The following is a 72089-nucleotide window of genomic DNA, read 5'->3' on the forward strand; positions in this document are numbered from 1 at the left end:
CGAGAATCCAAATCCGCCCTGAGCGACACCACGCCACTCTCATCTTGTCGGAATGGCATAGGCAACCTACGGAAGAACTGCTGGACAACTCCATTCAAGCAAGCCCCAAACTCTGCCCCGGCTTGCCCCAGCCTATTGCCAATATCAAAGATCGCAGTAACTCCATTAATTCCCGAATTATCCGTAGCTAGACCGAAGTCCCTTTTTCCGAAACCCTGGGTCGGGAATTCAACATCAAACAGCTTTGGCGTCTGAGGACTCGGCCATGAGAAAGACGACGGATTCATGTGAGAGTGAAGCAAGCCATTGAAACCCTGCGCGAGCCGATCCGCCAAATCGTGGCCATGCCGTTGCACCTCTTCCCATGCTTCAAACGATCTCTCAACCGACATCTGGCAGCAACTATAGGACTTGCTCTTCTCAATAAGCAATCAATCAGGACGATAGTTTAAAAAAGAAAAGAACTTTTACAGATTTGAAAAACAAGAAGCTAGGCTTTGCCTTCCGAGGCAAAATTAGTCAAATAAACGGCCATGGAAAGGAAAGAGTGATACAAAGGTTGGAATTTTTTGAGCCAGAAGTTCCGCAGGATACAACCACGACATGAGAGAGGTTAAAGTAGGGTATCAATAAGAACCTCGAAATAATTACAGACATGAAGAAGAAGAAGAAGAAGAAGAGTGAAATTAGGGTTTCTCATGCCCTTTAATCCGCTAGAATAAAGGCTGAAGTTGGTGGACTCGGGGACCGCGTCACAAAAAGACCAAAACAACGCATAGCAATGCGTTTGTTTGCTTGCTTGCTTGAGAACGATGATGGGCTCTTCTCTTAGGCGCGCGGGGGTGCGTACAGCGCATATCCTTTGGACCGTGAATTTTCGAGTGCTTCCGCTTTGGCCTTTCGGTCACACAACAGCTGGGACCCCGAAAATTGTGAACATGTCTGAAAGTTAAACCATGGGCGTGAAGAGTAAGAAATAAAGATAGGGAGAATGACTGGTCAGACAAGGTCAGAATTTTGTAAATATCTGTTTTCTTTCCGTTTCGAGTGGAGGGATCTTCAGTTCTTCACTATCATATAAGTGATATAGCAGCTTAGCTCGATGGAGGCAAAATGTAAATCAATCTTTCAAATGAAGTGACCAGCTTAGCTTAACTATCTTCTATATGCGAAAAAGCCATAATTGATGCAATACAAAGAAACTTGGACCATTTTGATTGGAAACTGGATCAGTCTTTGGAACAGTTTAAGAATTTATTTAAGCTTTTTGTCTCTATAAAACTTGTATATAAGCCCAGAACTCAAACTTACTCTGCCCATCTCCATCTAGTAGCCCAAAGGGCAAAATATGTTAATGTTTTTGTGTGAGTTGTGACTCATCCGGACCACACCGTTCATTATTTCGATTTTTTAATCGGTGGTTTTGATACGCCAGCAGTTTAATTTGTACACGTGGCAAATTGCAACGTATAGGACCGGCCAGCAGAACGCCAGAAAGAGCCAAGGGCGCGAGTGGATAAGAAGCAATGGGAGTGCTGGTTCTGGTGGCAGCCAGGGATGGATGATGGGTTGTATTGGAATTTTGGATGCAAATTTGCATGATTTTTTTTGGTTACCAGGTAACGGCATGTTGAGGAAAGCGATTGAAGAGAAGAATGATGACCGAATAAAATGTAACGTCGCTTGGTTTCCACCCTTAATTCGAGCCCCGGTATATAGATCTGATCTCAGGTAAAGGCAGCCTCGTTGAGAGTCCTCTGTGGAAGAGTTGGTGCCACGTGTAACTTGTATCATCCAATTTTATTATATTAAGAAATTATCTAAAATCTATTCTTAAATTCATCCTAACTTTTCAAAATGTTTTGGGAATCTTATGTCCATATCCTATAATTATGTGTTTGATTCTGTATATGTTTTTTCATTCAAAATTTGTACTTTATTTAATTGTAAAATTAAAAAAAGGTAATAATTGCAATTAGGTGCAATTGGGCACTACATTGGCGTAACAGTAAAAAAATACTTAACCGTTTGTGAAAGTTTAAAAAATAATTTCCCCAAGTGATAGACATGCATAGAAACCAAAATCAATTTTTTTCATTCTCGATGTATACAAAAGAACATGAGAGAGGAACTGCTAAAGTGGTGCCTATGTGAGAGTCTTTATTGAATAAACACGCCCACAGAACCAAACACCCTTTAAGTAGCATTAGTGTTTATTGATAGAAATTGTCATATCAGCATAAATATAATTTTTATGACCAAATTGTCCAGAAATTGCTATGTCAGATCACCGTACCACCCCTCTCTCTAGCACGGTAATTAACCTCATCGTCGGAGAACTTTGGGCTCAAAGACTGGATTTCACCGGATGATGGGCTCGGGACCTTTGGCAGTGATTCCAATGTGGTGGTGAAGCTTTGAGTGTTCCTATCTGAAGTCAAAGGCTGTGTTTGGTTGTAGTGCAATTTTATTTGTACTAGTACAAATGCATGGGAGAGCAAGTGAAAAAAAATGTAAATTCTTGTTTAATTTTATTTTGGGCTTAAATTTATTTTTCTTCACGTTTTATTTTATTTCATTTACACTACAATCAAACAAAATAAGCTAAAATTTAAAACAAAAATAGGTCATAATTTACATTCAAATCATTTGCACAAAGAACCAATTTGGACCTCTGTGCTTTCTCATGATCGATTATGTTCCTGTTATTTGGCTTTGAGTTGTTTCTCTGTGCTTAACAAAAACTGAAGCAATAAGCATTTGGCTATACGTAATATATGCAGAAGGACACACATAATAAAGTAGTCGAGTATCGAAGTCATCTGGTTCATGTTTCTCAGGGGTTGCAGGGCCCTGCAACAAGATAAGAAATCCATGGCTTTTGTTTATAATAGAAGATAAGAAAACTTTTGAAGAAAAACTAATACCAGAAAGGCAAAAAGGTCCACCTCTTTCAACAATTTCAATCAAAAGTTAACGAAGGACCAATGGACTGATGATCTTTCATCATTTCAGACTAGTGTGTCATCCATCACAAAACGACTCATTCTTGCTTAATTCACAGACAAATTACATTTAATCCATGGCAGAGTACCAATTGGAGTATAGATCTGTGTAAAGTATTTGAGGCGCCAAATATAAAAACTACGAAGGAAGAAAAAATAATAATAATAAGAGCACCCAATGCAAAAAAGTGGGAGAAAGCCTGCTTACAAGGTGGTGAGAAAGTGCTTGCTGTAGGTATGCCGAGTTTCGTAAAGAAATATATTCGTTGGATGGTTTGGATTTTTTTTTTTTTTTTGAAAAATTTTATCATCTTATTAGCTTGTCTATAAATTCTAATTCTTTTCTAAAATATATAATTATCATTTTTTTGTAGTTTCTGATTATCTAATGTTTTTTGAAAATTTTATCATTTTCTTATTTTCTGAAAATTTTAATTTTTTTTGCTATAATATATATATTTTTAATTTTTTTATCATTTTATGTATTCCCTTTTTCAATTTCTGTTTTTATCCAATCTTTATATTCTTCCGAGTTTTTTTTTTGTCGTTTTCAAATTTCTTGTATTTTATTTTGCATTTTTGGTGTTTTCCTATAATTTCTGGTGTTTTTTATAATTTATTTTTCTTTCGTTTTTCTATTTTCTACAATCTATACACTTTCCTGTATTTTTTGTTATTTATTTGTAATTTTGTGTTTTCTATAATTTTCAGTGTTTTCTACAATTTTTGTTCTTTTTTTTTTTTTAATTCTTGTGATTTCTATAACTTATCTTTTTTATTTTCTAAATTTTTTAATTTTGTTTGCAATTTCTATCATTTTCATTTTTTGCAATTTATGTTTTTATATGTATTTATAATTGAAAATATTTTTAGAAATTTTCCTTTTTTCATGTTTTTTAGTTAAAATACATCTATATTTTACATTTTTTGTAAAGGGTAAATTGGTAATCTACTAACATCCATTAGTCTATTTAACGTTAACTCACGGATAGAGATGAGCAAATGGGTAGGTTCTACCCAGAACCGAATAGAACCAACCTCAACCAGCCTTAGAACCAACCCTACCCAATATGTTACAAGGTAGGGTCTAGTTCCAAATTCTTGGTACCAACCCCCACCCAAGTTGGTTCTAAGGTCTAGGGGTTTATCCTACCTGAATCAACCCGATGAACCGGCCTTAGTTGACCTTGGTGGAACTTACCTTGGAACCAAACTTGCTTTATAAACCCCAAGATATTTTTAATGATGTGAAAATTTGAGCCCAAGAGAACTCATAGTTACAAAAGCCATGGTCTCACTTGATCATTGAGTTACTTAAGTGATTTGATCATTTGTTTTTATTTTAATATTTGTATGTATATAATAAATAATGTAAAAGATAATATTTACAAAATTTAAATCATAATGACAAATTTTCAACCAAAGGTTAATATATTATGATATTTTACATATTAAATTATTCAATTTAATCAGTGCAGATAATATAAGTTTAAACTATATATTATCATTATTGAAAATCAAGTTTTTGAAGGACATGTTTCATTTTTTTGGGGGACAAATTTCTTAAACTATCCTACTATTTAGCTAATTGACAAACTCTACCTTTATTTTTTCATGTAGTGCCCCTACTATTTCTAACAATTGACTAATTACTCCCCTACCGTTAGGGTTCCTCATAATCTACTCACACGCCGTACCACTAAAACGTGAGGGGGTCGGTGCCCGTCATCTGAACCTCAGGAGCATGTGCTTGATTTTATTCACCCCTAGCGTCGATGCTTGCAAAGCTACTCTTCTTCTTGATATCTCCGGTTTGGGGAGAGAAATGACAGTTTTCACCCTAACAAGTTATCGATCCACTCAATGACTAGGTGAGAGATTATGATGGAAAACCCTAGAATTGAAAACCAAGAAGCTGAGGATTTGGGGATTTATAAATCTTATAGGGTTGAGAGAGAATTTCGACAACTCCGCCTTGACTCTTCTTCTTCTTCTCCGAAGTTGTTGTTATTCTAGTTCCGCTAGAGATCGTTTACCGACTGGTTTGGTTTGTCGAGGAAGGACCGTTGAAAAAATTGTGACCTGCATTGAAGTTGGCCATTGTTGTTTGACGCCACCGGCCCTTTGTTTTCCAACAGTTCAACATTCTGATTTTTTATCACTGTCACCGATCCTCTGTATTCCAACTTCTCTCGGATCATGATATCATTTATTAGGAGGTCAACCAATCAAGTTGCTCACGAAGTGCCAAAGTAGCTCATAATTTCACAAATCTTCCTTTCATCTCCAGTAAGCTAGACGAGTGGAGGTGGACTTCAGAGAGCTTCTGGTGGAATGAATGCTAGAAGTGGAGGTGGACTTTGGAAGATCATCTATCTGTTTACCTTGGAGAAGAGGTGGAGAGGTTTGTCTTGCTAGAAGCGGAGGGCTTCTTAAACCACCCAATTTTGTCTTGCTTTTGAAGAAATTGGCCCAGGAGTATGGATACGAACAAAAGGGCGTTGTTTCTAAGCTCAACCCATTCTCTTGAATCATGGCTGGAGCAGATGGAGGAGACGGGAACCTCTCCTTCTACAATTGTGATTGGTCAGAAGAGGACTTCAAAGATTGGGTGATGACCAGGAGCCTAGGGCTGAACTTGATCTAGATCAATGGTTTGCGGGGAAGACTGGCGTTCACTCCCAAACAAGCTCATGGAAGTAGCTCTTTACCCACCAAGCCTTGACCGCGTCTAAGGACCTGGTCAAACCAACCTTGGCTTTGGACATTGAAAAAGATTTGGGTGCTATTATAGACAAGCAAAATGGTTCAGACCGTACAAGAGAACAATTAATCAAGTCCCTGACATCGGCGGCATTCCCGATTAGCCACACCAGTGTTTTCCGCACAATGCAGGTTTGCCAAGTTTGACGCCGCGTTTGATGGTACCGATGGCTATTTCATTCAGCCGACGACAATTCATACAATGGTTTGGCTTTGGTTTTTATTTTAAATTTGAAGTAAAATAAAGGGCAATTTTGACATTTTCATTTTTTTCCCATTAGCATTTAATGATGATGACAATCGTAGAGAGACATTAATGATACTTTAATACAATACACGTGATCAAGGAAGATTTGTCCCGACCTCACAGTTATGCGACATGTGGCAAAAGTAACAGTTCGGCAAAAAAGCAAGCCTAAGGCGTGAACATCAAGGGGACACCAGCGGACCGAACTTCTTATTGGGGGCCCGAATTCACCCTTGGCCCAAAACCAGAAAATAATCCGAACTGGCCTACCTTTAGTTTGGGGTATACCTCGCCGAACTGGCCAACCTTGTAACAGCTCGGAGTATACCTCGTCGAACTAGCCAACCTTGTAACAGCTCGGGGTATACCTCGCCGAACTGGCCAACCTCGCAACAGCTCGGGATATACCTCACCGAATTGGCCAACCTCGCAACAGCTCAGGATATACCTCGCTGAACTGACCAACCTTGTAACAGTTCGGGATACACCTCGCCGAACTGACCTGCACTATAGATACCTCCGAACTCGAGACTTCGCCTCGCTCACCACTCTGCATCACCTTCTGGGCACCATAACCAAACAAGTCGTACCATGCCTGACACTAAGGAAGTCCGTGCCCGAGGGCGCCGCACCTGACTGACTTGGGATCTGACGCTTGGCGACCACACTCTAAACGACCACCTGCCACCGCCACTGACACCGCCATCTCCAGTTGGAGAGACGATTAGGCAGTGACGGTTCTGTCCCAACAGAAAGGACGACGACCGAATTGACAAGCGCAAGGGTAATCATACCCGACCTGACAAGGGCCTCGGAGCGAGAGCGCGAAGTGATTATAAGAGCCCCCTGCCCCCAACAAACAAGGTATGCAAAACTTTGCGCTATCTGGTTTTATCTTGCTTTTGAAGGATTCTAACTTAAGCTTCGGAGCCGTTACACCGGGTCCCCCCCCGGAGCTTCCTCATCTCCTCCGTTTCAGGTTCCCTGCTATTCAGTTCAGAAGCAAGGTCGTTGACAGCTAAGACCGGTCGGATCGTGCTTCATCAATTGGCACCGTCTGTGGGAAACGCTTTGAAAGGCCTCCCTCCAAACTTCCATACCCCCTTTTTCTTCAAAAAATCCAACACTCATGGCCTCCTCCAGCAACGCTGGACGTGGCACAGAGACAAACACCACCGGGGAACAACTTCAAGTCCCCGTGGTGTGCGTTGGACAGTTCACCATCCTCCTTTCGGTGTATGGGATCCCCAGCTTGAGTGCGCCACAAGCAGTGGCGCCCGTAAACCTTCCTGCCACAGGCATCCTCTGTCGAGGAACCATCATAGCAGCAGACCTGCCGAACCGTTGCAGCGATAGCCTCCAGAAGAGAGGCCAGTTCAGGGAACCATCCATGTAATTGTGGGAGGTTCGGTGGTAGTAGGGTGTACCTCGGCAGCGGCCCGGACTTCAGTTCGCGAAACGGCCCTCGAGGAATGGAACCCCCCAAAGAGACCAAAGACCGAAGAACCAATCTTCTTTACGGAGGACGACGCGCGAGGGGTCCGCTACCCCCATGATGATGCGCTTGTCATTAAACTAAGGATCAGCGACTTCGAGGTCAGACGCATACTCGTAGATTCGGGCAGCTCAACGAACATCCTCTTTAAATCAGCGTTTGACCAGCTACAGTTACAGAGGAGCGAGCTGAAGCCCACGAACACTCCCCTGGTGGGTTTCAGCGGAGAGGAAGTCAGACCCCTCGGAAAAATAACAATACCTGTGGAAGTCGGCACATGGCCTTGTGCAGTCAGACTCAACCATGATTTCCTGGTGGTCGCGACCCCCTCCCCATACAATGCCATAATAGGGCGGCCGATCACGCATATCCTACGGGCGGTGGTCTCCACCTACTATTTGGCCATGAAGTTCCCTATGGACTTCGGTGTGGGGGTAGCGTGGGGCGACCAGCTCGAGTCCCGCAAGTGTTATGTTGCCGCTCTGAAGGGAAAAACCAAGGCGGCCGACGACCTCGAACTAGAGTGGCCTACAAAGCAAGGTGAGGAACGAGCTTCGCCCACAGAGGAAACGGTCGCAATCCCGACTTCGGCTACAGACCCAGCTCGTACACTTCAGATCGGAGCTTTCGTCGAGGAACCCCTACGAACCGAATTGGTGAGTTTTTTACTTCAAAATTTAGATATTTTTGCCTTGTCCGCGGCTGACATGCCCGACATTAGCCCCAGCCTGATAACTCACAAACTTAATACTGACCCTGTAGTCAGACTCGTTAGATAGAAGAAACACAACTTAGCCCCAGAACGCTGGAGGGCGGTCGACGAGGAGGTCGAGAAGCTCCTCGCAGCAAACTTCATAAGGGAAGTCCATTACCCGAGCTGGTTGGCCAACCCGGTGCTGGTAAAAAAGGCGAACAGCAAGTGGCGCATGTGCGTCGACTACACCGACCTGAACCGAGCTTTCCCAAAAGATTGCTTCCCCCTCCCCAGAATTGACCGCCTAGTGGACGGGACCTCGGGACATGAGTTGCTAAGCTTCCTGGACGCCTACTCGGGCTACAACCAAATCCAGATGGACCCATCCGATGAGGAAAAAACCAGCTTCATAACCGAGTTCGGCCTATATTGCTACAAGGTCATGCTCTTCGGATTAAAAAATGCCAGGGCGACCTTCCAAAGACTTGTAAACAGGCTGTTTCGACCCCTAATTGGCACGAAGATAGAGTGCTATGTAGACGACATGGTCGTCAAGACTCAGTTTTCACAAGAATTAATACAAGACTTAGATTCTGTCTTCCAAATCCAGCGTCAGTTTAGCATGAAATTGAACCCCAACAAATGTGTCTTCGGCGTCACCTCGGGCAAATTCCTAGGCTACATTGTCAATCGGCGTGGTATTGAGGCCAACCCGGACAAGGTAAAAGCCATTCTAGATATGAGACCACCTCAGAAAGTAAAAAAAGTTCAGAGGCTAAACGGCCGCATAGCCGCCCTAAGCCGCTTCATGTCCAAATCAGCAGACCGCTGCCTACCTTTCACCAAAGCAATCAAAGGCAAAGGGTTCGAGTGGACCCATGACTGCCAGCTCGCGTTTGACGAGCTAAAAGGTTACCTCGCTAGTGTGCCGACCTTAGCCCGGCCCGAGGAGGGCAAGGTCTTAGAACTACCTCTCGGCAAGCGACGAGGTGGTCAGTTCGGTACTAATAAAAGAAACAGACCGGGTCCAGCGACCCATCTATTATGTTAGTAAAATTTTGTAGAGAGCAGAGACAAGGTACCCGCAGATAGAAAAGCTAGCATACGCACTGGTGATAGCAGCTCGGAAACTCCGCCCATACTTCCAGGCTCACACCGTCATCGTCCTGACTGACAAACCTCTGAGACAAGTTTTACTCAAACCCGAGGTTTCCGGTCGACTAACGAAATGGGCCATCGAACTCAGTGAGTACGACCTCCAGTACAAGCCAAGAACTGCTATTAAGGCCCAAGCTTTGGCAGATTTTATCGCCGAGTGCACTTTCAACCACGAAGCCCTACAGGTCGAGCACGAGGTCCCCAGTTCGGGCGAACCCGGAGCTCCCGAGCCAATAGAGTCTGAACCCCGTGAAGTAGCAGCTAGCGTGGCATCTCTCCTAGTCATGCGAAACGCGAACTGGGATGAGGAGCCCTGGATCCTTCACGTGGATGGTTCCTCGAACCGGCAAGGCAGCGGAGCTGGAATAGTCTTATGTGGCCCGTGCGGCACAAAATTAGAATACGCACTACTTTTTGAGTTCGCGACATCCAACGACGAGGCAAAGTACGAAGCACTGATAGCTGGGTTGGACCTAGCGCGAAAGGTAAAGGCAAAACACTTGGTCATCTGCAGTGATTCCCAGCTCGTGGTCAACCAAGTTACGGGCGAGTATGAAGCACGCGAGCTCTCCATGATCGCATATTTGGCGAAAGTAAAAGAGGCCCTGCTCAACTTCCAGTCACACTTCATCAGGCAAATCCCGAGGTCAAAGAACACTAAGGCCGACGCTCTGTCCCGGTTAGCCAGCACAAGTCACAACAACATGAGAACTGTGTACATAGAGGACTTACCTCGACCTAGTATTCTCGGGGGGACAGAGGAGGTCGCTCCCGTCCTAGAAGCAGAGCCGAGCTGGATCGACCCACTCGCGAGCTTCTTGATAGACGGAACCCTCCCTGCAGAACGCAATGCGGCCAAGCGGGTGCAGCGGCAGGCAGCCAAGTACGTCCTAATAGACGAACGGTTATACCGACGGTCCTACACGCTCCCCTACTTGCGTTGCCTGCGACCTGCCGAAGTCGAGTTCGTACTCCGCGACACTCATGAAGGCCTATGCGGCGGACACTTGGGGGGCAGAGCACTCACCCAAAAAGCACTTCGACAAGGATACTACTGGCCAACGATGAAGGCAGAAGTTGTCAAGCTCGTCAGAAAATGCGACAAGTGTCAGAAGCACGCCAATATCCACCATCAACCTGCCTCCGACCTCAAATACCTCGCCAGCCCGTGGCCCTTTGCACAATGGGGCATCGACCTCCTAGGGCCATTCCCACCAGCAACAGGTGGAAGAAAATTCCTAGTCGTTGCAGTAGATTACTTTACGAAGTGGATAGAAACCGAACCTCTGGCAACTGTTACGGCCCGAAACATACAGAACTTCTTTTGGAGGAACATAGTATGTCGGTTCGGATTACCTCGGGTACTAATCTCCGACAACGGCAAGCAGTTCGAGGATATTAAGTTCCAAGAGTGGTGCCAGAACATGGGGATTCGGCAAAACTTCACATCAGTCGCGCACCCGCAGGCAAATGGTCAGACAGAAGTAATGAACAGAGCCATCCTGCGCGGACTGAAAGCACGTCTGGATCGAGCTAAGGGATTGTAGGTCGAAGAGCTACCAAGTGTCTTGTGGGCTCATTGAACTACAGAAAAAAATTGCCACGAGAGAAACCCCCTTCAACCTCACCTACGGCACTGAAGCAGTGATCCCGGCGGAAATCGAAGTACCAACATTACGACTAGAAACATACGAAGATCGGACAAACGGAGATGAGTTACGTACCAACCTTGACCTATTGGACGAGGTAAGGGACCTCGCGCACATCCGTACAGTGGCATATCAGCAGCAGGTAGCTCGCTACTACAATGCCAGAGTAAAGCAACGAAACTTCTGAGTCAACGACCTGGTCCTTCGTAAGATTATGGTGCCCGAACCCGGCGTGGGCAAACTTGGACCAAACTGGGAAGGGCCCTATAAAGTAAAGAGAGCGCTCGGGGGGGCATACGAACTCGAAACCTTGGAAGGCAAACAAGTACCTCGAGCGTGGAACATCGTGAACTTAAGGCGATACTACCTATAAACCGCCAAGCAAAGTGGACGAAATCAGGTCCTATGGGCCACGATGCAGAGCCAAGAGGAACCTCGATGTAAACAAGCAAAGAAAAGTCAAGCATATTATCAGCTCGGCAAAAATTCAGTTCGCTGCAAAAGCCTTCGCGGCAAAACAGGTTGCGGAAGTATAATAACCCGGACAAAAAAGTGGCATATTCAGTTCGACAAAGAATCAGTTCGAGGAAAAGGAACACGGGCAAAAAGATTATCTATTCCGTTGCAAGAAACAAGAGTACATTGGCCATCAAAAATTATGCCCAGAGCTACTTCTTCGCCATCAGAAGGCACTTCAACAACACCCGAAGGCCCTGCCTCTCCTTCAGACTCCGGCTCGCCATCGGCAGCATTGGCCATCTCCTGAGTTTTACGCGAAGTGGATATAGCACTAACATCGAGGTCGGGGTACGTGTTCCGGATCATCCATTTGCTCAGTTTGAAACCCCTTCTGTAAGAATCCACCATCAAATCGTCAAAACGCGGAGAGGCAATGTAGTCTTCAACGGCCTTCTTCTTGGCGTCTTCAATGCCTTGGGAAAAAATCTGTGTTCTCTCCCTGATGTCCTCCTGAAGATATTCGACTTGATACTGTAAATCTAACTTCAAGTCCGCCATGTGCTTGACAACTACCCCCATGGCCTCGGAGTCACGCTGAGACCTTGCCTGCCTGGCCATTGCGACGCGAGCAGCCTCTTCGGCAGCATAAGTGGCCGCGTCAGCAGCTCGGGTATTCGCCTCTACAGCACGGAAAGCTTCAGCAGCATGAGCGGCAGCCTCAGTAGCTCGCGCCTGTCACGAGCTCCTCTCCACTTGGGCTGCTAAGGCATGAATTGAAGGATTCACCTACCAAAAGAAGCAAGTGAGCAATAACAGCAAAAGCGACAGAGAATGAAAATGGCAGACGAAATCTGACTTACCACCATAGCATGTGTTACGGCGCGACAGGCGACCTGATTCAAAGGAAGATCGGTCCACGCCGCAATCTCCTCAGGGAAAGTAGCCTCCCTACTCTTCTGAAGAGCGTGGTTCGGCGTCAACACGCTCCTGAACTCCCCTTTAGCTCCCGAACCCGAGGGCCCAGCCCGCGTATGAGCGGACCCAGAGTGAGCAGGAGCACTTGAGTATGCAGGAGCGCCCGTATGAGTGGTCTCAGCGTAAGGCGCCCCGGCAGCTTCATGCATCGATAGAGTCACCTTGGGCTCCCTGGGCAAATCCTCCAGCGTGTGGCCTGGAACTTGAAGCTCCTCATCCAAGGCCAGCTCGGTACGAGTTCGCTTGGCGACCCGCTTCCTCCTCTTCATACCTTGGAACAAACGCCCCCCACGAGTTCTCTCCGTGTCCATCACACCTGCAGAGACAAGTTCGACATCAGAAAAAATGAAGGAACAAAGCAAGCAAGAAACCGCATAGCTAAAAACCTACCCAAACTCGGGCCGGCCGCAATAAGCTTGGCCTCCGTTAAGTAGTGATGGCACTTTAAACCTTGCCGTGCCCATTGCCGGAGGCCCTTCACCGTCTCTTTATCGAGAGTAACACCTGAATCAAGAGCGGCCTCACCCCACCCGGTCTGAAAGGGCCATCCTTGTGCATTTCGCACACCGAAGTAGTCCCGCTTCCACGCCGAGACCTTATTATGAAGATCGTGTAGAAGCTTAAAGCCCTGGCGAGGAGAAAGGTAATACGCCCGTCTTCCCCCAGGAAGAGAACCCGCCTGTCTCTTGAGCATCAAGATGGAGGAGAATATCTCTAACTCTAAGGGGAAATTCTGCTCGCAAAAAAGGGAAACTGTCCCCACCAGGTTCCGAATGGAGTTCGGATGAAGTTGGCCAATAGTGACACCGAAGTGGTTTATGACTTCGACGAGAAGGGGGTGGAAAGGAAGTCACAACCCCGCAGCGAGCTGCTCTCGAAAAATCACGATCTCATCAGGACCATGTTCCCAAGGAAAGCTACCCGAAGGAATAAAATATGTATACCCCCTGGGAAGGTTGTAAGACACAAGTATAGATTGAAGCCCCTCAGGCGTCATGGTCGAGGGACCAAACCTGTCTAACATCCGACCTCGGCGAGAGGTAGACGCCAAACTGCCCGAAGCGGCTCAGCCTACTGGTTCATAGTCCTCGAGTTCCACCTCAGGATCACTGAGGCAGTCGGGGGACACGGCTCGGTTGGTAGAACCTACGTCAGCCCTACTTCAAGAGTCGTCTGAGCTATCAAAGCTAGACATTGAGGAAAATATGTGGATTCAAGAAGGTACTCACCGGAAGAAAGTTTTGAAGGCTCCGGAGACAGGAACAAGCCCAAAAAAAAACCTTGGAGGCTATGTAACCAGCCTAGACGCAAGCTGAAAAAAGTTGGACGCGAGCTGAAAAGTTGGACGCGAGCTCAGTAGGCAAACCACAGAAGTGACAAATCGACTGGGGTACCCCACTATTTATAGCTACAGTAACCAAGAACCGACCGTGCAGATCAAAGACGATCCAACGGCCCACATTTGCGCTGACCGCACGTCCCATGAGGTCGAGACGTGATTGGCGCACGTCTTTCCGAAAAGAGCAAAACGTCAACGCACGTCTTCTTGAAACTGACGTCATGCCGATTGCGCCGCACGTCTCCCTGACAGCCGCCCGCGCACGTACAACAGTGGCATGCTTTTTTCAAGTTTGAATGACCTGCTGTCACGTCCCAGCGGCGCGAATTTTTGAAATTCAAAACGCGCGGTCACAACTATCAACATTTATGAGTAGTAGGCACGTTTCCCGCCTTCTCGGAAACTAAAGAACCCTGGCAAAAGCAACTCGCACAGTCAAGATTCGAAGGACGGGACAAATCCACCTACCTCCTCGCGAAACTCCCCGCACCAGGGCAAGACCCTTGGCGCGAGGAGTGGGGGGCAATTGATGAAGGAAGATTTGGCCCGACCTCACATTTATGCGACACGCGGCAAAAACAACAGTTCGACAAAAAAGCAAGCCTAAGGCGTGAACACCAAGGGGACACCAGCAGACCGAACTCCCTACTGGGGGCCCGAACTCACCTTTGGCCCAAAACCAGAAAATAATCCAAACTGGCCTACCTTCAGTTCGGGGTATACCTCGCCGAACTGGCCAACCTTGTAACAGCTCAGGGTATACCTCGCCGAACTAGCCAACCTTGTAACAGCTTGGGGTATACCTCGCCAAACTGGCCAACCTCGCAACAACTCGGGATATACCTCGCCGAATTGGCCAACCTCGCAACAGCTCGGGATATACCTCACCGAACTGGCCAACCTTGAAATAGTTCAGGATACACTTCGCCGAACTGACCTGCCCTATAGATACCTCCGAACTCGAGACTTCGCCTCGCTCACCACTCCGCATCACCTTCTGGGCACCAAAACCAAACAAGTCGTACCATGCCTGACACTGAGGAAGTCCGTGCCCGAGGGCGCCGCACCTGACTGACTTGGGATCTGACGCTTGGCGGTCGCACTCTAAACGGCCACCTGCCATCGCCACTGACACCGCCATCTCCAGTTAGAGAGACGGTTAGGCAGTAACAGTTCAGTCCCAACAGAAAGGACGACGGCCGAATTGACAAGCGCAAGGGTAATCATACCCGACCTGACAAGGGCCTCGGAGCGAGAGCGCGAAGTGATTATAAGAGCCCCCTACCCCCAACAAACAAGGTATGCAAAACTTTGTGCTATCTGGTTTTATCTTGCTTTTGAAGGATTCTAACTTAAGTTTCGGAGCCGTTACACCGGGTTCCCCCCCGGAGCTTCCTCATCTCCTCCGTTTCAGGTTCCCTACTATTCAGTTCAGAAGCAAGGTCATTGACAACTAAGACCGGCCGGATCGCGCTTCATGAATACAAAGAGTAAGGGTAGAGTTTGTCAATTAACTAAATAGTAGGGATAGTTTAAGAAATTTGTCATTTTTTATTGAAGAGGGAAGCAAGAACAGGTTCCACAGGTAATCAACTTCATAAGGTAGGTTCCGATTCCAAAATCCTGAAACTAACCCTTATAGGATAGTTTAGGTTTTACTGTGGAACTGAACCGATTGACCCATGCTCACCCCTACTCACAAACATAGGGTTCCTTAGATGTTTTGAAAAGTTATGATGAGTTTAAGAGAATTTCATGGTGGGTTTTAGACAATTTTTCTATTATATTTATATAAAGTTTTATGCAATGTTGAGATAACTACACTGGGCATAAACCCATGGAAAAGGTAAAGGTTCATGGGTTAAAGGTTCAATCAGTGTTAAACTAGAGGTCAAACCATGCTGATATAATAAATAATATATAATAATAAATAAAATTCAAAAAATGTTAATATAAAAAAAAACTAATCCAAAATAACAATAATACTTTAAACTTTCAAAGTTTAACACAATACATATCCCACAACTAAAACAAATATATCAACAATCCAACAAACCTATATTCAAAACAAAATTCAGAAATTAAAATTTTATTTCTTTCACTTTTCAGACTTTCAACGGCTTAGGCTAACCTACGAGGCTACAACAATTTATGTGATTGTGCCCGAGTTTAGAAGAATGAATAATACTAGTATCAAGCAAGCTTGTAAATATTAAACAAAACTAATGAGGTCATGTTTGAAAGTGCTTATTCGAATAAGCACTTCTTTACATTTGGCACCTAGTTTTTTCAAGTGCTTATTTTAAAAAATAATTATTTCATATTCGGTTTTTGGTGGTCTTTTTCTCCAATGAGCACTTTGTGACTTTTTTGTCGTTCATTTTTTATTTGTAAAAGTGCTTTCATAAAAATACTTTAACAAAAGCACTTTTATGAAAGTATTTTTATAAAAGTGCTTTAATAAAAGTATTTTTATAAAAGTGGTTTCATAAAAATGTATTTATAAAAGTACTTTACTTTAATAAAAGTACTTTTCATAAAATTATTTTTATAAAAATGCTTTTATAAATTGCTTTCATAAAAAGGTATACTTGATATTCTAAAAATTTATTGGAGATAATTGTAAAAGAAAAAAAGGGCAAATTTCTTATTTTTACTGTTTACATTTTGTCTTGAAGTATTCCTACTTTTTCTAACAATTAACATCATCGTTAAATACCAACGAAAAAACGAAATGTCGAATGTGCCCTCTATTATTTATCAAATTTTCAAAATAAAACACAACTCATAAAAATTTTCAAGAATAGGAAGCAAACCGTTGCTCCTTCTTCGTCTCTATTTCTGTCTCTATCACCGCCTCCGTCTGTTTTCCGTCTTTGTCTCTGTTTTTATGTCCGTCTCCACCTCCGCCTGCATCCTTCTTGCCGTCTCCCTCACCTGAGTCAAACGGCATCCAAAATGGAAATCAGAATCTCAGAATCTTAGAATGGAACCAGCACCGGAAATCTGATGCAGCACAACGATCATGTAAGCTCTTGTAATATTTAGCAATCTATTTCTTCTTTTGTGGCATTGGCATTGTTGTGCTAGGAAAAAGCTTGGACAGGACCCTTCCAACCCAAAGAAATACATACGCACTTTTAATAATGCAAATTTGCAGACTTGATTGTAGTATGTCCAATCCTTGTTGCCTTCATCATCTTCATACGAGATCCCTGGGCGTTCACCATTTTTAGTCCCTGTCCTCTGCATGATGGCAGAAATATGCTCATCAAATTTCTCTGTAGCAGAATTAAATCTATGAATACAACCCTTTGTATGATTGTATCCAGGATCTCCACTTTCGGACGCCATTAGTACAGAAAGTTCACTGTGAATGTCATACTAATCATTGTTCTTGTCACATCATTGACAGTTCAAGAGCCCCCTCAACCATGGAAATTGCTGCATGAGTTATTTCAGGACGTCGAGACAAGTAGCAAAACATCCTTCCCAACCGAACCGAATGAAAAAACCAAACCTCAAAATGTGGTTAATCGAATGGATCGGTTCAAGATTTTAGAAAAATCGAAGGATTGGTTCTATTTTCGGTTAACTTAAAAAAATCAACGGTATATATATATATATCACATATTTTCTATGCATTATATATAAATATATATTTATATTATATTTATAATGATCTATTTATAAATATATTATATATTTTTCAAATATTTATAATACATTATATATCATTTATTATTTATAATATATTATCATACATATATTCGTATAATATATATTATAAATAAAAAAAACTGAAAAACCAAATAACTGAACTGGTCAAAAACCGAAACTAATGGACCGATTAACTGATGGTACCGGTTCAGTTTTGGTTTAAAGAATTGGAAAAACTGGTGCCACCGATTTGGTTTACAAAAAAATGCCATGGTTCGGTTAACCGAACCGTGGACACCCCTAGCGTCCAGTCCTGAACAATCCCAAAATGAAAAAGGGAATTTTCAACCGTGAAAGGGTATTTTAAGAATTTTAGACAAAAATATCACTCACTTGGTGAAACAACGGTAAGGGAGGTTTTTGACAATTATCAGACAATTTAAAGATAATTTAAGACAATATGTAAATAGTAAGAACACAGCCAATTTCATAAACAGTAGGAATAGTTTATGAAATTTGCCCAAGAAAAATTTTGAATAAGTATTTATTGTATGAGCATTTAAAAAAGGATTTATTACAAAAAAATAATAATAAAGTTAGTTGAATTGACAAAATTACCCTCCCCAATTCCTATTTTTCTCTCTTTTTTTGTTTCTTCTTCTTCCCCATCGGTACCATCAAACATGGTGACCACCAAACCTGTCCGGTGGTTGCCCCTTCCTCTCTCTCTCTCTCCCCCCTTTTCTTCTTCTTCTTCCTCCTCCTCCCTCTTACACTATAGCAAAACCGCAATCAGAATCTTGAACTAGAGTCTTAACTCCCCATTGTTGAAAAAGTAACTTCTTCTCTATTACCCATTATTTAAGAAAATCACAAGAAATTTCCTTATAAAATCCTACAAATTTCGCTTTGAAACATTCCTAGAAATCTTTCCATATGAGCAAGTTTGTTTTGAATTTGAGAAATGAGAGGATCATTAAGGGGCTGTTTGGCATCATTGCCATTTCCTGGAGCAATAACGCCACATTAGCGCTACATTGGAAAAAATGGTGCTCTAAGAAACGGGCATTTATTTGGAACTGTTTTTTCATAAAAAACGGTGCTCCAAGTCACGCCTCGAAAACCGAGAAGCAATGGATTGGAGCAACGCCAAATCTGGCGTTTCCTGGAGCTGCAACTCATTGCTGCCAATAAGGTAGTGATGTGACGCTAGATAATGGGTATCAGTGCTGAAAACGTTTCCTAGAGCAATGGTACCAAATAGAAAAAGTTGATGTTGCTCCAGAAAACGTCTTACCTGGCAGCAATGATTCCAAACAAAAAGAAAGGCACTGTTTTTTGAGAAAACGGTACTCCAAATCACACATCAGCAGCATTGTTTTCTAAGAAAACGGTGTTGCAACTGCAACATCGATGCCAAACATATACTAAAACAGATCATACTTCACATAGGATTTTGCCAAGTCATAAACTAGGAATAATTGGAAATTCCTTCAATACTGATTCTAATGTGTTCCCGTCCATCAAATATATATTTTAATCATGAACCGATGAAGCAATATTTATTCACAACCATGAACCGGTTATAATAATACTTGTCAAACTCCACTTGAGCAGTTGGGCCTTAATGTCTTGGGCAGTTGCTTCCCAGCTTACATCCATGGCTCTAGTGCTGCCACATCATTAAACACTAAGGTTGTTTTTTGGTTTGAAGGAAAAATAGGGAAAGGAAGGGAAAGGTAGGAAACGTTTACAAACCTTGTATAGGCTTTCCTACCTTTCCCTTCCTTTCCCTACCTTTTACTTCAAGCCAAACATAGTTTAAATGTGAAATTGGTCTGAATAAGAATAACTAGAGGTGTAAAGTGGGTCGTTTGGCACGACCCGTGGCCGTGGGTGGCCCGTGCAAAGTGTAGGCTGTGTTGTGTTGGCTTAGGGGGCGTCACAGGTCGTGTCGTAGGCCAAGCTGGCCCGTGGGTTGAGCCTTGGGCCAAGTCGGGTTGTGCATCGGGCCAAAGCTATTTATTTAAAAAAAATGATATAAAAACTTAAAATTTTAATTTTATATGAATTTTGTGTATACAATTGCTTATATATACAATAATTAAATTAGTATAATAAAATTAAAAAATATATTTATTTTATTAATATATTATATACTACATATTATTATATAATTATAATTTATATAATATTATATAAATATATATGGGTCGTGCCACGGGTTGTGTTGGGTCAGGCTACGTGCTGGGCTCACTCGGTCGTGTTGTGTCGGGCCAGCTCGTTGACCTAAAACCCCAGTCCCAGCATGGTCCGAATGATCGTGCTGGGCCTAGCACGGCCCGCATGATGTACTGAGCCTAGCATGGCCTCCTGACCATTATGCCGGGTCATGCCAGGCCGATCCAAATTCGTGCCGGGCCACGGGCCACACAGCTTGATTTACACCTCTATGAATAACCAAGCATGAAGAATGGTATGTCATCCACTCCCATATATCCTCACAACACCCAGATTCGTCTAAAGAAGACCCACAATGCACATATGAATACACTATGTAACACGATACCTAGTTTGGTGGTCACCGTATCAAATGGTAAAAAATTAGGAGTCAAGACGCTAGTTCAAAATTCTGATGGCCATAAGGAAGAAGAAGAAGAGACGAAGGGGCAACGACCGGATTGGTTCAGTGGTCGCCATGTTTGATGGTGCTAATGGGGAAGAAGAAATATAATGGTAGAAAGGAATAGAAAAATCAAAATTGTGGAGGGTAATTTTGTCCATAAAAGTTGACTTTTTTCCCAGCTCACTAACATATCTGATTTTATCATTCAACCAACATTATTAATTTTTTTTTGTAAAAAGCCCTTTAAAAAGGTAAATTTCTTAAACTACCTTTATAGTTTAGCTAATTGACTAAGTATACCCTTATTGTTTGAAAATTGATTGGGAATACTCCTATTGTTTCTCACAATTGACTAGCTCTATTCTTACTGTTTACTTCCATCAAAACTCGTGCAAAATGCCTAAATTGCCATGCAGCTTAAAAAATACAGAGCTTTAAGAAAACCCTGTAACTCTCGCCAATGGGTGGAGTTATAGGGTAGTGCTACCACCGTCACCCAGAGGAAGAAGAGAGAGAGAGAGATTGGAGTTCAGAAGCGAATATTGCCACCGTCACCCATAGGAAATAGAGAGAGAAAGAGAGATCGGGCTTCAGAGGGGTTGTCATCACCCAAAGGAAGAAGAGAGAGAAAGAAAGGTTGGACCTCAAAGGGGTTGCCTCCCACCATCGCCTAGGAAGAAGAGAGAGAGAGAGAGAAAGATCGGACTTCAAAGGGGTTATCACCGCCATTGCCCAGAGGAAGAATAGAGAGAGAAAGATCGGACTTTAGAGGGGGTTACCATTGTTGTCGCCTAGAGGAAGAAGAGAGATAGAGAGAGAAAGAGAGATCGGACTTTAGAGGGGTTGTCACTGCTGTCACTCAAAGGAAGAAGAGAGAGAAAGAAAGACCGGACTTCAGAGGGGTTTCCACCGCCGTCGCCTAGAGGAATAAGAGAGAGAGAAAGAAAGATCGGACTTCCGCTGCCATCGCCCCTGTTCAGTTCGCTCATAGCACTTTGGTTGTCGTTGCCGCCGCCTCACTCGTTCTTTGCTTCTTCAGTAGAGCACCCCCACTGTTGAAGAAGAAAGAGGATGAAGTGCTCATTGTGTGCTTGAACCCTCTCGACAAGGCAGGCCACACATTGCAAGTGAAGTTCAAAGAATAATTTTAGAAATGGTTCATAAACGTAAGGATGCATTAGCTCGAAGGAATATACCATATCCTGGAATTTTCTTTCACCCTCCTTGTATTCATCCTTCAATTTCAAATGAGCTTCCCAAATTTTGCCAGGTGTAGCACACTAGTGATTCGTCTTTCTCATCCCATGTTCAAAGTGATTGCAAGCATGCGCATCTTAGTACACAGGACAAAGCTAATGTTTAATGTCTGAGACTGTGGCTTTGTCCTGTGCATACGGTGCGGATACAATGCAGTTCTCTTCAATGATCTAGTGTTGATAGAAACTGTGGGAGGAAAATAGAGGGAAGAGAGAGAGAGAGAGGTCGGAGGAGGAAGGGTGTGCCAAGTCAAGAGAAAGGAGACAAGGGTAGCATTGGGTTTAAAAAAAATTTAAACATCACATGATGCCATGTGAGTATGGGTTTTAACGGAATATTAAACCATAACAAAAGTTTAAGATTAAACCATAACAGTAATGTTAGTTAATTTTCAAACAGTAAGGGTGCACTTAGTCAATTAGCTAAACCATAACGGTAGTTTAAGAAATTTACCCATGATTAAAGCTAGAAATTTAAGTTTTGAAAAATAAATCCTTACTTTTAAAATAAGCACTTATTTAAAGCTTATTTCCCAAACACCAATAAATCCTTATGTTGTGGTTCCCGCCCAAATAAGTGGTTAATGACTTTCTAAGTTGCTAGTTTCTAATGAACTATTTCAGTAATTAAATATGAGGAGGATGAGAAATAGGAGAAGGAACCGCTTCTTCTTTTTGTTGGAGGCAATGGCAGTCAATGGCGACTTCTATTGAAGGTAATGGCGGTGAAGAGACCACTAGTTGATGGAGGAGGAGGGAGAGAATACCTGGAGGTGGCATGGCAGTCGACAGCGACTTTTGTTGGAGGCAATGGCGAATGGTGGAGGGTTTCGTTGAACAAGGAGGAAGTGGAACATGTACTAGGGTTTTTTATTTTTTATTTTCTTTTCTTTTTTTTTGGGGGGGGGGTCTTTTCTCTTTTGTTTTAGCCTTTTGGGACGAGGTAGTCTGAGTTTTGGTCGATTATGAATAGGATAGGGATGTCATTTGGTTTTTTTGCCTTTTTGTGATTAGGAGGGATACAAAGGGGTTGAAATAAAACCAGCTAGTTATTCAAAACTGAGACCGGGTCACCGGTTCCCCGGTTCCCAGGTTGAACTGGTCGGGTGGCGGTTTTTTGCGTTTTTTGAAGAGAGCGGTTTTGGGGGGTATGCCCAAACCAGCTTGGTGTCTAGGTCACAGCTTGACCGATTTGACCAGCTGGTCCATCCGGTTTTATAAATTTTGGTTTTATGTTTGATTTAGGACACTAATTAGGTTTTATTTGCGGTCGAGTAAGCCACTCTACTTTGAATTATATAAATTGTTTTCCCGCTTTTTCTCACTTTTTCTTGCTATATTTTGGCTCGAAAACAGTGAATAAAGATAATAAAGGAGAAGAAAAGGATGTGGGGTTGTCAAGATTTGGTTTTCCCTTAAATTGACGGAATGATAAACTGGGCTTCCTCTCGGTATGTACTTGACCGAAACTCCAAAAGCCTTATGGAACACATCAAACTATGAATTTCATCATTTAAGACCATAACACGAGTTCTTGATATCCTGTTTTGGCCATTTTACGTGTTTTTCTTTTAACACTCCTGCCCTAAAACCTCCATTCTGAAGCTAAATTGACGGAATGATAATCTGGGCTTCCTCTCGTTCGACTCTACTTATGCTTACCGTGTCCAGCTCTGGAATATTAAGGAACTAGATTGAACAGAACATTGGAAAGGTAATATGATTCAATTACAGTTCAACCACATGTCAAACTGAGAAGTAAATCCAAATGAGCAAACCGAACGCGCAGGATGAGGTTGGAGGTATTGACACGAGTACTGAAAGAAGAGACCATAAAGAAAACTATCACAGAGGTAGAAACAAAGAAAATATGGCATATAAACTCCCAGAACGCAAGCCATTCTACTAGGCCATGAACTCCCCCTCCCCACCCTTCTGTTTTACTTTTACCCTCTGATTCCTAGCTATATACTGAGCACTTAAAAAGTTGGGATGGGGATAAAAGGCAACTAGACATGAAGATACAGATACTCCTCCCTTCATAGGGCACTGGACATTTGTCAATGATCCTTATTGTCACAGAAAAGATAAGACATGCAATGAAAAGGGATGTAAGAAAATACGTGCAATGAAAATAAGCAAACTTGTTGGAGGTTGGGGTTTCTTCAACACCCAACCAATCCCATGACAAACTTGAATGCATACTAATCTAATAATTCAGGTAATTTCTAATTATCAAACAAATCCAGGGTCAGTAACTCAAGATGTTTAATTCTCATGATGCGGTAACCAATTTGCATCTCGAACCCAAGTAATAAGATTAAACTGAAAGAAGGAAAAGATGCCCCTATCTAGCATGAATTTTGGAAAAGACAGCAATGAAGTTGCACTAGAAAAAGCCACACCAAATGAACAAAGTCTCACATGGATTCCTATGCCATTATCTTGGCAGATCTTATGTACAAACTGTCCACAACCTTGCCAATGTTGGAAATGGTTTCTAATGTTGCTGGGAAGATTGTATCTGGCTTGGGATCATCAAAGATGATGAGGCACCCAGCACCCTGATCCAAAGTCCCGACAAACTTCTTGTCCAGAATCATCTGAGATAACTTCTTCTCCACATGATCAACAGGCAGTTCAATCAGCTCAGCAACATGAAGAATCTCAACCCTTGAATAAGGCTCAATTAACCTGCATAGGTTTTGTTCCAGGAGTGTATCATACAGGGATGATAGATGTCTGTGAACAATTAGATCATCCTCTAACTGAGCCCTATAATCTCGCAATGCAGTCTCAAAGAACTTTAAGGAGCGCTTTGAATGAGCATCAGCCACAGCTTTCATAGCATCCAACTCTGGCCCCACATACTGCATGCCTGCTTTTGAAGATATTATCCCGGCCACATCAACAGCCTGGTTAACCATGATCTTGCACAACAACATGTACTTAAGACTAAAGACTGCCCTAGGGTCTTCAAGAGCATTGAAAGCTTCAAATGCTTCAAAGAAATAGCTGTAGGCAGTCTTGTAATCCTTCTCTTCTGCATGGAGGATCCCACTCTGCAAATCTATGGTGCCCTGTTGTGCTGGAGGGACATAGATAGCATTTGCCTCTGTTCTTGCAGCTGTAAGTGCGGCCTTTGCCTTGGGAAGGTTTCTCAGAGAGAAATGGAGTTTACTCTCTAACAAATCTATGTCCACAAGAAGAAGTTTGTCATCTAATCTCCTGACCTCCTTAACAAGACCTGTTAGAAGGGTTAAAGCTTCTACATATTCCTTGTTCTCCATCAAAAGCGCAGCAAGCCTTGCTTCTACTCGTTGTCTAAGAAAGGTACGCTTCTCAACACGTGTCCACTGAACCATTTCTTTGCAAAGGGATATCTGGAGATCAGATGTTCCAGGTATCTTGGCCACAACATCAATTATTCCTCGGACTGTCTTTGCAGTTTTAGCCTTGGGAATCAAGGAGAAAAAGGGCCTCAATTGAGTCAAAAGGCTCCGAAGCTCCTCAGCCTTACTTTCCTGTCTGAGAAGATCTGACAGATTTGAAATGGCTTGTTCTTTTATGCGTAAAGCTTCTGAAGAAGAGGACGGGTTGTCAAGTATACGGTAAAGCATGGATATGGCCTCTGTTGGGTCCTTGGCTTCTAAAGCATGCACTATTGAGTCTGTTGTAGCAGGGAGATATGATGATGACATGGCCACTGTTGCCAAAATTTGGGTCCTGTGAGCCAATAGTGATCAAACAATTTGATGAAGAAAGCCACAATAATTGAACCTGTTACAAGAAAAATGAAATAAAATGTTTTCTGCCTCAAAAGATGGAAAACTCATAAGATACCTTGTGAAGTTTAAATTTTCAAATGAAGTTGTACTTTTCACCAACTTGTTTAAATGGAAAATAGTAAACCATGTACAGTCAATCAATTAATTTAATAAGTGTTGCAATATGCAATTCCCATACTAATTTGCTGATGCTTTAAAACTTGTGATGCCGCCAACCTTGTTAAATGGTTGGTAACTTCATATCAGAATTTATTGGAAGTAGGTCCATGGTAATGTATTTATCCACAAATTTTCAAAAGAAAAAAAAAAACAAGAAGAAACATCGAGATTCAAAAAATGGGGCCTCTACCAGTGTGGATAGAACATCATTGGAAGAAAAAACATATGGATCAATTAAAACAATATAAGCAGCCTTGTATCAGATCAGTTTGAGATCACCACTAATAATCATTTATATTGCAATACTTTAATGCATCACTAGCCAATTTAAACCTTGAGCTATAACTGAAATTAAGTGACAGAGAGAAGTAAGATCATTACCTTTTTTTTGACTAATTTATTAGATGTTGCTAATTAGTAAAGCATTACTTCTTTCTATACATGGAAAATATCTTAACAACCTTTTAGTTTTTGGACAAAAATTTAACATGTAAAGAAATAATCTTGTATAGACACCAGCACGGTTGAAAGTATCAATACACATATGTGTATCAACAGAGGTGTATCGGTACTTTAACCGATACGCCTTTCATTAATTTTTTAGTTCTTTTTTAAATTTTAATTTTAAGTATAAAGAGTATAGAGAGGAGGGGGAGAAGGGCAAGGAAGAAAGAGATAAGAAGAAGGATGACACTGATCCGATGAAAGAAAAGGGAAAAAGTAGTGGGCAGGAGGATTTTTTGCAGGAGGGAAGATACACGTGGAAGAGGACCAGCTGATGAAATTCGCCAATAGAATGGGTCTTAATCCAGAGAAAACAGATGAGGAGATTATTTAAAAAAAAAGGAAGGAAAAAAGGGGGTGGAAAAAGAATGAAAAAAATGAAGGAAGTGGAGAAATTAATTAATGATGTTGAAGGGGACAAAGAGTTTAATGTTGGGGGGAAGGAGGAAATGATGCTTTTAGGAAGAAAGGGTGTTTGGGTTTTTTCAGTTAGTTCAATGAAGATCATCAACTGGAATGTTAGGGGGCTAGGAAGTCCCACAAAAAGGAGGTTGATTAAGGAGATGTTGAAGAAAGAAAAGCCAGATATAGTTCTGATCCAAGAATCCAAGACTCAGGAGGTTGATAGGAAGTGGATTAGGAGTTTGTGGGGACAAAGAAATTGTCAATAGTGCTATGCACCAACTTGGGGTGCTTCAGGGGGAATCATAACAGACTGGAAGGAAGATATGTTTTCTTGTTGTGGTGAGCTAGTGGGAAGATTTTAAGTCTCGGTGAAATTGAATAATAATCAAGATGGTTTTGTGGGGAGAGATAGAGTTTTGGTCTCACACTTGCAGTTTGCATATGATACTTTGATTTTTTGTGAAGGGGAGAGCAATGAAGATGTGGAAAACCTAAAATTAGTTGTGAACTTGTTTGAAAGGATCTCCAACTTGAGATTCAATAGGTCTAAGAGTCTAGTGGCTAGCATCAATTTAGAAGATAGTGAGTTCAGAGATTTGGCTGCATTGTTGGGTTGTGAGATTGGAGATTAGTCTTTGTGTTATTTGGGATTGCCCCTTGGTGGAAAGAACCCTCGATTGGTCGGCTTTTGGAACCCAGTAGTAGAAAGGTTTGAAAAAAGATTGGCAAGTTGGAAGAGGAATTATATTTCTTTGGGAGGGAGAAGAATCACATTGATCAATTCACCTTGGTGAATCTTCCAGTCTACTACATGTCAGTCTTTAGAATGTCCCAAGCTATGATAAGAAGAATTGAGAAAATTATGAGGGACTTTTTGTGGGAGCCTAGGGAAGGAAAAAAATATCATTTGATTCGGTGAGAGAAGGTGAAGGAGTTTGGGAATTGGAAATGTAAAACTGAAATATGTGGCTCTATTGAGTAAATGGCTTTCGAGATTCCCCAAAGAAAATGGGAAATTTATTTTTCTTTACCGAATTCGACCGTTAATTAGAGGTAGCTCACGTCATCGAGCAAAAATCAAAGAGTTCATTCCCTATATATTACAAATTTATTTTTGTAATTTGTCTCCATATTTTGTATGAATCAAATACACGAAATTTGTGTTAACACTATGCTTATCATTAATGAATTATCAAATGGATTATGTCATTTTGATCCAAAAGCATCAAAAGAGGACACAGGTGGATAACCATCAGAAAATAAGGGGTAAAGTCCGACTCCTCTTCTCTACCTGCTTCATTCTAAGTAGAATGCAAACATAGTCACTTAAAGCCAAGCTATTTCTTGGAAAAGAGACTGTATGGAGATAATTTTAGCTTCTAGACTTCGTAAAAGCAAAAAAATAAAATAAAAAAAGGAGGGCAATTGATATCAAAGCGTTGGGAAGAAAGCGATCTCTGTACCAAACAGAAAATTTTCTTTCCGTACTTCCCCGTCCTAACCATTTATCTCTCACATCTATCCTTCCACGTGTCAAAACTGCTACCTAGAACAATGTCAGAAATAGTGCGAAACCAACTGCATTTACGACCACTAAAGAATTTTCCGTCAAAGCTAATAGTTTTTTCTTTTTTCTTTTTTTTTTTTTTTATAGATATTCGTCAAAGCTATTAGTTGTAGATACTAGATAGCAAAGCCCAAATTCAACTAAAAGCCTAATCTATAAGGGGAGGAAGATGGTAGGTTCAGCACGAACGAACAGAGTTTGGCACCTCCTAAGAAATGTGGAAAGGTGGAAAGGTCTCATTGAAACCCATTTCAAATATGAGAGTAATAAAGAATGACAAACAAAAGATACATATAACTGAAGAATATGAATGATGGGACAAAACTGAATGATCCAACTCTCCGAAATCAAAAACTGAACACTCCAATCCCACAATTCAAAACACCCGTCGCAGCAGGAACACGAACGTCTTTATACCGAAAGATATACGGTGCTTTCTTATCTATTCAGAAAGAGAAAATGAAAAGACGAAGAATATGAAAGGGATTTCGTTCTAGACGGATGGATTAAAACGATTAAAGGGAACGAAGCCCCCTGTTTTCGAATTGAAAAGATAGGATGAAGAAGATAAGATTATATCAACTAAAGAAAAAGAAATAAAAGCAAATATAATAAATATCTTCAGATGAGTCCAAATTCATACCTCAGAGCTTGTCAACTCCAGTGCGTACGCCCCCAATTAGCCGTTTCTTTGCTTCAACTCCAGTGTAGACAAGAGAACTACACAGAACGATCACATTATCTCAGATCTGAAAAAAAGAAAACCCCGTAAAAATTGCATAGATAGGATCGTCTATGCCAGATCTATCATCCACCTACCTCCGACGACCTTCGCGCCTTTTCCAGGAACAACCGATCAGAGATGAGGCGCCGCAGCTGCAAGGGTTTTAGAGACGGGATAGGCGAGGTGAGAAAAAATGGAGTAAACTAATAAGTATTAACCAAACTATCTCCCTTCGATTTCCTTTTTCTCTTCTCTGATTGTAATTGGGATTTGGGAGGTGATTTCAGCGTCCCTCATCGCCTTACTCGTTACTTCGGATTATTTCAGAACAACTTTTTTTTTTTTTTACTTTTTTGTTTTTTTACCTTTCTCATTTTTTTAACGGTCAAACCACGAAACATGACATTTTCTTTCTTGCTAGACTAGAATATGGGATATGTATAGATGGGAAAATCAATTGTGTGGGAAAGATATGGTAGGAAAAGAGTTTTGATCAATCAAAATTTACCCATGAATTTTGATAAATAATACCTGATTGATTATCACATTTATGATTCTTATTTATTGATAAATTGTTTTTCAGATATTATATCTTTTTCATAGGCATCAAACAAACAAATAAAATAAAGTTTAGAATAAAAAACATTTGCATTGGTGACCCATATTAGCCAAACGATCTGCTGTGAAGTTTACTTCTCCGAATATGTTGCTGTTGAAACAAGCAGAAATATCTTGGCATTCTACCATGAGATTGCTAACATTCCATGGAGGATACACATGAGCCCTAGGAGAATTTGCAAGTGACCTTATGGGCGCCTACTGTAGCCCAAGCCTCAGCCTCATTGATAGAAAAAGAATAGCGTAAACGACGCTTTAATGGCCTTATAAACCTCAAGGAATATAAAAAGAATTAAAATTTATAAATGATAAAAATAACATATTATTTCGAGATAAAAGGCTTTTAGCATTCAATGAAATTATAATTAATCAACAAGCGACCATAAACTTTTTATATTTCAAATTTCAAGATTCAAAATTATTAAAATTTTCAAATGACCAATGTTTTAGATTATCAAAAGTTACCAGGGCTGTTCATAAGAAGGCCCAACCCGATCAATCCAGATCGACCCAACCCGAGTCAGTCGGGTTATCTTCAACACCGATCGGTTTCGAGTTGTAAAACATCATAAATCATCGGGGTCGGCTTCGGTTTTCTTGTGTGAAAACCAAAACCGACTAATTGTCCCTTTATGAAGTTTAAATTAATTAAGCCCCCATAACTAATTGTCCCTCTTCAAATCTATTACATTGGCTAGGTTAATGATTGTAATTAACTGTCCTGAAATCTCCCTACAGAATTCACCCAAATCCCAATTAAGACAATTAAACTTCAAAATGAATATAATCAAAGGGATAGGTTTGTGGTTTTGGAGATAAAACTTAATTACCGAAAAGATATATAACATATATACCTCTATAATAGGCATTATTATTATATATGGGTTTTGCTCTTCTTCTCCTCTCCAAAGTCCAAACTGTGTGGACTAGAAGTATATCCTGTTTATCAAAAATAAGGTTTTTCTTGCGTTCACTACCTCACATACTGTGGTGCCACAATCCCCACATATATATTGTAGTTGAGTTTCTGTCAAGCATGGTTGAACTTAGAGCCGAAACCGACCCAAACCAACCCAACCCGACTCAAACCGACCAGGTCGGTTATGCTTAACACTGGGTCAGTTTCGATTTTAAGTTCAGATAACCCGATTAGGTCGGGTCGGTTGGAAAAACCTTAGTAAACCGACCCAATCCGACCCGTAAAAGTTACCATGATTAAAATTTATTTCATTGAAGGGATCACCATATGAATAATCCATATAATTGATAATAGATTTTTAAGTTGTCCTACAGTTTAGAAAACGACTCGGTTGAGGGGGTGTTGATAGTGTGGTTTCTATGTGTGTTATTTTTTAATCAACTATAGGCCCTATTATGGCGTGGTTTTATTTGACAAAATAATTATATCATCTGAAAGAAAGGTTAATAAGTTCTTTTACATTTGGCATTCCAATTGGCATATAATCAAAATAAACATGATCTTGAACAAAATTGTTACCTTCCTTATATGACAGTCAATGAGCTATAGTATTAGCAGTTCTAGCTAAGAGTGTCAATGGATCAATTTTAGATTGGATCCCATCTGGTCCAAAATCAATTTGGATGGATTGAACAAACCAAGAAGACATATTAGATTGGACCAATCTAGTCCTAAATATTTATTAGATTGGATCGGACCTGGTCCGTTCATAATAAGTTCATATTGGATTGGGTTGGATTAAGCCAATATTTGGTCCATTGATATAAGATTAGAATATAGGTGTCAATGGACTGGATTTAGGTTGAAACCAATCTAAATTAAAATGAATTTGAATAGAATGGATGGTCCAAATATTGAATTGAACCGGTCCAAAATAATCCAAAATATTCATTGGATTGGATTAAACTTGATCCATTTATAATGGATTCACATTGGACTGGATCGGATTGAAACCAATCCAGTCCAATTGACACCCCTAATTCTAGGAATATAGTGTCTGTTCAGGAGGGCTTTTGGGATGCAGCGATAAGCCCCACATGGGAACACCAGATGTTGTGTTTGGTGAAAATCCGAAAAACCATTCACTGTATTCCAAATGCCTAAAATGCAAATGAAGTACAAAATTACTTCAGGTAACCCTCCCAAAAGCCTTTCACCAAGCTGTGTTTGGTGAAAATCCCAAACACGGGGCTCAACCACCACGGCTTAATCACCTCATCTCACCTAAAACGCAGAAGCCCTCCCAAATGGGCCCATAATAAAAATAAATCGGCTGAACTTCCTTCAAAAGTCTTTGAATTCTAAAAAGAAAGTGAAGAGATTGCCATTGAATCGAAGCCTCGTTCTGAAATACGTTGATAAACAACACCCACGAATTTTGATAAACACCATATATATATTATTACGTTTATGATTCTGGTTTATTTGTCAGTTGATTTTCGGATGTTATATCTTTTCTATATCATAGTCGAATCCTTTAAGATTTCATGCATAAGACGATCATGTGCCAATTCATATTTATAGCAACCAGTAGACCTTTTGTATACTGCCATGAGTTCTCAGGAAAAGTTCAAATGAGTGGATGTTCAGGAAAGTTCGTTATAGGCACTACCACCCCAGAAGAAGTTGACGAGGCATAGAGAATTAAAGAGGAGACGAGAGAGAGAGAGAGAGAGAGAGAGTTGATAATGGAGATGATGACCTGGTATATTACATTGTATGATTATTAAATACTTTTTCATTTTGAGCATACCTGATATAATAAAGGGAGCATGACTATTCAGCCCATCTCACCATACAAGGTGGGATGAATTCTGACCATAGATTGATGCCAAATCCACGGGCAAGATGCGATTTATAGGGGAGCTATTAATAGACTATGGGTGTTGTAATTTCAGAATTCTGCAGTGGGCTGCAGTGGCAATCCATTAATGACAACTAGAATGGTAGATCTAAAAGAACTTGTTAACTTTTCTTGCTACTTGTTGGGTAGTCCCCACGGCTTTAAGGTTTTCTTAGGACTTTTGTGATATCAGAAAGGATGGCAGGAACAAGTTCTCATTTTCAACACTATTAGGGACACCCCTGATCTCTCATATCCCCCTATCTTTTTATTTTTAAGGATGCAAGCAAATTAGATCAATTCGAATCAGAGTATATCCAAGTTCAATCCAATAATATAAATTTTGAATTCCATCCAATCTCACAAAGGTTAATTCAAATTTGAATCCATTAATGATGTAGGATATGTGGATATGATCTGATCTGATTTAATTTATGTAAATTTTAACAAATTATTAAAAGGAAAAAACATAATAATCTATATAAAGAAAAACAAAAAAAAACAAAAAAATTTTCAACTATTTTCATTATATATATACATGTCTTTTTATAAAAAGAAAATAATAATATAAGCATATTTATAAATAAATAAATAGGGGGATATTAGGATAGGGTGATCGATTTTAATCTGTTCCTTTTATCTTATCCTATTTGAAAATCCAATAGGGGGATATTAGGATTCGACAAAATAGGATTGGATTTGAATTTGGAATTGGATCATGATCTAGTCCATTTTTACACCCAATATTTATTCTAACCAATGTTTTCAACCCACCATTGACCCGAGTAGTTGAACCGTTCGAACCATCACCCAGTCAAAATTCCATGTTTGATTTGCATGAAACTTGCCATTTAGTAGAAAATTGTTGACATCATCAAAAACCATCCAACTTGAACAATCGAATCATTGACCTGTTTGGCCCGATCACTAGGTCATTGCACACTCAATGCATGTGCAAACTTCTAGAGGTTATAACTTTGTGCTTGGATGTCTGATTTGGGTGATCTTTTTTTATTTTTTTTTTTGCATAACTTTTCAAGATTTATGCATCTGAAGGTGCCAAATGTGCCTTGTCTCATTATTATTGTAAAAAAAAAACATTTTTTGGCCTCAAATTACAAATTTTTATCATTTCTTTACAAATAAAAAAATATATAAATATAAATATTTATATAAAGAGGCAGGAGTAACCAGAACCAAAAACTATAATTAACAGGTCTATTAACTACAAAGGCTGCAAATCCCTCTTTACAAAATCGATTGGCAACTGAAATGAATTTTCACATACGCAAAAACTGGCATAGCATCATACATTAAATTTCTTTTTCTAATACTTTCAGATTAAAAATACATGCAATGAAAAAAAAAAAAAGATAAGCCACAACATTATATGAAAGAATTAAACATTTAACGGTTTAAAAGAAGTAAATACATTTTTTATTTACCTTCAAAAGAAAATAGTAAACATATAGCAGTCTAAATCTAAGAAAGCAAATATGGGACACAGAAAATGCCTCTTCATTCCAAGACACAGATCGAACCATAGAGGTATGGATATCCCATTTAATAAAAGATGTATTATGCTTTGTATTTAGTTTTTTTTTTTTAATAATCTAAATATTACTTCAATGCTTATACCTTGTCAAGTTTAATTAAACTTTTAAAATCTATAAGACTTTCTTAGTATGATTTGTTAAAATATAATAGGCTACTTTCTAGTATGGATATCCCATATAAAACTTTTGAAGTGTCCTTGTAATATCTACCATCATGCCTGGAGGCATGTAACATGGGTCCAAGCAACCAAAACTAGGGGTGCAATTTGGGTGGGCCCAGTTCGAGCCCGAACCAATCCAATTCAGAATTTTACATAGGCTGGGCTTGGATTTTTGTTCATCGAGCTGGATTCGGGCCCAAGAAGTCGGGCTTTTTTATTTTTCGAGCTGGGTTTGGGCCTAGCCCTTAGGTAGCCCGACCCAATTATATAAATTTATACATATATATGTGTATATATGTAAATGTTGCATACATATTTACATATATATATACATACATATTTGTATATATAACATTTGTATAGATATTCTGCATATATATTTACATACATACATAAATATATGTATATATATTTGCATAAATACATTTATATATGTATAATTCTAGAGTGGGTTCATTAACCAACCCGAACCCGGCCCAAGCTCAAGCCCAACCCTAACCCGAATGCATCAAATTGCAGGATGAGCTAGGCTCAAGTTGGAAAAATCAGACTTGACCTCAGGCTTGGGCCTTAACCCCAAATTTTAGGGCCAGGCCTGGGTTGACCATAAACCCGGCCCAACCTGCCTGACTTGCACCCCTAACCAAAACCCTTCAAAACCTTAAAAATTTTTGAAGAGAAGTAATTTGAGCAATTTATGGCAATCACATTGGAACATGAGAACATCAATACATTAGGTTAAAGAAAAACCCATCCGATTCCCTGGAACACGAGAGCATCAACCTTTGGAATCATTTTCTTGAAGTTGACCATAAAGAAACTTGCTGGCAGCATTAACCTACTTGGCTCCAAAGACCATGGGTAATAATGAAAACTGCTAGGGGATCCTATAGCAGGTCAACACCATCCATTAAGATAAATTTATTGAAAAAAAATTAATATACAAGGAGCTACATTTCCTATATGAAACAAATAGCATATAAAAAAGCTATACATGAACAAATATGTCTGTTAGATAACAATAAGATTTTTCTACTACCAACTGTAATAGATATGTAGATGTGCAATATTTGGAAGAAAAAGTTCTTCCCACACCCAATTATCAAAGAGTCCATAAAAATATCAAAGAGTAGGGAGTTCAAACTAGACCAAAGATAAAAAAAAAAAAAAAAAATCATAAAACGCAGAAAAATAAAGAAAAGTGAAATAGGAATAAAAAGATGAAAGAATTTAAGAATTCATTAAAAATCAATATTTTCAAACCGTCTTTGACCCGGATGATCGAACCGTTCGGCCAGGGAACTGTCTTGACAACTGGTTCCATTTTACCCTAAATCCGGACCCTGACTATCCCATTCAATGTTTTCTTTTTTCATTTTTTATCTTAATTACTTTTATTTTTTTGTTGGAATGGATTGTTTATTTAAACCGGATGGTCAAACCATCGACCTGAAAACTAGTGGCCAAAACGATTCCGGTTTCGGGTCAGTTTTTAAAATCTTGTTAAAAACACAAAAAAAAAAGTAGAATGAAGTGAAAGATGAGGGATACCAATGTGATGTTGTCTATTAAAAGGACAAGAAGAAAGAGGCAAGAGTAACGAGAACCCAAAAAACACAATTAACCGGTCTATTAAGTGGAAAACTACACTGCAAACGCCGCAAATTCCTCTTTACAAAACGGAGTCGAAACTAAAATGGATTTCAACATACTCGTATAAAAGCACAGAAGGAAAAACAAACCATCAAAAAAGGGCATAACATCATTACTACCATAAAGATAAGAGAAAGAGAGAGATAGACAGACTAACATAGTGTTACAAATACAGAGGGAGAGTGGAAACCTCACATGCATAACAAAAGAAAGTAATGAATATCAATGCACCAAAATAAACTAACACAAACAAAACATCAGCAGTATATACCCATGTGCAATCACCAGAACTTGTCACTTGTCAGTAAGTCTAGAAATAAGTTAGGCTGCTATGCATCCCTATTGAATTATAACTCAGATGCAAAGAAGGATGGCTAATTAGAGCCTACAAGAATGAAACAAAACAAATAGTTAGAAGAGATTCAAATCCACCCTACAACAAACCCAAAACAAAAGAAAGGCAACATCTACTACTAGAAGGTTGTCATTCTTAAGTACATGCAAAGATCTGTAAGGAAGTAAACAAACAACTGTTCTCCAATAAATATGAAATATATTTCGTAATTAATGATAGAAAAGTTGCTGCCAACACTGGGTTCAGAGAACCCCTATTCTATTTCCCTGCCCAAAACCCCAATTCTTTCATTTGCTCATCCAACCGAAGATTTTTAACCTTCAAGGGCAAATTCTCATTCTCCAACTCTTCACACTTTGAGTAATAATACTTGTACTCGTCATAGTTGTAATCATCAGCATCGAACCTGAAGATAATTCTAAGTGTAGAAATTGCCTTCTTGGTAGCGTAGCAGATTAAATAGTCTCTTCAAGAGTTCACTGAAAACCTCCCTCAAAAGCCTTACATAACACACCCTCTCTTTTGAGGAGAGCCAAGGCTCAAATAATTTGCTATTATGTCGATGGTACCTCCCGACGCGAGTCAGTCAAACAACATGTAGTTAGTTAGACAACATGGGGTCTTGGCATGGAGATGTGAGCCACACTTTATTCTTGACCTGTAGGTCAGTCAAACGGTAGGGAGATGCGAGTCACACCAACGATTTTGCCACATGGCAAGATCTATGTACAAGTAAATATAGGTGAACAATGAGGGCAAACCACGGAAAAGATATCCAATTTAATTGTTAGATCCAAATAGTATAGATATATAGATAAGATTAGCAACAAGAAGTTTTATTGTAGATACAGTTGAGCATAAAAGTGAAACAAAAAAAAAAAACTCTTGCATTGTAGGGGCTATGAGAAGATAAAGTAGTTTTCAAATAAATAATTTTACGAAGGGGTTTGCAAGATTGAAAGAAAGAAAAATAAAATATTCCCATTAAATTAAAACCATTTTCAAAAATAAAACCCACGCAACCTCTTTATCTCTTTCTCTCCTAACATAGGACCTTATCAGGTCCCACATAACCCTTTCTCTCCCCCTCTTCCCTTCTCTTTTCCACTCTATTATGATACAAGGTCCCATACAAATTCTCTCTCTCTCTCTTGGCTAACATTAGGCCCATTGGGTCCCACTAGACTTGTTTATGGGCCAAGCTGGGCTTTGCCTTTTTATAAATAGAAAATTACTAGGCCCGAGTTGAACCCTATATAAAGCTTGAAGCCCGACTTTGATAGATATTTTATAACATATTAATTATATATTATATATTATATAATATTTTATACATTTAATATGTGTAATACTTTTTTGCTATTAATTGAGGAGTACAATGGCCTATATATATAGCAATGGTGATATGAAGAATTGTACAAATTATTGTGATATTAAGATCATGAGAATGATAGTGAATTAAACTATTTTCTTATTTTATACCCATAATAGTGCAACAAGAATCCAAAGGATGGCTGAAAAAGCAACTACTGTTTCAGTGTGTAATTTGATTTGATCTTCTCCTTGAATTTCTTTCTAGTCCATCTAGTTTATGAAATTCCCACATGGTACAATTTTCAATTTAAGTTACATGCTATGATAGAACCGCTTTTATATGTTCTATTTGAGCTGTGAGAATGATTCATTTTCAACACTTACTGATATTTTATGTTTCCAGTTTGCATCACTGCAGGACTGGGGTTTTTTGTGCCATATTTGATTGGAAGCATCTCTTTGATAGTTTTGGCAGTTGGAAGCATTAGCCCAGGGTAAGGCTATGGGGAGAATTTAGAATAAACAACATTTTTCAATATTCTTCTGGATTAATAATATGAAATGCCTAGGAGCAATGTGCCAACCAGCTGGTTGGTAAGGTCTCCTGCTGGTCGTAGAGGAGACTTGGGATCGAATCCCACCTGCACCTGGTTTGGTGGATGGGCTACCCCCCGGTCATGTAGCCCTTCAAAAAGATATAAAAAAAATATGAAATGGCTAGGAAGAAGAAATGGTGTATGGAAAAGCAAGGAATGTATGTACCTCAATAGAAAATCAAGTGCTTTTTACAACAGCCTTACTATCATCCAATTAAGAAACAAACTCTCCAATATACAATGTAAAACACATCATAAAATTATACCATGTAAAAGGGTAGATCCAACTCCAACTCCCCTCATTGCTCAACTTTTTTTTGAGGTCCTTATTTGGCTTATACTTGTATAACATCTCATTGTACAGAGGACCATATACTTTTTTTGGTTTTAATACAACATAGTTTACCTTTCTTCAAAAAATATATATATATCTATTTCATCTAGGGAGTGCATGGGTCTTATAGGCCAAAGGCATTGGCTTCTTTCAGCTTCTGGTTACACTATAGAAGGGCCATTACCCAATGTTGGTCCTGGCTATCTGAAGTAACCCAATAAATTTGGATTTATTTGAATTCTTACTGTCACTCCAACTAAAATAAATGCTTTCTAATTATAGACTTACTAGAAAGTTTCCAAATTCATGTTTTTCCTTTTGGAGGATTTGATTACTTACAAGTATGGAGTTTAGAGTTTGAGATCTTAAAAGGGTATCTTCATCCCATCAGTTGATAAACAACAGTGAAGCCATCTAATATGCTGAGCAACTCAAGCTTCAAGGTTGAGAACGGGAGACATATATCAGAATTGACATTAGAATTGAAATAATGGAATTGACTGGTTGATTTTATCCACTAAAATAAATGCATTCTAATTTTAGACTTACTAGAAAGTTTCCAATTAGTAATTTGTTGATATATTTTTTCATTTTACAGTTACATTTCTTCCTCTATAAGACAGAAATATGATGAAATCAAATTTCCATTGAGTCTCAGTTTCTTACTTGATTGGCCTTCCTATTCTGGGGTATTCATTGGATATTGGAAAAGAGCATGTCAATCTGGTTGATGAAAGGCTGCAGAAGCTAATATACAGTGGGCAGCTTGATGCGAAGGAACTAGACTGGTATCGGTTTGATTAGATATAAATATTGGAAATCCAAATTTAATTAATATCTTCTATTTCTATAGAGCAAGTGGCTATGATGCTTTTATGAGTAGGTGTGTCTTTGCCCAGGTTTGCAGACATCTAGATATCAATTTCTAAGGGGCATATGAGCTTTGAAGAAGAGCAAAGGCATCTAAAGCTGGTTACTATTTTGATCAACAAAAATACAAGAAGAAATAGAAAAAGACATGAGAGAGCAGTTTGAAGAACACATTAAGTCCACGAGAACAACTTTATTAAGTCATCCATCATGACAATCAAGAAGACAGTAACGATATGAAGCATTGTCTACTTACTACTATGTATATGAGAAGACAAGAAGAGGAAGAGAGTTCCAAGATTGTAGTATATTATGCATGTGGACTAATCAAAATAAATTTTCTTTTCTTTTCTTTTTTTCTTTCTTGTAAGACTAAAGTTCCAAAGGTTGTCAAGAAAAGAAACAAGTTATTTTGTATTGAATTTTAATTTGGATGAATAAAATTACAAGTTTATTTAATAAATGAGATTTGCAGCCAATTACAATTAAATTATAGGTTATTACTAACAATTTTCAGGTTGTTTTGGTTAAGAAAAAATAAGTAGAGATTTAGCGGCAGCCAGGACTGCCGCTAGAAAAAAGTTGTGGCTGCCACTATAAACTTATAGCGGCAATCAGTCTTACCCTTTAGCGGCAGTTTTTTTTGTGTTCTACCGGCAGTCGCTAAAACTGCCGCTAGAACCCTTTAGCGACACCTAGTTTAGCGGCAGTTTGGGAATTGACGGTAAACTATATATATATATATCTAAAAACATGTACGCTTATGCTATAAAAATTACCAATGGTATTTTAGAAAAATTAAAAAAAATATATATGCTAAGTTTAAAGGGGATTCTTTTTAGAAAAATTTTAATATTTTTTTACTAGTTACTAGATTCTTTTTCTTTTAATGTGAAAAGTTAAATAGAATTTTTTTTTTACTTTTTCAAATAATTATCTCTTGATGTAAAAAGTTTATTTTGATATTTTTCACCAAACGATTATTTTGATTGGATTTTGTTTTTTTAACATAAAAACACAAAAGTTTAGCTGGAGAAGTACTCTTATATGTAGCATTATCAAGGTTCAAAGTATCGGTACAATATGTCTCGTATTGATTATATCATATCTTTTAACTAAAAAGGATTTTTCAAGATTATATTATATCAAGGTTCAAAGTATTGGGTGTTCTGAGAAATATTTTTCAATAAGTATAAGTATATACGATATTTTAGTTTTATGAAAATTTGAAAAGAAAATTAAGAAAAAATGTAAAGGTGGAAGGTTTAAAAGTATTAACACCATAAGTGTCATATTGTTATTTTGATAAATAATATTTTTAGAAAGATATGATCAATTGTTATAAAATATAAGAATATTGTCTTAAACATATTTAAATAATATATTGATATAAATAATAGAAATGAATAATACATTAGTTTAATCAATAAATATCATAAAAGTCTTAATATTAAATATAAGTAGTTAATTCTAAAAAATATAATAATAAATTGCGAAAATCGTAATTTACCCTATCTCACAAATTTTTATTTATTTATTTTTATTTTATTTTGTAAAACCCCCGCTTATCACTTACTTACCCTCTTGAATTATATTAGATTCATCCACCTATCATTGTTATAAATAATGACAAATTTGGGAAGTAGAGGAATCAATAATTTGTCATAATAAATTAATATTGTTAAAGGTGATACATACTATTGTTAAAAGAACTAGTGAATGACTCCTTACTAAGTACGGGGAATTATTGGCCGGGGCAATGAGGTAAATTCACTATCCAAGTCCCGAAGGTAGGCCGAAGACTTCGAGGCCTCAGAAGAGGTAAGTTGAAGTCGAAGACCGCAAGCCAAGGTGAAGTATTCCTTCCGAGGACTATAGGCCGTCACTTCGGTCACGAGATTCCTGAAGATTAGAGGTACTGCAAAACAGGGAATGTCAGAGGCCTCGGGTGGAGACCCGAGGCATAGGCTCCGACGCTCAAGTTAGTATGAGGTGTAAAGTAGGAGGGGGTGTAGATGAGGTCTTGGTGATAGCCCTCGAGTGCACCGGATCTCCCAGAGTAAATGCTAGGGGAGCAAGGTAGGTGCTGGAAGTAAATGAGTGAGTTGTCTTAGAATTCCCAGTTTCGGATCCCCTTTAAGGGAAAGTTACCTCTTATTTATACTTGAGTGGGCTGGAGGTATGTGAAGATGAACGCATCGGATAAGGGTCGTACAACGTCAAGCGGCAGGCCTTGGCGAGCAAGTCTGACCGTCATGCAATTGGCTCCGTACGAAGGCAGCAGAGATTCCCCCCTGTTGAGGTTAACGCTGTCAGACATTAGTGGGTTGGGCCAGGCTAACCCACATCAATTAATAATTATGAAATCAATAATAATAATAATTATATTATTATTATTAACTAATAATATATTCTTCTTATGTGTGTATTGATTATGAAATCAGTAATATTAAAATTATTGATATTAGTATTTTTAGCAATTAATTTTAAGTAACTAAATTTTGCTACTTACAAATTTTTTAATAATTATCAGTATTATTAAAATATTAACAATATTTTAATAAATAAATATTTATTTTCAAAATAATTAATATGAGTTAATATAAATATAAAATGATTATTTTTAAATTATTAATTACCTTTATGAAAATTATTATTAATTGTTATTCCGAATTCATAATGAACAATATTATCAATAATTAAGTATTAGCAATGATTATTATAAGAAATTATTATCAGTAATTAATTATTACCACCGAATAATTATTATTAGTAATTAATAGTAGGAATTAATTAATTATAAGTCATTAATTATTATTACAACCCCTCTCTTTCAAAAAGTTGACTCATCAACATCGTCATCATCAATGACAACAACTTGATAAATACATACACTACTGGAAAATTCATCTATAGAGGCAGTCATAACTGCCTCTAAAAGAGTAAAAAATGCCTCTAAAGGTTATAGGAGGTGGCCAGGTAAGTGCCTCTAAAAGCCCTGTTGCTAAATGTTTTAGAGGCACTTGGTTGAGCATTAGAGATGGATACTAAATTGGACTCTTAGAGGCCCATACGACTGCCTCTATTGCACTGACGTTAAAAGTCGTGTATAGAGGCAGTTAAAAGTGCCTCTAAAAGTTCAATTTAGAGGTGCATTTGAATGCCTCTAAAGGATTTTGTGGCAATTTTATGTGCCTTTAAAAGAAATCTAAAAGAAGGAAAAATCTATATGCTTTAATATTTAGAGGCACTTTTGGCCACCTCTAAAAAGGTTCCATTTAAAAAAAAAATGTGCAATACATTGTAAATATTGCTACATAAAAGTTCTAGTTGATACATCTGTATAAAAATATAGTCAATCAAAACATAAAACATGTATGAAAATATATATAAAATTCAAAAAAATAAACCTTATCCATAGAATTCCAATTGACTTCCATCATCATTTTAAGAACAAAAAAACAAAAAAAAAAAAACACAACATTCAACCCTCATTATATTCATTCTTCCTTTTGAGTGCATGTCTTCTTTTTTTAACAACCTACAAATCAAATATAGAATAGCCCAAAAGAAATTCCTTTTTAACATTTCAAAAAAAAAAAAAAAGCTCTTTGTAGTCTTCATCCAATCCTTTCTTCCTCTACAACCTACAAAGAAAAGCAACAAAAAGAAAAAAAAAAAAAACAACCTAGAATCTTGTCCCAAGGGGTGTCAATTGGACTGGATTTGGTCCAATCTGGTCCAGTCCAATATTGGTCCATTTACAAATAGAATGGACCAAATCCGGTCCAAACCCCATATAAACCGAATCCAATCCAGTCCAATTGAAATGCAAATGGACTGGATTGGACCCAATCCGGTCCAAATTAAATGTTTTCCTCAGAAAAAAAAAAAAAAAAAAACATTTTCCCTAGAAAAATTTTGATTCCAACTAAAATAATGAAGAGAAACAAAATGTTTTCCTTAGAAAATAATACTTAATAAAGAATAATTATTTCCCTACTTTCTCAGAAAATAAACAAAATGATTGTCAATGCATATGTACAGTTAATAAACAGTTTTAAGACAATTAATCTGACCATTCACCTATGAAGAAAAAGATCCAAAGCAGTGTTTTATGACCCAGATGAAACTTCAACCATTTTGTTTGCAGTGGACATAAGGTCCCCCTTTACCACATGGGTTCACAAGAAATGTTGTTGTCACAGCTTTTGCCAGTGCAAAGGTGGTGGATCTGGCTGAGAAGCCATTCTCCTTCTGTGTGGAGATGGTAAAGGGAGCAATAGGCAGTGTCAGATGATCGGCATACACCTACTATCTTCCATTGAAGATCTTTCAGAGGTATGGATACTGGTTTCAATGCAAAGGAGCTTTATCTGAAGTATTTAACCATATGTCAATATCTCTTAGGGTTGGTGCCAGGTGGGTTTGATTTTAGAGGTATGGATAGATACAACCTAGTTCATACCACTCATCATGACCAACAAGAAATCTTGCTAAAAGTTGGACTGTTGGTCATGGCTGGAAATGGGCTAGCCCAGAGATTGCCAATAGTTCAATAAGCTCAACTTGCATTTGAATTAATTCATGATTCATCCCTACCACTACCTGAATTTTCTAATTTCTTTCTCTTACATTCTTTGAACATGCTACCACTAATAATATCTAAACTGTTCATTAGAGAGAGAGAACTCTCTCTCATTTGATCAGAGGCCCCAACATGCTACCACTAATAATATCCAATCAGCTCTCTTCTTTGGTGTTCATTGTTGATTGAAAGAAAATAATAAAAAGAAACTAGTATATATAACCCATAAAATAAACAATTTAGTATAATAATGTCTATTTTATTATTAACCCATAAAATAATAATTTAGTATATATAACCCATAAAATAAACAATTTAGTGTAATAATGTCTATTTTATTATTATAACCCCCAAAAATAAAAGTATAAAAATATTTTATAGTGCCATGTAGAAAATAGCTAGGCACTTAAGCAAGGCAAAGCTCCATGGCCGGGTACCTTGTGGTCTAGGTGCTTGCCTAGGAATCACCTTGACAACTATGCACATAAGGTCAGCTCAAAGCAGGTTCACCACTTAAATTGACGCATTTAAATCCCTACAACTATGACAAAATCCTAAACATCAAATCTTTTTTATTAGTTGATATTTTCATTTATAAACAAAAGCCATAAGTTAAGTGCAGATGTACACTGTACCACTACCACCTCTACACCCAAAACAAAATTCCAACTAAATACAATTACAAATTTATTTAAGAAGATAAAGTCTTTATGAGCTAAAGACTAATCCACGAAACAACTAGAATCCACAAGGATGAATCAAAGACCTCTTGTTTCCCCAAAAAACTCTGCAACTCTTAAATCCTAATCACCAGTTGTGTCACACATCCTAAAATCTCCCCACTTAAGAAAAAGGAGACTTGAATCATGTTAAAGAATGTGGTACTGTTCCTTCATGATTTAAATTTCATAAACAACCAAATTCTGGAATTAAGTGTAGCCCCAACTTCCATGAATTGCATCCCAGACTATCATTCAACTTGGAAAAAACCATCTCAGTGATTATAGTGCCATGATCCCATGACTATGGCATTCTTTTGAAGGACTGACTTATATGGTTAAATCCATGGTTTAAAATGATAAATAATAACAGAAACATCCAACAGACACAGACACAGCACTCTCAGGGTATACAACTTAAAGTTTGGGGAAGACTGCCACTGTACAATGGAATTTTTTATTTAAGAGGACTCAATTTGTGACGATAATAGATCACTTGAACCAACTATGGCCTTTTTGTTGAAGGGACACCATGTTCCCATCATCCCATGCAAGTTAATTTGGATGTCCTATTGTGGTCTGTTGTAATTGGTAGGTGTCTAACCAGGGATAGTCTGGCCTAAAGATTCAAGATAGTTTGTGTGGCTGTGTGGACTGGTATTGGAGAGTGCAGATTATTTCTTTGTCCACTGCCAGGTGGCTTAGGGCCTATGGCTGCATTTTTTGAAGGCAGTTGGTTTGGATTGAGTGATGCCTAGAGCTCTTGGTGAGGTGCTACTTCCCTTGCCTCTTCAAGGCTTGAGTGGGAAGAGAACACAGATCTGGAAGTTGGTTCCATCTGCCATTGTTTGGACCTTGTAGTCCAAGAGGAGTAGAAGGGTTTTCTGTAATAAAAGCAGAGTTGAGGATGAGCCATTCAGTCTATCTGTGGGTAAAATTGTGTTTGGGGTTTTTAATCTCCAAGGAGTTTCATGTCCAATCCATGGGTTGGTTATTGAAAGACGTATATCTATGGAATATTTGATGGTTGTGTAGTTGCTTGGGTGTTTTCTGTGCTGGTTATACCCAGTAGGCTTTTGTTGTGTAATTAATCCTTGATGAATAAAATTACCTTACCTTTTTTACAAACAAAAAAAAGGATCAAAGAAGGATATGCGGATCCATTATTGGGTAACAGTTGGTGATTCAAGTGCATCCTATACATCTAATGATCACCTAACAAGTAGATTGCCTTATACCTTAAGCCTTGAAATCTGGTCACATCCTCTGAATATAGAGTGAAACATTTACGAAGGGCAAGCATTCATCTGTGTGTTTACCAATGAGGGCAGTATACCATTCCCCAGTAGGCTAGCCAATAGTATCAACTTGATTCTTCTCATAATCCTCCAAAGAGCTATGGAATGGTAAGTGAAACTGATGTTCGTAAGGACTGTAGGAATGCATTGATTACTAGCAAAACTTAAAGAAGTCTCTATGAAATTTCTAGAACCTGAAGAATTTTATTTTGTCTTGTGAAGTTGGTTATTCAATATCTTGATGGAAATAGTTAACATAATTACTTCAAGCTAGAGATAGACAATAATTTTGAGGTTCCATTTGGTGGAAATCTACTTATATTGTGGTTTCTTTTACTTGGACATTTAGAATTGTTCTAAATAAATAGAACCAACCTGTTAAAGATTGAAGTCTACAATAGAAAAAGAAAATGCAGACCTAAGATGTTAAAGAGAGGATGTTAAGATGAAGTTAAAGCTATTGAAGATGACTCAGCTGATGAAGAAATGGTGTTGTGGATGAAGCTCATGCAATTCGAAGATCAATTGATGTGGAGATAGTGATGAATACAGATGTGGACGTGAATAAAATTTTGTTTTTTTATTTTCTTCCTAGGGAGAAGAATTTGCAGGAAAACATCCAAGAAATTGGAAGAAAGGTTTTGTAGGCCTTTGAAAAGTGGGGAGAAAAATGAAATGGATGGTTTTAACTTCAGGGTAGAGGATGCAAGTTGGCATAGTTGGGGAAATAGCTATGCTAAAGACCTGCTATTACACCACATGTCTTTTCAGAATTTTAGCCAGTGACCATAACCTAATTTAGGAGATTGACCACTGTTTAGAAGAGAAAAATTTTCCACAATTTTCTTCCATAAAGAACACTCCATAGAAAAGAAATTTGAGATGGTTACCCAGTGATCTCTATCAGCTTATAGTAAAAGTAATGATTTGTGTGGTTTATCAGTAACTTTATGAGCGAGCAACCTAGTAAATTAAATTTTGGAGCTATTGTTTTGTTAATCTTTACTGAAAGTAAAATTTGCCCAGATTTTCGATACATATGATGGAATAAACTGTTCATCTGTGAGACCTTGTACAAAGACCAACCTAGCAATTGCTTCTACAAAGACAGAACAGACAACATTGCTTATACAACCAATCTAGCAATTCTTAAGCAAATGTACAATTCTCATAGCTAAGCAAGCAGATTTTGAAATTAATACAACTAAAAAATGAATAGGAATAATATGGAATAACCACACCAACCAATCTAGCAATATCTATCTCGATGATTAGAGTAACTTTTGAAACTTAGAATACTACTATTTGAACCAAGCAACGAATTATTATTATTATTATTATTATTATTATTATTATTATTACTATTAATTTACTATTACTAATGACTAATATTATTAATTATTTACTAAAATTATTCATATTCAGTAATTTTTTTATTAATTAATTTCAATTAGCACGGACAACACCGAATGAGCTTTCTGTAATAGCGGAGGGCATGTCCAATGTTCCTCTGCTTTTAACGTTTAAAAATGGTAAAATCGCCCGACAATCAACAAATTATGGTGACCAAATTGCTGAATGCGTATGGTGACCAATAAGATATCAACGTTAAATGATACCGAACGCGCCCTCAGAATGTGACACTTGTTTATTTTGTTTAAAATATTGGAAGGACAGGTGATGATAGGTGTCTAAATGGAGATGGGTTTTGGTCTGAAATATATATTTATAAGTGAAAAGTTGGGTCATGTTCATTTTACTTATTATGTAAGTTGCATAGTCAATATATTTTTTCATTAAAAAATGATATATCTTTTTCTTAAGTACATAAGACAAAATTGCCCTTATAAGAATAGAGTATATGAATAAATGATAATTTATTAAAGTTATCTAAGTAAATTTTATGATTAAAATAATAAATATTGTTATATTTAATTAAGAAAATATGAACTGATGACTAATTACTTGGGTAACTAACTTACTAAAATTGAACGTGTCATAGATGTATATTCTCACATGTAAAATTACTAAAACATTTTTACAGGTAGGTAATATTTACTACGTATTACTTATTTAATTTATCTCCATTTATTATTTAAATAAAAATTTATACTATATAAAGTGGATATTTACTTTATTTTTTATACAATATATGATAGTTAGATAAATATTACTTTGTTTCACCTTATAATTTTTTTATTTTTTATTTTATACTTTTATTTACTAAAGCCCCCATGTAGATATTAAAATATTTGATAGAATACACTACATATTAAATGTATCTTACTATTATCAGTGTATTTAGATATACTTAAATACATCGATACAGAAATATTTTGAAAATTTTAAAAATTCTAAACCTTATCTAGGTTTTTTTCATTATTATAAAATAATAAAAGAGTATTAACTATATCAATAAACATCGATATGTAAGTATTGATGTTTATCGATATTTTAATCTTTGTTCCACATATAAATATATAATACAATATTCCTTATATGTTAATTGTCATTAGTCAATGCTCTTAACTATACAAATTAATAAAATTTTATAAGGTGAGAATTGAAAATTTCACCTAAAGTACCATTTATTTTAAATAAGTTATGGGGAATTGATCAATAAAAAAATTGACTAATTTGTTTATTTCTTTTTAATATAAATGTGGAATCCACGATAGTAATACCTCCCTCATATAAATATCTTATCCACTTAAAAATTCATACCATTTTTTATTTATGTAAATTATTTTTTAGCTAAGCAGAAAAATGCTAAAATTAATGAAATAAAAATTCCTTTTAAATAATTTTTAAAAAAATGATACAAAATAAGAAAATAACAATAAAAAAATACAATACAAATAAGCAAACAACTCACTTAGGTGGCGTTTGATAAATCTGAAATTTCATATCTAAAAAGTTAAAAATATATTTTTTGCGTCAGAAATATGAAAAGAAACAAATGTGCTTTTCTACATTTTAGAGGCTCTAAATCCATAAGTTTGTTTATGTCTGATTAACCCTTTACCATTTGAAATTCACTGATTTTATTATTTTACCCCTAGAACATACTATTTGGAAATGTTGAGTTCAATTCGGTAGAAAAACAAGAGAAAGAGAGAGAGAGAGAGAGAGAGACAACGGCCGCCGTTGCAGCGCAGTGGTACGAAGATGAAAAAAAGAAGTTGAATTGGGTAGGGGTATTTTTGACTTTAGGCCACATCTGAAATGCATATGAGAGCATTAAGTGACGAGCCTGAATCTTAAAATTTCATATTTGAAAAAAAACTTTTCAGATCATATTTCAGATGCAACATCAAACAAAAGTGGCATTTGAAAAGCAATATTTTCAGATTCAGGGGTATGAAAAATGCTATCAAATGCCACCTTATTAATAGTCATATTTATTTACACGTGTGTAACATATGCTCTTACACTGGTATATTTTAAAAGATATATATAAAAAATGAGTGTTTTATTAATATTTAAAAGTTTTGACATATAGGATATTTGTGCATATTTTAAAAGAATATAAACTTAAATTTGATATTAAATTATTATATTTTTTGAAATATATAAATCCATTTTTTTATTATGAAATCTTATATATATATATATATATATAATTATTAAAAAACCAATATTGTCTTTTCCAAGATCAAGCCATTGAACATAATGATAAATTATTGTATTTACTTAAATTATTGTATTGTTGTTTTTAAAGAAAACAATATTGTCTTTTAGCTAGAAAACTTCTTAAAGAGTATTTACTTAAACAATATCTACCTTTTATAAAATGACACATATTTGGATTGTTTGTTACATTTAGTGAAAAATAATTTTTACACAAAATACAATGTTATAATTATTTATTGTTATTTAATACAAATGAATGCAAATAGATACTATTATATGTCACATAAGATAAAACATTTCTTAAATAATAAATGTTTAAATGATATTTTTTCCAAAAATGATTCTAACAAAACTTAAGGTAAAACATAATATAAATAACTATACTTAAATAATCCAACCAAATATATTGGTTTTAATCAACATTATAGGCCTATTTAACTCACATTTAAGAGTTCATTTTTGACTTATCATTTTTGCAAAAATTAAGCATAAATGAGCCAATATGATGTTTAAATTACACATCTATTTAATTTATGTTTAATAAGGAGTAATAATTTAGATTCATTTAATATAAAAGTGTGATATACCTACAATCTTTTTATATTTGGATAAGATTTTGGTTTTATTATTATAAGAAATGTAATAACATGTTCCTCATATTTTGTAATACATATTCACGTTGATAAAAAAAAAAAACATTAGATAATAGACATCTATTTCCATGTGAAATGTATCAATTATGTTAAAATTTTCATATAAGACCCATTAATGTTTTAATTAAATAGTTTAATATAGCTTCAGTTTGAAGAAATTTGATGATATTTCCTATCTATATATATAATAAAATTAGACGGTCCATATCAGCATGTCTCTCATTTGTGAGAAAATATTTATCTATTTTCTCCATTTGTCTTATTTTCTTTTGTTTTAAAAATATAAAGCATTAATTATTGTTGATTAGATCAATAAAATTACACACTATTAGAGAGAGCCTTTGGGTTTTCCAATGCCTTTTTTTAAAGCATATTATTATTATTACATTTAAAAAAAAACATTTAAGAGGGAGAAGAGAGACATTTAGGTTTTTCAAGGTCTCTTATTTTAATGCATGTTATTATTACATTTAAAAAAGACATTTAAGAGAAAAAATAGAGACCTTTGGGTTTTCCAAGCCTCTTATTTTAATGCATGTTATTATTATATTTACAAAAGAAATATAGAATAATAATAATATAAATCAAATAATATAAGTGGTTGTTTGGCATCATTGTCGTTTCTTGGAGTAACGACTCCACACCAGCACTACATAGGAAACAACGGGTGCTCCAGAAAATAATTATTTATTTGAAACTATTTTCTATAGAAAACGGTGCTCTAAGCCATGCCTTAGAAATCGAGAAGGCATGGTGCAACGCCAAATTTGGCATTTCTTGGAACTACAGCTCATTGCTGCCAACACGACAATGATGTGTCACTAGATAATGAGTAGAAGTGCAGAAAACATTTCTTGGAGCATTGGTACCAAATGGAAAAAGTTGTTGCTCCAAGAAACATCCAACCTGGCAACAACGATTTCAAACAAAAAAGGGCATTGTTTTCTGGAAAAACATTGCTTCCGCAACTGCAACATCAATGCCAAACATATATTAAATAGGTTGAGGTTAAAAAATCAAAAAATTATTAATTTAAAAATCCACTAAATTTTCACTACAAATAAATATTAACAAAACTTAGTAAATATTAAAAATGTGTTTCATTTCAAGTTTTAATAATATATATATATAATAAGATTGGACGGTCCATGTCAGAATGTCCCTCCTTTGAGAGAAGTTATTTATCTATTTTCTAAATTTTTTGCATTTTTCTTATGTTCTTTTGTTATAAAAAATATAAAACAATAATCATTGTTTATCTTGATTAGATTAATAAAGTTGCACACTATTAGATAGAGACCTTTGGGTTTTTTAAGGCCACTTGTTTTAATACATGTTATTATTACATTTAAAAAACACATTTAAGAGAGAGAGAGAGAGACCTTTGGGTTTTCTAATACATCTTATTTTAATACATATTGTTATTACATTTAAGAGAGAGAGAGAGAGAATAGTTATAATATAAATCAAATAATATGAATAGGTTGAGGTTAAACAATCAAAAATTATTAATTTAAAAATCTACTAAACCTTCACTACAAATAAATATTAACAAAACTTATTAAATATAATTTTTTTTTCAATTCCACTTAAAAATCAAACTTAACAAAGAAATTTAAATATAAAAATATTAATTGATAGATTTAATAATATTATTAGATAACTTATGATTTGAGACCTTTATTGTGCATAATAAACTCATTAAAAATGATAAAAATTAATGAAAACTTAAAATACATAACCTATTTTATTAACAGTATTTTATTGCAAAAATTACTCATATGCAAAAAATTACTGAATAATAATGAAAAAATACCAACAATTAATTCAAAATCCAGAAAATAATTAAAAAGTACAATTAATAGTATTTTATGATTATAAAATACCCAAGTCAGAAATTATTAAAAATATTGAAAATTAATTGTATTTTCTTATTAACTATGGTATTTAATTAGTTATTTAATTTATTTTTACTAAAGACAAATGCAAGTTAATTTTGTAGTGACTAATATGCAAAAATAAATGCTAAAAATACTATATTATTGAAAAATTAATTAAAGATCCGAAAACTCTGAAAACCTAAAGCTTAATTAAAATGAAAAAATAACTAAAATTAAATTAATTGTATTTTATTGTAAAACATACTAAATAATAATGAAAAAATAATGTGCTTTAATTATTAATAGTAATATAATTAAGAATAGTTATTTTTAAATTGCAATTAACATTTATTATAATTTAAGGTATAAATGGTATAAAATTACATTTAATTACCAAAAAGTTATATTTAATTACTAGAAAATTACATTTAATTAGTTTTAGTCAAGAAATTAGCAATATTTCTGAAAATATGATAATTTCCAAAAATTACTATGTTTTAAATAAATATAGTAATTTAATAATTACAATATTTTAATAGCTAACAATATTTTAATAATTAATAATAAAAAGTAACAAATTGTTTATAACTCAACCTAACCCGGTTAGATTTATAAATTTGTAGGATCAAGTAACTATTTTCTTTTGATTTAGGTCTATTTGAGATATGCACCATGCCCACACATTATCAAAGATAATCAAATTTGAAGTTGAATTGGGTATCAAACTTTTGGAGTCCAATGATGGCTTTAGCATATAGGGCCCAAGCTAAACAACAGCTAATAATCCCAACTTGGGAGTTATATGCATATATGGTAAATATTATTATATAATATTTAAATAACAAATTTTATATTAATATATATAGAAATGTTATCCATTTTTTTATACTATACTAGAATTAAATAAAAATTTTAATTTGTAAAAAATCATAGTTTTATAATTAGCACGGGCCTCTTTATCAACAGAAAATGTGCAAGCTCGAGCCCGAGCCCGGCCCGACCATCAGGTCTAGATCTTGAGCCCGAGCCCAGCCCTTATATAAAGCCCAAAGCCCGATCTATACACAAAATGTCTTATTCTCGGTATACTTTTATAAACTAATATTATATCAATTTGGTAATAATTTAACAAATTAATAAACTAATTGATATTTCCTAATAGTAAATCGATATTTATTAATAATTTAAGAAGCATATATATTATATTTATTATATATAACATAAGTACTTTTTTATATATGTAATAGTATCAAGTCGAGCTCGGGCTTATTTGAGAAAGCCCGAGATCAAGCCCACAAGCCTAAAATTTTGTCCAAGCATGAAAAATAACAGGTCGACCCAACCCATGAATAGGTCTAATTGTATATATAAACAATTGTATACATCAAAAATCATATGAAATAAAAATGTAAATATCTTTTTCGAATTTTTTAAAAATGGACCTCTCATAGCTTGGCCCAGTCTACAGCCTGGCTTGGCCCAAGGCCATGGACGAGCCCAGCCCATGGCATGACATGGGCCCATGCGGGCTCAGGCCGTGAGCCGTGTCGAACCAACCCCCCAAATTATCCCAGGGGAGGGAGGGAGGCACGACTCGGGACGCCCTGTGGACCAACACGGCATGGCCTGCACTTTGTGTGGGCTGCATGCGGGTCATGTCTTGCCGGCCCAACACGACCCAATTTACACTTCTACTTGAACATGCCCAATACTGGGGATAGGGCAAGGAAATTCAAGGATTCCTCATCCTTGATGAGGAGTGGGGTGCCTTGCCCCTCAACTCACCCGACATTAAGGAGTGGTTGCCATGCCTTGAACCCGCCTGATACTAGGGACGAGGCGAGGATGGGGTAGAGTGTCTTGACTATGGGGCAAGGACAATGATGGAGTGCCCTTCCCTGAACCCACCCCATTGTCATTCTTATATAATTGCTAATTATTAGTGAAATTAATAAGAATATTAGCTTTTGTAATTATTTTTATTTGTTTAAAGTTAATCAAAATTTCATTTAAAAATACTAAAATAATAACAATTATTAAAATTACTACAAATTATTAATAAAACTAAATTTATTAAAAAAATGTTTGTTCATATTAAATTAACAATAATTATTTTCTATAAATCAACATTAAATGAAAAATACAATCATTAAAATTTTAGATATTAACAATAACTTTGAATACTTTTACTTAATTAACAACAAATTTTGATTCTTAATTTAATATTAATTAATAGTAAATAAAATTATTAAATCTTTCAGATTTTTCCGTGCATTGCACGGGTCCCCACTAGTATAATTTTAAATATCTATTCACACTAATAAAGAAAAAGTGTTAGATTATGAACATCCATCTTCATCTGGAATCCACAAATTATGTTAACTTTTTTATGATTTACTAATCTATTAATATATATTAAAACAAAGATGGCCACCATCACCTTTTTCCTTCACCCCAACCCTACATTTCTAGCCTTTACCTTATGTTGTAACTCTATCAAACTACCATGTCAAGGGGTGCAATCGTCTACCCTCTCTACCCCTTAGGGTAGATTGCAACCTTCATTAACCACCCTGTATTAGTTAGAACAAAAATATTAAAAAATGAAAAAAAAAATCCCAATCCAAAAAGAAACTGAATATTAACCCCCATGATAAGCACCACCTTTCTCTCTTTCTCTCTATTCTCCCAATTCAAACAAGCCCTCTGCCTCTCTATCTCTCCGCTACTTCTCCCAATTCTAAAACAATAGAATTATATATTATCTACAGTTATTTGTTTTAGTAAACGATAGAACCACGAACGAGTGAAAAAGTTAAACTCAAGAATACATATGATCAAAATGACATGGTTTTAATTTGAAGCCCTATGATCTGTTTGATATTTCCTTAAACTTGGGTGTTGTATTTTCGAAGCTGGCTGCAAATAACTGGTTGATAGTGTTTCTAGTAGTGGGTTGTTTTGTCATAAGGATATCCGGTTCCTTTGCAAGGATATTTCGTTTCTCTGTGCAAGCAGGTCTTTTAAGTTTTGCTGGACTCCTTGTGAAGCTCATGGTGTCAGCCATGAAATTTCTGGGCGTGAGCTAACTCAGTTCTAATTTTTGTTTTGTTGATTTTCTTTCCAAGTGGTTATTTCCTTTTCGTTAGTTAGTTATGTATCTTTCCCTTCGGACTTGGTTTCTCCTTGTTAGATGGAGGATGTTGATTTTTTTTTTTTAATATTTCCTTCTATTGTTCTTTATTTAAAAAAAAAAATGCATACGAACCTTAGATCACTGTACTAATTAAACCAAATACCTTGAGTAGAAAGATTGCCATCAGGAAAAGTAACAAGGTTGTGATCAGAGAGAGAAGAAGAAGAAGGAGGAGGAGGTTTGTTCGTATAGGTAGAGAAAAAGTATCCAGTTTCCTTTTTTGGATGGGATTTCTTTTCCTTAGAGATATAGGTATGATGGGAGTATATGGTCAATATTTAGTATTTTAGTTTACTTTTTGAAGTGAGATTTCTTTTTTTTTTTTTTTTTCTAATTAATAGGGGGGTTAAAGGAAGTTAAAATTTGTTTAGTTGAAATTTTGTAAATGGACAAGTGTCCTTTCACGAGTAGGAAAAACGTAAGGGGTACACAATGAGAGGACAGATGGAGGATCCCACTCCCCCACATCAACAGGATTAAAATTCATTTTAACATCTCTCTCAATCTCTCAATCCTCACTTTCCTAAAATTCCCACCCACTTCTTAATTATCTAAAATTCTTCAGAAAATCTCCATCTCTATCTCAGCCTAAAACTTCTTCCACTAGGAAATAGGAATAGCAACAGGGCGGAGCGGGGACAAGGAGCTACATCTCCGTCCCCATGAAAATCCCTATGTTCGTCTCCATCCCTATCCTCACCAGCTAGGACAAGGGTATCCCCATCTTATCCTCGTAGGATCCCCATTCCCTATGAATTTTTTATAATGTCAATCATTTTGTTTTTTTTTTTATTTTTTATTTTTTTAATTAAAAATAAGATATTTAAAATTTACGGTCATATTAAAAAAAGATACAAATATATTTAAACATATTCAATCATATTTTTAAAATATTAAAATACATATAAAAATGCATAAGCGAAGATCCCCACGGGGTAGGGATTGGGGGCCCTACAGGGCGGGAGCGCTCTCTTCATCCTCACCCCATCTTTGCTAATGATAATGAAAATTTCCCCATCCCCGTCACCATAGAGAAATTTTCCCCATCCCCACCCCATTCAGGACAAATCCCCACATGATCAGGAAAATGAGGAAAATTGCCACCCCAAATTCCCACATCCCAACTAGTTCATCTTTTTTCCTTTTGCCAACTCCATATCACCACCATATCAACCTAATGTATAAATAAAATGGAATATAGGGTAAAACGTTAATTTATATATTATTAATTTGATTTAAATAAAATGTTTTTTTTTAAGTTACTAATCTTAATTTTGATAGTACTAATATGATTACATTAAGCAAAAATTACTAATATTTAATTATAGTAATCAGATTTAAATTTGATTACATATAGATGAATTTAAATTTAATGTGATTTATTTTCAACAATAGTAATTTAATTAATTTAGTTATGATTTGGATTATGTTAAATTAATTATTTTAAGTATTAATTAATTATATTTAGACAACTTTACTTAAACTTAACTACAAGTAAGGTACTCACTAAAGAATAAATCCCTATTGTTCAAGAAATAAAAGAAGACTCTAAATCTATTAATTAAATTTAAATTTATAGATAAAATAATTAAATTTGGATAATTAATTAATATTTGTGGGGATGTAATTTAGTTTATGTTAAATTGGATAAATTAATTACATAATATTAGTTTACATTAGGGATGGCAATTTTCCCTGTAAAACTAGGGCTTCCACCCTGAATGGGGTGGGCTTTCCCTGATCTTAAATGGGGATGGGACGGGGATGGGGAAAATGATTTTTTCCCGAATTGAGGATGGGGCAGGAATGGGGTTTATGTATAATTCCTCGAACCTGCCCCAAACTAGGTTAGGCAATGATGTGTGGATCATATGACCCCATTCCTAACCCCAACTTTTAAATAAATCCCCATCTTAGACGTTGATCCCTAGGATAAAAATTACCCTCCATTCCTAATCATCGATGGAGACGGGTAATGTTCCTTGGTTTAAGTAAATATGAGATATGTGAGGTACAGTCAAGGGAAGGGATCAATGCTGATTCAATGCTGGTTGGGGCAGGGTAGGGAATTAATTCCTTATCCTCGGCCCCTCCCCGGTCAAGTATCACTATCAATTCCCATCCCCAACAAGGCAATCTCCATCCTTGACCCCATTGGGTGAGGAAAGCCAAATACCTCACAGGGACAAGGAATATTGCCATCCCTACCCCATAATTGATGGTAAATTAGTAAAACACCCCTGTATTTAATATTAATTTCTAATATACCCTTGAGTTTCTCCTAAATTCCTAAAACCCAAGGATCCCATAATTCTATTTCTAAAATACTCTCAAATTTTCATATCCAATTCCTAAAATACCCTTAAATTTCCATAATCATATTTTCAGAATACCCCTAAATTTCCATAGTCATATTTTCAAAATACCCCTAGATTTCCATATTCATATTTTCAAAATACCCCTAATATAGATATATTTTTAGGTGGTTGCCTCAAGGTAAGAAAAATTTAGGGAGTCCTTGTCCCCAATAGGGAGTGGGTGCTTTGCCCCAAACCTGCCCAACCACTAGGGACAATGTAGGGGTAGGGTATCTTAGCTATGGGGTAGGGATGGGGAAGGGGTGCCCCATCCAATTGCTCTCACATACATTAAATAATTACTGTTAAGGATATTTAATAATCACTATTAATTATTAACAAAAGTTATTAACATTCATAGTTATTAGAAGTTATTAAGAAAAGAATATTTAATAGAAATTATTGTTAATTGAAAGAATTAACTTAGATTAATGGGTAAACTACTTACACCTTCCCTATAGTTTGACCTCTACAAAAACCTCTCTTGATATTTGGTGTAAACTTATTATAATACATATATTAATTACTAAATTAATTTAATTTGCTTATCACCATAGTGCCCTTGTTAAGGCTTCAATTGGACTAAGAATTGATCTACCTAGTTCAAAAGTCCAACAATTCTTTTTGCTTCAATTTTATTAAATAAATACCATGCATCACACGGGTCCCGATTAGTTACAAAAAAAAAATTCTCATATATGTACAAATTTTATAAAACAATGTCAAGTGAGATCCACCAAAATTTTAAATTTAAATTACAAAAATACCAAAAAAGAGATAATGAGGAATATTTTTGCTAATTTTTGAACCAAATGTAATTTCCAAAATTCCTCTAATTCTATTATAAAATTTATGTTTTTGTTAAATTAAACTAAACAACATTCTTCATTTCTCCCAACATTCTTCTAGTAAGAAGCACTAATACATAGTAGAATTTAGCAATAAACTAAAGGGTTAAATACTTAAAGTTTACCTATGGTTTAGCAAATGGGCAAAATCTTACCTTATTGTTTAAAAAATGGCATAAAGACCCTTAAAGTTTTCTAACAATAGACAAAATCATCCTCTACCATTTGTGTACCATTACAATCCGCTCACATGTGATGTCACGTGACTTATATAATTTTTCTTAATTCTAAACTACCTTTTTGTGGTCGATTTTGCCCTTTATTGTTCTTTCAATTTTCAAAATAGAACTTAACTTACCGATAAAAGAAACCTCCAAAAATTGGACTATTTCTTCTCTTTCTACTATTGCTGATTGATTTCAGGTGAGAAACATAGAAAATTTGTGTTTCAAGTGAGAAGAATCTTGAGAGACAGAAATTTGTAGTAACTTTAGATCTAGGCGGATCTGAAATAAAGGTAGCAGATCTAGGCTAATCTGATTTTGGGACTTCAGATCTAGAGTTGTTAGGGCAAATCTGGGCGGGGATATGGTTAGCAACTTTAGGCTCTATCTCCCGTGGAATGGGGCAGATCTGGACGATGATTCATGTCAGATCTTATTTAATGACTTTTTTGGAGCCTATTAAATGATGCTCCTGTGAAAGACAAAAGAGAATAAGGGCATGTTCATTTCCTCTTAATTCTTATCTCTTAAGAGGAATCTCTTAGCTTTAAAAGAAAATTGGGTGTTTGTTAGTGCAACCATACAACTTTTTGTTTTCCAATGATACTCCCACAAAGACAAACAAAAACTCTCATATATAGGGCAAAATAGATATTTGATGATTTTTAGAATTTAGAATTCAGAACAACATTCTCTACATTCAGATTTCAAAGGAAAGAAAAGTTCACCAATACCAATATACCTCCTAATGTGATTATTGCACTAAGAATCTAGGCCTTCAGAAGAGATAAAGAAGCTTGGCTTTTGCAGATCCACTAGCAATTCTAGATGCACCTCAGTTTTCCCACCAAAATTGTACTTTGTAGCTAGCTTATGGTGTCACGGTTAACTTGGAGATAATCACAAATTTGGTAGCTAGAGTGAAAAATAGATGATATGCCAATCAACAAGGAGTTAATTGTGAAACCTACGCTTCCAATTAATTGTAGATTTCGTACTTGGTTAGTGGTTTTCATGAATTGACATAAAAAAGAATTAAAAAAAAAATGTAAGTTGGTGTGCTCTACCTAAAAGGCATTTGGTCAATTTTATCAACAATGTTACATTTTGAAAATTTGAAGAAAAATAAGGGTAAAGTAGTCTTTTCAATCTCTCCTTTATTGGTTCCTAATGGTTGTCCATTGTTAGAAACTATAGGGATACTTTTAAGTCATTATCCAAACAATAGGGTAAGTTCCTGTCTATTTGCTAAACCATAGAGGTAGTTTAAGTACTTAACTATAAACTGAATGGGCCCTAGTGGTGACAAAATGGCTTTACAACCACCATGTCTAAAACCACCTTAGTGAGCTTAAGAAAGAGTAATTAAAAGGTATGCAAGAAAAGAAAAGATGGATTCCTTGGTTTGGTGAAATTGTTTAAGGGAAAGAAATCACTCAAGAGTATGTGGGTGCTTAGATTGAAAATAAAAAATAAGATTTACAATCAAGTTATAGGGCTAGGTTAGTTGTAAAAGGTTTGGTAAGTTCTCTTCTCCCATTATAAACATGCTATTAATATGTGTTGTATTAATAGATTTAAAAGTTGGGGTTGGTTGTAAATATAGATTTAAAAGTTGAGCAACTTGATGTGAAAATGACTTTTTAATGGTACTTTGGATGAAGAGGTTTATATAAAGTAGTTAAAAAGATCCAGGCCTTGTTCACTTTTCGGTAAGTTACTTACCTGGGTAAGTTTTTCTTGGGAAACACTTATCCAGGTAAATGCATTTACCCATGTTCTTTTATTTCTCATGTAAACAAGGTATTGACCATTTTAGTGATAAAAATCCATTATTAAAATGGGCATTTTTGTCTCATTCAAGTGTTAGCAACTTTTCTCCTAGGTGGGAAAGTTATTTATCCACCTAGGAGATGGGTATCACTTTCCTAGGTAAGTGATACCCAAGAAATTAAACTTTCCCTGGTCCCCACATTAATCTGAAAAATGAACATGGGATTCTTGGTCAACTATCCCCCCTCTCAAAATCCAAAAAAAGAATGCCCCAAGGTAAAAGGTAAATAATACATAGCATGTAAGCTAAAATAGAGTTTATATAGGCTGAAACAAACTTTAAAAAAGCAAGTGTACAAGTGTGCAAGTTAGTATTAACATATGTGATATATGATATTTTGATATTTACCTTTTATGACCAAACGTCAAATTCAAGGCAAGTATTTGCTTTATATGGCCGTATTGATGTTATGTTTCTTGTTAGACAAGATGCTAACAAAATTAGTACATCAAAAAAACAACTAAACAAGTCCTTTGCTTAAGGGTGCAACTAAACAACTAAACAATCCAAAATCCAATCCTATTTGTCGGATTCAGATATCCCCATCTTGGATTTTTGAATCGGTTCAGATCAGATAATAGGATCCGATTAAAAAATGAATTGAATTTAGCTCACCCCCTATCTGATCCGATATATAAATATATTTATATTGTATTTTGTAATTTCATTATATTATTATTTTTTTATAAAAAGATGTATATATCTGATGAAAATAGTTGAAAAAATACTTGTCTTTTTTATTTTTCTTTATATAAACTGATATATTTTATTTTTCTTTTAATAATTTGTTAAACTTAAAAAATAAATTGGATTTGATCATATTTGAATTTAAATCAATGTTTGTAAGATCTGATTGAATCTTTAGATCAAATCAAATTTATGATTTATAATATTGGATCGAATTCAGATATGCCATGATTCAAATCCAATCAGATCCATTTGCACCGATTCAAATCCAATCGAATCCATTTGCATCCCTACCTTTGCTATGAATGATTTAGGACTTGCATACAGCCACCACCATTGGTAACCCTCGCACAAATAAAATGAACAAAACGTTAGTAAGAAATGCAAGAAATCCCAAACCCAAAAACCTTATACATCTGGGAATCCCAAACCCAACTGTCAACAAACAAAAACCAAAGAACGTAATGTAGTAGCAGTTGGCCAACCACCGATAGAGAAAATGACAAAAACTACATGCAGTCACAGTAGTCCTACCAAGAGTAGCCACAATGTGAAAAATGAACAACCAACGGGGACAGATGAAGCAAGAGCAATATCATACAACGGACAAGAGAGCAACGGGGAGAATTACAACTCAAAATGCAATAGCGAAGGAGTCCGAATCTGCTGACGACAAAACATTGCTCGCCACACGTATCCTGCCACACATCGAGAACATTGGTGATGTAAAGTACAATTAATGTTCCCGATGTATGGTAGGATGCACGTGGCCAGTTTTTTTATATACCGGTCTGTTCAGTTAATATATATATATGTCGGTCTGTTCAGTTAATCGCCAGTTTTTTTATAAGTTAATCGAAAATTGAACCTATCCTTCAGTTTTGCAAAATTATCGAACCAATCAATTCGGCTAACCACATTTTCCAGTTCGATTTTTTCGATTTGATTTTTCTTGAACACCGTACCGGTATATGGAGACAAAGAAAGAGAGAGAGAGAGAAAGAGAGAGGTTGTGGGGAGCTCAAGGCAAAATACATCATGGGCAAAGAAGACATGAATGTTCTCGAACCATGCATGTGCCACATAAGTGAAAAATACACAATGGGTCATACACTCTTTGCACACTAAGAGACCATCCTTGGATTCCATCTCCTCAATGGAGAGAAGAGGAATCGTCCATACACCATTTCGCTTTTAGGGTATATGTACTAGTGGTGACTGGTGACCCGTGTTGGGCTGCTTTTTCAAATTAAGTGTTTTTTAGTGTTGAACCAGAAGAATCCATAAAATATTAAGTGTTTTTTAGCATTGAACCAAAAGAATCCATAAAATAGATCTACATTAAATTGATAAAAAGACACCCATGGAAAATAGAAATGGTTTCTTTATATTTTTATATAAGAAGACACCTATGTAACGTGGACATATTTGGATTTTGACATTCACTACAGAAAATATGACTTTTGACTGCCGTTAGAAACTTTACCGGTAGACTCATTAGTTAGCGGGTGGGTTGCTCTTTAAAACCGCAACCACCCAAACCCAACTAATTGCCACACTTCGGGGCCGTTTGATGATGGCTAAAGCTAAATTGGTTGAACTGAATAACTTATTGCTTTGTCTTATAGTTATTAAAATAAATAAACAAAAAAATATTGAAGGATGCAATAATGAATCCAAATTCAGTTATATTAAAAAATTATACACTAAAAAGACAAAGCAATAAGTCATTAAGTTGAGCCACTTCAACTGTTATCAAATACCCACCCCTAGAGCTCTATTTATTACCAAGTTGGAAGTACTCCTTGCTGAAAGGCTAAGCTGGACTATAAGGGAAGCTTCAGCTTTCTGACGAGCCTGAAACTCAGAATAACAGAGTTCATGATCTCCTCTTATTGGGACAGGGGATGCTGCTGCTACCAGGTGATGGCACACCGTTTGTACACTAACTGAGATGGTGGTGGGCAATATATGCATAATTTTGTTTTGATGTTTTAGGTGTTAAAAAACAGACACCAACACAAACTATGGAAGATATCAGACATATTTGGGATTTCTGGATAATAATATTTTAAAATAATAAGAAACAGTAGCATATACAAGTATACTATAGATATTAAAATAATTTAAATATATATAAAAAATATCCAAAATTTTCCTTTTTGATCAATGGTCTGAAATGACTGCAGTTTCCAAATTTAGAACCTTGATTTAAGCATTAAGGATAGTTTTTCCCCTGTATGGGATATTTTTATGATAGCAATAATTCTTGTCACAATCTTGAATAGACTCACCAAATGCAGAAAATTGACATGTGATTAAGTACTAATTAAGGTATTATCATCTTATTAAGTTTGATCTGATTCCTAAATTAGGTATTCTCTCTAATATAATCTGAATTTTAAAAGATAAAATAAGGCCATCACCCCAATGTTGGTCCCAGCTATATGTGGCCTGGAGAGGGGTGGACTGGATGCAGACCTAACTTTTGGCAGGTTCTGAAAAGATACAGCTCTCTAATTAGTAGCATTGACTTATAATTCTGTTAAGTTCTTTAGTTTTTCAAATGTTTCTACTATCAGCCCCATGACATTGCTTGTAGAAACAACACTGAGGCAGTAATAAAGCAATATAATGAGTTCAAAAAACACCATGAGAATAGTATTAGAAACATTAATGGCGATGATGCACTAGAGAGGAGTTTAAGCAATCAACACAAACAACATAGTGAGACAATGGCAGCATATATTTTCTTCATTTACAGCAAAGGGGATCATGACATGGTATTTGGTCACCACCAATCCAAGGAATCACCAAACTAATTTTTGAGGGCTTCTCTTTGAACAATCCAGGTTCCTTCAGGGGTTTCAAGAGCCATGAGGGTGAGACTTTTCAAGTGTTGTTGTTTCCAAGAGTTCAGTACTGTACTCTGGGATATCACTTTATGGAAATAGTTGCAGGTCAAACAGTTTTTAGAGTTAACCTAAATAGGGTTTCCATCTTTTTATTTATATATGTCCTCCTCTCTAGTTCTTATCAATTTGTAAAATGAACTTCTTTGGATGGCCTCTTTAAATTTCCTCTAATTGGTGTAGTATGCAACTGCATGGCTAATAGACTAGGTATAATTAGCAAAGCAATTGACAGCTGCAGAGTTGCATGGAATATGTTGCAATCCATGCTTTGCTGAGTTGAATACCACTTGGTTTAAAAGGAAAATTCTATAAAAGTATAAAACAGTTCTGAGGCCAGTTATGTTGTATGGAGCAAAGTGTTCAGTAGTCAAGAAACAAAATGTCCAAAAAGTGAATGTGGCAGAAATGAAAATGCTATGATGGATGAGTGGAAAAACTAGAAAGGATAGGATTAAGAATGGAGCTATCTATAGGAACCTAGGAGTAGCTCCAATAGGTGATAAAATGAGAGAGTAGACGGAGATAGTTTGGGCACATGCATAGAAGATCACCAACTGCACCAGTTAGAAGAAGTGGTTTGTTACACATTGAAGGGGCTAGAAGAGCTTGGGGTAGAACAAAAAGAACATGGGTAGAAGTAGTAACAAATTGTTTGAGCACTAATAATTTAACAGTGGATATGGATTTAAATTGAACGGATTGGTGAAACAGGATTCAGGTAGCCGATCCCATATAGTTGGGATAAGGCATGGATGGTGATGATGACAAATAGAGATAGAGCACACATAAAATTAGAAATGTGTATATTAGAGAGAACTTTGGGGTAACAACAATCAGCAAAAGATGCAAAAAAGTATAGAGAGATGCTAGGTATCTGGAATAAAAACCAAAGAAATCATTTGGTTAAGTTCGAAGCTCTAAAAGGCTAATAAGATGGCCAAAGAACCTGACTTTAGTTGGTAAGAGGATATTGTTCAGATGGTGCATTATGAAGGAAAAAGATTCATACTGCCAACCCAATTAGGTGATAAAAGCAGCAGCAGCTGATGATGATGATGATGATCAGAACTGAATTCAAGAAACTTAAATATCACAAATGCACAAATTAGTCCATTTACAGACGCAATCTGTATATTAAGTCATAAATGTAGTCTCCTCAACCGGCTTAAATTACCAAACTGTTGACTTGTTGAGGAAGGTTTACTCCAACTTGTTTAGTTCCAAGGCCCTCAAAAACATTTATGTCATAAACTTACAGTTCCTCAAGTGTTTCAATGCTAGCAAGTGCCACCAGAATTGATCCACTAGAAGGGATCTGCCATGCACAATAAGCTCAGTCAAGTCATCCTATCAAATGGTTCTGTTAGAGCTACAGAATTAGAAATGCAGTAAAAGGTAAAAGAATATGAACCCATTGACATTGTTGTGAAGTTGTGACTAAAATCTCTGCTTTAGAGAAAGTCTTTCTCAATTTTAAATGGTTGTTGGCAGAAAAATGGCCCGGATCTCAAGCCACTGATAATCAGATATGGGGCATACCAACATAAAAATTGTTGAAATCTTACAGTCGTTTGGGGCATCACAATCTAACCACAATTTTTGGATGATCAAGCAACTTTCTTTGTGTTCAAAAGGAAAGAATGTAGAAGATCCCAGAATTTATTCTGTCAGGTAGAACTCCAGTTAGGGTCAGACCCTTCAGATGACTGAAATTTTACAAAAGAAAATAAAAATACAACCGAGTTGAACATAAAACATGAAGATAGATGAGAAAAAAAAATGAGGCAACAAAGCCAATTCATGTCAAAGTAATTTCCCAGTCTAACCATAATTCATAATAACCATGGATGAATTTGTTTGAGAGAGAGAGAGAGTAATAGGTGCACATACACATTTTTGACGTAGCAAAAGGTGATCTATACTCTATAGAAAGAACAGTAGCAAGTGACAGTTCTAAATGCTGAGGACAGTAGATGAAAAGTCTAGTTAAAACCTCGGCTTCAAGAAGTTGAGCTAAGGAGTATTGAACTAGTTGATTTTTTCTGCAGGTCCCTTACTGACGGAGGTTAATTGAACAAAAGAAATATCTTTTCTTTACACCATGAAAACTGATCAATAGAGAAAGGAAAAGAAAGGATCCCCATTAGGACCATTATATTACAAGTTCTGAAATCCCCTGTTTTTTAGCAATGGGGCATGCCATTAATCCTAGCTACTTCCTGCCTTCTCCCTCTCTACTTGTTCTTTTCTCTCAATGAGGACTCGACTCAGCCTCTTTTACCTCAGTATTAATTAATGGTTATCTTCTTTTAGTCCTTCCTTAGGAGTCAAGGTTTCTACCTTACCTTTGCCTTCCTCTCCTGCCAAGGCATCTGCTATCTCCTTCACTTCTTCATTGGCTTTCAACCTTGCTGCCTCTTTCTTCGCCTCTAATGCTCTGAGCAAATTCTCTAGACAAGCATCAACATCTCTTTTATTAGGGGTTTTAGGCATCAAATACTCGGCAACATCTGCAGGTGTTATCAGTATTTCTTCCATCAATCGACCAATTCTTTCAAATAACTCGTGTGCGTCAATGTCCAGATAATTCTTGGCAAGAATCTTGAAAGCTTCAAAGCAACAATAAGACAATTCAATGTGCTTGTCCATTCGTCCTCTTCGTATAAGAGCAGGATCGAGTTCACCAACATGATTAGTAGTAAAGACGATAAGCCTCTCGCCTACGCAGGCTGACCATAGCCCATCAATGGAGTTCAGAAGCCCAGAGAGTGTAACCTTGCTCTCCTTTTCAGTTCTCTCCTTTTCTTTAAATTGCTCCGGCTTCTCTTCATCTCCCCTTTCCTCCTTTTTCTTATTCCTTCTTCCTGAAAGCTCCAGCGAGCAATCGATATCCTCGATTACAATGATTGACTTACTGGAAGTCTCAATCAACAACTTCCGAAGGTCAGTGTTATCGTTCACAGCAGTCAATTCAAGGTCGTAGACATCGTAATCCAGAAGATTGGCCATGGCAGCAACCATGGAAGACTTACCTGTGCCAGGAGGACCATAGAGCAAGTACCCACGTTTCCACGCCTTACCAATCTTGGAATAATGGTCTTTGGCTTTACTGAAGGTGATGAGGTCGTCGACGATCTCCTTCTTCTTCTGGGGGTCCATTGCCAGAGTCTCAAATGTCGCCGGGTGGTCGAACACAACATGGCTCCACACCGCCTTCTTGTTGTTGGTGTACAGCTTCCGCTGCCGGTTCCGCATCCGCACCGCCTTGCCTTGCTCAAGAACATGGTTCAAGTAGCGGCCGGTGATGAGGTCGCGGTGGCGCTTATGGAAGGTGAGCTTGTAAAAGCGCTTCTCCTCCGGCGCGGAGAAGTATGAGAAAGGCTGAGGCTTGGGGATGGTTTTGTTGGAAGACCACCATAGTTTGACGCCGTCGAACTCATCGGCGACCTCCTCGTGGTCGTCCATGCAGAGGATGAGACTCTTAGCGTTCTCGCCCATGTCGGCCCTGAGGCGCTTGGCGCTCTTGAAGGAATTGACAGTGAGGTAGGAATCAATGGCCCTGAAGACGTCGCTGCGCTTGAAACGCTCGCCGCCGTACTCATGGAAGGTAATCTGGATGTAGGGGTAGACAAGAGACTTCAATTGATGCCCGTATTTATCAAGAGGGCCTCGCAGCTGGTGGGGGAAGTATTGCTGAAACATAGCCCACAAGAACATGAAACCAGCCACCATCGATCCTAGTCCCGTCCAGACATCCCCCATTGCCATCGTGGTCATCGTCTTCTTCTTCTTGAGTCTTCCCCTCCTACTCCACTCCTCCTCCCGGAAAGCCAAGTTAATATCGCATTTGTGCGCAAAATCGGTGATGTAGCCTGTACGTCATCCATTACATGTGCTAGTTCATCTTCATCCAACAACTCCATATATTCTTGACCGCTGTAAAAGAAGAAGAGAAAGGTTTCTTACCCAGCCGCCATTTTTGTACTTGACCAAGGTCTGATGGGGTCTTTCGTTTCTTTGTCCATATAAACGGCATCTTCCACAGACCAGAACTAGATGAGAGTTACCTGAGACAAGCTGCTCGACGTGTTCACTCTGAGAACATCCACCACAATGCACGTGTATCAGCATAATTTAGGGCCTAAACCAATAAATCATCCTCTTACCCCGATAAAAAATGGATTTCTTTTTTGTTGTTTTGCCAATGGATTAGACTAAGGGAGTCTTCAGTCGGTGGCTTGTTGGTACTCACTTTCGCCTTTCCTTTCAGTTTATGTGATTGATTAGGTTCTGTTCTGTTATTAGCGTTATTAATTAGCGAGGTGCACACGAAAAAATTAAAATCGGAATGATGATTGAGGGTTCGTTTGGTTCGCAGTCAAATCGAAATCGAAATTGACTTGAATGGGATGCATTCTATCAAAAAGAGGAATTAGATTCCGAGTGCTTAGACTAATTCCAAGCCCGTAAATCAAATGTACCCTGAATGGAAAATCCTAAATTAACAATAATGTTTTCCAAACTAATAGAAGGGAAGAATCTATTGCTAATGAAAATAGAATAATAAGATTTTTTTTTGCTGCCAGAATAGTAAATGAAAATGAAATTAATAAACCATGATTGAAGACTTTGAAGTAGTTGCCTTGGTAACTGAATTAATTAATTTTTGCCCATTTCTAGTAATTACTTAATTTTTAATGGTGTCTCTTAATTAATTAAGGAAAATTGTCTAAAACTCACTATGAATTTTTAACATTTTTCTTAAATTTATCACAATTTTTTAAAATGTTTAAAATTCACCATGTCATAAGTTGTTATTTTCCAAAACTTACTTTCCTTTAGTGCACCCTTAATGCTTCTTAACAGAGGTGTCCATGTCAGCATAAATAACAATTTTCATGACCAAATTACCCTTGAATGGTGAGTTAGAGGAAAAATGGTCTTTTTCAGTTTTTAATTTTTTTTTGCATATTTAGTGTTTTGTTATAATTTCTGTTTTTTTACATTTTTCTATTTTCTACAATATATAAAATTTCCTGTTTTTTGGTAATTTATTTGTTTTTCTACAATTTTTATTTTCTGATTTTGTTTTTCAATTTCTATAGTTTCTATAATTTGAATTTTTATTTTGTTTGCAATTTCTATAACTTTTTATATTTTTTGTAATTTCTATGTTTTTATGTATTCTATATTTGAAAATATTTTTTGAACTTTTTCCTTTTTTCATGTCTAAATATTAAATGGTAATATATTAACACCTGTTAATTTATTTTATATGTATTTTATATTTTTCTATGAAGGTTAAAATGGTAATATATTAACACCCATTAGTATGTTTAACGTCAAGTTAGTGACATAGTGAGTTTTAGGCGTTTTAAAAAGTTCTGATGAGTTTAAGAGAAATGTTGAAAACTCATGGTGAGTTTTAGACAATTTCCCATTAATTAATAGTAATCTATGCATATTTAAATTAAAATATAATGAATTTCTGTTAAATTAATACACTAATTATATTAAGTGTCATAAATTTAACATTTAGTATTGGATAAAGTAAACTTTTAGGCTGTGTTTGGAAACGACGCAAATGGAGTGTAAATCCCAGTTAAGGGTAAATTTAAACTCTTGTTCACTTTTGCTTGTGTTTGACAACATTACATTTTTCCATTGACAAATGACAAATCAATGCACAATTTACATTGATAATAAGATGTATGCACAATTCACAATTTACTGTTTAGTCCACTCCTGAAATCATAGCTCACCGTATAGTTAGGGGTAGGTGCCAACTCGGAATTGATGCAAATTCACAGGAGGGTATGGGTGTTATAGGTGGAGGTGTTTATAATTTTGAATTGTTGTAGGTCTACAATTCAAATCAGAATTCTGAGGTGGAGTGCAGACTAAAAATCCTAAAGAAAAAGCATGTGCTTTATTGGAATTTGTGTTTGCATCCATTACAGCTAAAAGTATATTTGGTAAGAAGGTAAATTTGTCAATGCAAAACTAACCCAACTTTACAATTTATATGAACCGTTTTACACTACATATTTGCATCGTTTCCAAACACAGCCTCAAAAGAGATTGAAGTAGGAGCCAAGACATGCAGAATTGAAGCAATGGCCATATCATTAATGTAAAAATACTGATAATTAATTACTTAATTTTCTGGTAATTTCTGTTATTATATTTCTATAAATGTTCTGTTGTTGACAAAAACATTAACATTTATCTGTTATTATTTTTCATGTTAATTTTGTTGGTAATTATCAATAAATATTATTACCATTAAATTCAAAAATATTTATGTTAGTTCAAATTAATTTACTGCCAAACGAAAATATTAAATGTTATTTAATACAATTGTTAATTGGTAGAAATATTCTTTTTATAATTTGATTTAATTAACAGAAAACACTGCTAACTAATAGTAATTTATAGAAAACTTCTTTTAATAATTTAATTTATTTAACATAAAACACTGCTAACTATTAATTAAAATTAAATTTGTTGTTATTTCAACAAATATTAATGTTGCAAGAGGCATTTAATTCATGAAACATCTCTTGCATCATGAAAGTCAAAAATTAACACTTAACCAATCATGACCCATGAGTAGAAGTATAGAACATGGGTCAAGTTGATCCTGAGCCAGCCATCAAATGGTACAAGCGCTGGCTTGTTCTAGTTGAGATTTGGGATAAAATCATAAAATCCTATTACCACCAAGGGTTTTGGGGTTCTGGGCATTGTAATGGACCACACCCCAAGATTGATAATATTTGTTTGGGCTTGGGATAGGGACAAATTTAGTCAATTATAAGTATATATATATATATATACCACATATCCATATAAAAATTTTTATCTAATATTATATATAATATTTATCATATATGTATATAATTTCCAAATCAAACTTAGAGGTTGTTTAGCCTAGGCCTGGCTTGCATTATGTGTGGCCATGTGGGTTTGGTGCAAATCCAAGCTACCTAGCCTAAAAGAAAATAATTGCAGGTTTGGCTGAGCTGATCTAAGTCATAAATGATCATCCTTAAGGAGAAGAAGCCTTATGGCATTTCCAATTGGTTTGTTTTTATTAATTTTAATATTTTTTTTGCTTTTCATTATTGATTTTAATTTTTCTATTAATAGTTATTTTTAAATGGAGTTTAAATGTATTTTGATTTTTAATTTATGAGCTACTAATTTTTATTAATTTCTTAGCTTTTAATAATTGTTAGGTAAAAGCTTGAAAAATGGAACTTGAATGAGAGTAAAATACTCTAGCTCTCTCTCTCTCTCTCTCCAACAAACATCTAGGAGGATGATAACTCTTGGCATTCAAACTATTGGAATGCCATTAATTGGTGGACTAACTCATGATTGGTTACTTTTGTAATATGACATAGAATAAAAAAAAATCAAAAATCCAAAAAAGGAGTAAAAACTCTTCCTCCCTTGTTAATTTTTGTGTATGTGTATAGATTTCTAGTCAAGACCTTTGCAATGCATAGGCTTTGTTAAGTGAAATTGAAGCAAAAAGAATCCCCTATGACCAACTCAAGCATTATGTTGAGGTGATTTAACTATCATTGCTTTTATTAACTAAATTCTAAACTTTGTTTGTGGGCTGGGCTGGGCCTGCACTAGGCTTGAAGTATTAGGCTCAGGCTCAGCCTTCAAATTTGTGGGTCTAACCGCCTAATGCAGGCCCAGGCCAAACTGAAATGATCAGCCTAAGCAAATTGCATTTGGTTTATTAATTTTTAAGAAAAAAAAAAAGAAAGAAAAATCAATCAATTTTAAGCAATTTAATGAAACAATTGAGAGGAGAGAGTATAGTGGAATGAATTATTGGAAGAGAGAGAATTAATGGTCTAATTAATGGGAAGAGATATTCAATACGGTTGGAAAACCCTTAAACTTTATCTATTAATTATTGAATTTAATATTCTAAACTTTAAATGGAGGATAATTGATAGTTTGTGCATTTTTTTACATGTCTTAATCAAATAATTAAAAACTTTTTACACTTACTTTGGGGAGCTAACTAAGTGTCACCGTGTCACTACCCCTAAGTATTGACTGTCTACAAGTTGCCCTAAATGTTATTAATAAAAAATTAAACAACGCCAATAATTTATATCAGACTGAGAATGAACCACCTACTCTTTTATATATATATATATATATATATATATATAAGCGAATGAACCACCCACTTTGATACTTTCATTTCTACATCACTCAGGCAAGATTCTAATGAAGGTTATGACCTAATTATATAAACATTTATTTAAAATTTGTGAGGAATTGCTACAACAAGAAGTGGAGTTTTCTTTTGAACTGATAACCTAAAACTTTCCACCATATCTAAATCTCCTCCACTTATTCCATCAGGAAATGCCCAATCAATAAAGAGGATTGGCTAATATAGGTCTGCTACTAGTAGTCAAGAACCTCTTTGGCTGAAACTCTTCGGCTAATGGGTAGAGATCTGCTACC

At 36.5% G+C, this 72089-nt stretch overlaps 1 protein-coding gene and 2 pseudogenes across 6 annotated transcripts in view; all 3 read right to left on the reverse strand.

The window, feature by feature from the left end:
- Nucleotides 1-1049, reverse strand: part of LOC148867151 (uncharacterized) — a 17339-nt gene extending 16290 nt beyond the window's left edge. Inside the window, exon 1 of the mRNA XM_088977340.1 lies at nucleotides 1-1049. This exon is cut by the window's left edge and continues 166 nt beyond it. Within this exon, the coding sequence (XP_088833466.1) occupies nucleotides 1-392 (392 nt within the window). The 5' untranslated portion in view covers nucleotides 393-1049.
- Nucleotides 1050-23687: 22638 nt separating this feature from the next.
- Nucleotides 23688-29331, reverse strand: LOC148867152 (26S proteasome non-ATPase regulatory subunit 11 homolog pseudogene; annotated as a pseudogene). 4 transcript variants are annotated; one of them, XR_016110087.1, is made up of 3 exons: nucleotides 28569-29331; nucleotides 28393-28469; nucleotides 23688-25106 (listed from the first exon to the last, which is right to left on the reverse strand). The product of XR_016110087.1 is annotated as a 26S proteasome non-ATPase regulatory subunit 11 homolog pseudogene, transcript variant X1 (transcript). The 4 variants fall into 4 exon arrangements; XR_016110089.1 differs by having other exon boundaries at nucleotides 23688-25052; nucleotides 28569-29329; XR_016110090.1 differs by having other exon boundaries at nucleotides 23688-25052; nucleotides 28393-28498; nucleotides 28569-28886.
- Nucleotides 29332-65477: 36146 nt separating this feature from the next.
- Nucleotides 65478-67704, reverse strand: LOC148867153 (AAA-ATPase At3g28580 pseudogene; annotated as a pseudogene). Its single transcript, XR_016110825.1, has one exon. The product of XR_016110825.1 is annotated as an AAA-ATPase At3g28580 pseudogene (transcript).
- Between the last annotated feature and the right edge of the window lie 4385 nt (nucleotides 67705-72089).

This window comes from Nelumbo lutea, chromosome 3 (assembly GCF_056320005.1).
Source record: "Nelumbo lutea isolate HS-2025 chromosome 3, American lotus-T2T, whole genome shotgun sequence".
NCBI lineage: Eukaryota > Viridiplantae > Streptophyta > Magnoliopsida > Proteales > Nelumbonaceae > Nelumbo > Nelumbo lutea.